Genomic DNA, 68505 nt, shown 5'->3' on the forward strand with positions numbered 1-68505 from the left:
TGCGCAGGAAAAACTAAATCAGGGAAAGGATATAAACCCTCTTGCTTCAAGGCATAAGCTGATTACTTGCTGATGAGGGTTAGAAAGGACCTTTCTCTATAGGCAGCTCATTCCAAACTTGCCCACTGCAGGGCTCCTTGTACCTTCTTCTGAAGCACATGGTGATCACCACTGTCGCAGGCAGGAAACAGGGCTACATGGACCAGTGATCTAAGCAGCTATAAAATTTGCTGAGTCCAGACAATATAGTAATACAAATAATAATAAGGATTCTACATGTGGGTTCCACCCCATTTCCACCTGAATTTCTTTATCAATTCACAAAGGAAATGAACGAATAGGTAGTAGAAGAGGCACCTAGAGGAGTCAACACTGACCTCAGAAACAGCATGCATGACACAGAAGCTGAGACAGTGGTAGGTAGGATTTGTTGTTTGTTTTGCCACCTTGATACAAGCTGGGAGCACGTTAATGTTGTGGTATCTTTATTGGCAGAGGTACAGAGTGATGGTTCCACAATGTTACAGAGAAAATCCATGCTGGGGGTTAAAATAGGATTCCCAGAGATGAAAATCCCCTGGAGATAATATTTTACCCTTTAGTGCTTTTCATCCAAGGAGCATAAGCACTTTACAGACATTAATTAACACAGCCTCACAACACCCCTGTGAGGTAGGTTGGTACTATCCGCATATCACAGATGGGTGGATTGCACCACACGACTGCTTTTCTGTAGGACAATATGGACTGACTCCACCTGATTATAATCCCCTATCATAGATGAGACTTAATGAGGTTAAGTGAGTTGTGCAAGTTCACACAGTAGGTGAGAATAGCCTGGGATAGAACCCAGGAGCCCCGGCTCTCAATGGCTTCCTGTCGACTGCCTGACCACCCAGTGCCATGAGAATGGCAGATTAATGAAGCCAGGATTCCTGGATCTTGTTGGCTGTCAGGAGGGAGGTCTCTGGGTTAGCCTTGTTTGATAAGACGTCTGGGGTTTTGGAAACTTGACACAGCTTCAGAGCAGGAGCTGCATCTTTGCTCCTGCTATTCCTTACTCTCTTCTTCCTCATCACTACCATCTGTCAGGGGGAATTCCCGCAGAGGTTTCTGGGTGGCGTAGCATTTGGTTCGCATGGGGCATTCCTGGTTTAAAATTGCCTGGGAATTGGGGGAAAAATAATATAATATTTAAAAATAATTACTAATAAATTAATTAATACAAATATCTATCACATCTATTAATTAATACAAATAGCTACCCTATCTACAAATATCTACCATAACCCAAAGCGCTACACAGACTTTGCACAATGATGACAAACTGTGGGCCATGGGAAATTTTAGGCGTTTTTTTGGTTTGTTTGTTTTTTAACCATATAAATTGTTTGCCCTCCAGTGGATTCTGGCTTCTTATCCAAAACATAAGAGAAGGGTTTGTTTTGTTGAGTGGATAGAAGTGGCACAGGTTGTAATTCACTGTTGTGAGCAAATGGGTGAATATTTTGCTAGTTGAGCATGGCAGGGTTAGAACTGCTGAAATATATATTACTATTACAGTAGCAGTTGAAGGGCCCAACCAAAATTAGGGCCTCGCTGTGCTAAGAACACAATGCAAGACATACACAAAATATACAGTGCAAGACACTCCCTGCCTCAGAGTTGCTTACAATCAAGCTAGACACAAGGTAGAAAAAGAAACAGGAGCAGAAAAAGAAGTAACTTGCCCAAGGTCACACAACAAGCCATTGGCAGAGCCAGGGCTAACACCCAGGTATCCCAAATCCTAGGCCACCTCCCTGTCTACAAGATCACTGTATCACAGATTTAACTCTTAGTCTGGCTTCAGTATGTCAGTCCCTCCAGCATCCAGCCAATTTGTTAATATCTTTCTAGTACTGCGGTGCCCAGACCTGCATACAATATTCTACACACATTTGCACCCGTCACATGCAAGTCTCCTGGATTATCAAGACCACATGCTGTAGAATTCAACTCACAATCTTCTCCTCTTTAGCCGGAGGGCTCCGCAGGTACCAGCAGAGAGGGGCGTAAGCAATGTTGGTCACTCCAATGATGACCATCAGCCAGGGAAATCCAATAGCCCGTACAATCACACCCCCAGTAGATGGACCTGGATGTGAGGAAGGGTTAAACAAAGAGCAAGATTACAAAAACCTCCTTTGCCAAGGAGAGGTCAGTGCAGATGGACTGTAAAATTACTGTATTATAGCTGATTTCTATGCCCACTACCAATTGCTTCCAGCCAACACTGAGGTGGGGGTGCTATGGATTAATGCTATGAAGCCATATACTGGGAAATCATCATATATGCTGCCCTTTCAGGCAAATGTTAATCCGTACCGATAGCAAAGCCCATGCAGAAGGCAACATCAGCAATGGCATAGACGCTGCCATAGACAGAGGTGTGGCGAAGGTCCACCAGGTATCCCATAATAGGCATCATCGAGGAATCCACCATGCCTGCCCCCAAAGCAAAAATAATGTGGTCAGCCATTGCCCTCTCCAAGTGAATCTCTTCAATGGCAGACAGAAGGACATGCAACACTTCTCCCACACTTTTCAGTAAAGGGCACTACGCTTCATTAGTCCTCACAACCTCCCTTTGCGAGACGGATAAATATTGTTATCCCCGTTTTACAGAATGCGGCAACAAGGCCAAGAAAAGCAATTTGCCCTAGGCCACAGAGCATGTTAGCAGCAGAGCCACGACTGGGACCTGGATGTCCTGACCATGCTCTTTCCAGGATCTAGGGCTTTCAGTGTCTCTCCTGAGTGCAACACACATGATTCTAATCAAAGCAGCACTTGAGGGGGAGACAAGCTACTGAGCTCCATCCAATGGCCTCTGAAAGACCTAGTCCACCATCACTGTCCCTGTGTTAATGACTCTGCAGTCACTTAACAGTACAAAGTTGTTTCTTGGCCAGACTCATTCCCACCAAGCATGGGAGGGGATGAGTGATACAGGGAAGTATTTGAGAGCAGGTTATAGGGCATTTTACAGGTTATAAGGGTTCCTGGGAGTTCATGCATGGACTAGAGGCTCTTTGGGCTATGTTGTAGAGACATCTGCCTTCCAAAGGGATAGAGTTCGGATTGTGGTATATGGGACTGCCTTGGATAAAACGATTAGTCGCCTTGGCATCTTACCTATGGCAAAGCCAAGCCCACCGTTTGGGCCGATCAGTCCATAAATATTTTGCGCAAGAGGCACCTTGGAGGGGAAAGAAAGAAGATATGAGGGAGGCCAGAGGGGCTTTGGCCAGAGGCCTTTCTTTGTGGGGCACATGACCAGTGGAATAGACGCACTAATGCAGCCACTGGGTTCCCGCTAACTGCCAGGCATGTGAGCACACTTCTCACACCTCCACCACCCAGTGGGACCTGCAGGAAGATGAGACATTAGAAAAGCTACTAAAAGCCAGAATGTCAAAGGTTTTAAGGTACCTATTTCCCATTGAAATAAATGGTCTTATTCACCTAGCACACTTGGGCACTTTGCGAAATACCACTAGATGCCTATCTGCAACATTCGATGCCCAAATACCTTTACACATCTGGCCCTAAGATATTGCAGACCACCAGAACACATTCAGTGCTTCATGCCCCAGAAGAGTCCTGTTGGCTTTGAAGAAAAGGACAGTTCCCCATTTACAGATTCCACAGAGGGAGAGATGGAGCACCAGTGTTACTTCACACAGCTTTGCCAGGGCACCTTAATCCTGAGCTGAGGCACTCTTCCATTCCAGTCTTGGATCCTCATAAAGCACTGCCAATGACTAACAGCATTGTGACTAACAGCAACCCTGTTGTTCACCCACAGTTCTGCCAACACAGTATCCTCTGCTAACCCTGTGCTGGGTATCCCTTGAGCAGGGACAATTTATCTTGGCTTCATGATATGGAAAACACTCCACTAAGAGATGGGCTGATATGCCCAACGTCAGCTCATGCATGATGCGGGCCCCAACCTAACCCAGTTTTGCATAGGTGAAAGGCTGGGGCAGTGAAGTTCTTGGTTTCCCTGCCTAAAGCTCTGATGATTCTTCTGCAGAGAGGTCTCAGAATATCTCGCAATACTTACACAAAGGAGACTAATCCCCACTACAACCATTCCAATCAGGGAGCACAGCCACCTGCAGTGAGGAAGAAGATAGGAAAGAATAACACACTGTAAGCCCCAAGGGCACGTGAACTGTCATACCGGATCGGATCATTGGGCCTTCCAATCTAATATAGCACCAACTATGCAGTGCTACTCACGGAGGGGAAAAGTTTACTTTCTGACCTAGGAAATTTACACCCTGAAGCATGAGATTTCATCACCTTATCTTATCCTACATAGCCATAAATATTATTATAGGTCATAAAATTATTCAACCCTCTGAGAAATCTAGACAGTATTTGGCCTAATATCCTCCTGCAGCAGTGAGTCCCATAGGTCAGTTTCACTCTGCATGAAATAGTGAGTCTTTGCATTGCTTCTAAATTTGCTGCCCTTTAATTTCATTGAGCTACCTTTCCTCCCCACCACACTGTAGTGTGAGACAGGTATTCCCCTGAGTAGCATCACCACCTCATTACAAATAAGCAGCTGGGTGGTCTGAAGACAGCTGGGAAGAACACCAAGGTTTGAAAGCCATTGAGTTCCACTTACCGCCCCATTTTGTGGGCCAACACCCCAAAGAGGTTGGTGCCAATGAGGTAAGATATGCTGGCAGGCAGGAACGCCATCCCTGCAAAAGAAGAGCCCCAGCCTCAAATACATAACACATGATCATCAGAGATTTGCCTAAAGACTTCAGAGTTTCCTCCCACCTCCCAAAGAAGTTCAGAGCTCAAGCTCTTTAGGTGCTAGAAGGCTCATAGTCAGATGCTTATAGTAACAACCACTTTGTAAATGCACGGAAGATCTCAAGGTCCAATTTGATCCGGCCTCCATAGAGTCTGAATCTGCTCCAGTGATAAATCATGAACAGTCTTTCCATCAGTCAAATAACATATGCTATTGGCCATGTGAGCCAGGGGAGATTAGACAGGGCAAATGAATATCCAATGCAGAGTCCCCAGGTATAATGTATATTAGCCCTTGCAAGGCAATGGCTTCTTTTTTCTTCTCTGTTATTATTATTCTATATCTGTATTACAGCAGTGCTTACAAATCCCAGACAAAATCAGGGCCGCATTGTGCATATAGTGAGAGACAATCCGTACCCCAAAGAGCTTGCAGTCTAAATAGCCAAGACACACACAGGATGGTCGAAGAGAAAGATTTTTATCCCCTTTTTATAGATGAGAAGCTGAGCCATGAAGTGGTTTGCCCAAGGTAACACAAGGCATCTATGACAAAACCAGGAATGAACCTAGATTGCGTGACTGTTGTTTTAACCATAAAGCCATCCTGCTACTCTGTATTGCTTTCTCTCTTTCTCTTCCTCCCCGTTCCATCTCACAGCATAGAAAAACTGCCTACTGAAAAACCCCAGGGATTATAATTAAGTTAAAATCAAATATTGACCATCCTGCTGGTTTACCAGTTGTTTATTTTTAATATACTCTCCTGTACAGACTATAACTAAATCATGATTGCCTCTATTTGCCTGTATATTAAGGCAACTTCCTTATTAAAGCACACTTGATTTGTTCTTAATTTCCTTTCCTCTTTTTTAAAGGTTATACAGCATTGTTAATCCTGCAGGTTTGCTGGGGAAGTCTGAGCTTTTCCCGTTTCTCCAGGAACACAAGGGTAGGCAAATTGAAACAAACAAAGAATAACACTTGGGTTTCTAGGTTTATAGTTATAGTTCTATGATTCTATAGTTGCTTTTAAGATGGATGCTGTTCAGCAGCCCTGGGACCTATTCTCCTACTTCTGGATGCCAGCTGTTCCCTTTGAAATCAATAGAAGTTACTGGTACCCTTTGCAGAGTGGAGAATCAGGCTTCCTTTGTCTAGTGCTCAGCACTGGTACCTCAGAGACCTGGCCCTGGTGGCTTTCTTTCCAGGCTTTAGGCCTCTGCAGCAAACTCAGCCCTGGGTGATGAGGGGAGAGAGATTGTGCTGTTTCTGCAGTTTCCACATGGGAGTGACATGTCATGGCATGGATAGGAGCCACATGGCTGCAGATCTATGTGTGCAGCGCCTAGCAAAATGGGGTCCTGGTCCATGACTATAGCTCCTGGGCACTAAGTAATACAATAATTAATAATGACAAGTCACAGAATCTGGAGGGAGGGGTTGCAAAATTGGAAGCTGGGGGGGGGATCCTTCCCAAATAATGCATGTTATTTATTAATCCAGTGTAGAGGGATAGCACAGCTGGGACACGGCTTTGCCATGTGCTTTATAAATGTGAAGATGTGCCCTGGCTGCAAAGTTGGGACCCCAGATTCAAAGTTCCCTAGGGGTGTTTGTTACTGAGAGTTTGGCTCAGTCCAAGGAGTTTCTGCTTGGATCCCAAACTTTTCTGGGGGATGGTTACAGCTGAGGTTTTGTTTTGGGCTCTTCTCTTACGTTCCCAGGTTAGTATCCCTCTGGGCTCCATTTCCACCATTCTCTGCAAGGGCCCTGATCAGATGTCCACTGATGTCAGTGGAAAGATTCCACTCATCTTCAGTGGGCACTGGATAATTCCCCAGTGAATTGCTCAGTGACTTCCATTCCCAACACCAAGCACTATCCCTTCCCCCCCACTACCCACAGCCCCTGAGAGATAAGTCTCCTAACCGCATCCATTCCTGCTCAGTCATGCAGGCCAGCCAACGCATCATGGCCCCTTATCTGGATGAAGGCTCCTGCCTGATCAGTTAGTAACTTAATTAGCAGCTCTCATTAGCTCTGCTGCTGCCAGGTTGCAATTCAATTTGGGTTGTAAGTGTAGCTTGGAGCGTCCCAAAGGTCATTCCACTGCCAGTTGGATTTTATAATTTTTTTGTACCAAAGGTAGGCAATGTTACCTTCTTATCACATTCCTAGACAGTGAGTAATTAGTATGTACCATGCGTCCCCCTACCCCCCACCCCGTGGCTTTGCAGATAGCCTTATTTCACCTGTAGCTTAAAATTGTGTGTTGAGATTGTGGCATTGGCAGAGGCTTGGGCTAGCCCCCTGAGCTTGGACCCATCCAACCCCGGCGTCTGAGCTCAGGTGGCTATCCTGAGCCTCCACCGGTGCTATAACACCCATGCTATTATTTTTAACACACTAGCATGAGCCTCACTAGCCCAAGTCTATGTACCTGGGCCAGGAAGCTTGCCCCCAGCTGCCCGTGTAGAGTGACCCGGGGTGCCAATTAATTCTGCAATGAAGACGTATCCAGAGAGAACCTGGGCTCTGGTTCAGGTCTCAACAGCACTAGCATGCTGAGCACCACAGACCACATATTGAGCAGGGGAACATGCTAATTGGCTAAGTCCTGTTCTAATGCCTGGCCATGAAAAGGGCAAAATTCAGCAGTGAGGTTAGCAGGCACATCTCCACTGATTTCAATGGAGTGGCACCCCTTATGCTAATGATAGATTTGGTCCTAAGACACCGAGCTTCTACCTCACAGGATGATATTGCTCAGTGTACCTGAGCTGTCAGGCTCAGAGACTATGCCAGGCCTGACTCTGAGATCGTGCCCAGAGGCCCCTTTCCTGCGTGGGAGTTGCATTATTATGAGCCCATCTGCACAGCACTTTCTTTGATCCTTTCTCTCTTATCTGCATCCTGAGTCCTGATTTTCCTCTCACCCCGGTGTCACCCCACTGACTTCAGGGCAGTTATTGCTGATTTACAGCAGTGTATGTGTGGGGGAAATCAGGCCTTTGGTGTTTCTCCCGCTTCAGTCAGGAATCTCCTTTAACTTTTATTTATAGATAGCAGGGTGACCCCCATCCAGAGACCCTGAGTGTCCCTCCGACCACACTAAATTGCAATAGTCTGGGACCACTCATCCTTTGCAGGTGGAGGCATACATTTCATGTCATGCAACAGGCAGCATCAGAAACCAGCATCTTCACCACCCTCTACAGGCGCCTCCTCTGAGCTGATGTGGTTTAAACACATGAGGGCTATTATTGTTGTTCAGTAATAAGAAGGCTGAGAAATGAGGCACCTACCCAGCTGCCACTTTGGGGAGCACATGGTTTGCATCATCAGATGGGTAACGTGGGCTCCAGCATTGCCACCCCCATGTTTAGCAAAGCACAGGGCACTGGGAGAGAGAAACAACAGGAAACACTCCATTTTAACTGCCCACATTTCGATCCTGCCTAACGGATTACGAATACGACTCCATCACAAGCCCCCCGGGAATATTCTCAAGAACAAGGTAAAGATGCACTGTGGGGCAGTGAGGGATGCAGCCATCCCACCTTACCTGCAGCAACCAGGATGTAGGGATCTTGCAGCAATGCAATACGGGGGTGCTTTTGGTGCTCTGCATAATACAGAAAGGAAGCGGGGGGTTACAAGTAGTGCTCTAGGGGAAGCATGTAAACCAAACCAGATGTTATAAGAAGTGCATGGTCCAGGCCGTGAGCCAGCCTGTATGTGTACAGGTGCATGGCCCATGTGGCCAGCCAGTCCTCTGTGTAAAGGCACATTGGCATTGTCCTGTGAGAGCCAAGATGGGGGAAGTCGTAAGAGAGCTGGTTCCACCAGGGGATTGTTTCTAAGATTCCCTTTCCAGGTCAGTGCCCAGTGTTCTGTGTACGTCTCCTCTCAGCATTTTCAACCTAGCCTTGGTTCAAAGAGCCAGCATGTCAGCTTGTTATACCTGACCCCAGATCTGCCAACCTGGCATCTCCCTGTCATGGTGGAAATCAGCACTGAGCAAATCCTAGCAGGGTTGAGCTCAGAACAGTCCCCCAGCTCTCCAGATGGCTGCTAGGGAGCACAATGCGCTGGTCAAACTGCAGCTGCCGCAGGGAGTCCTGCTGCTGTGGATGGGTTAAATCCACATGAGCGTCTGGCCAGCAGCAGGAAGCTCAGCAGTTGTTTCTCACAGGACACCCTATGGATGTCCAGAAGAACTGAGCACCTATCACATGGAAGGCTGAATTTCTGGCTGTTTCAAAGGCAGATAATAGGGCCAAACTGTGCTCTCAGTGATACTGAGAGTAACAGCTCTACTGAAGCAAATGGAGTTATTCCAGAGTACACTAACATCACTGAGATCCGAATATAGCCCCGGAATCTATTAAATACACATTACGATGCGCTAACCACTCATCTAGGTAACCATTCCTAGCTGCCATCTCTGACCTTTCCACATGCATTCATTTCCCAGTGCCGCCATGCTCTATGGCTGGCAGCTTTCACCACAGTCTTCCCCTACAGGGAATCCATGCCCCACATGTTCACACTGTCTAGCACAAGGTCACACACTCCATATCTTGTACTTACTTCGGGGGAAATTTTAGAGGGCTGCAGTATGCACAGCTGTAAAGCTAAGAGAAAAATACCATTATTTGCTTATTCCTTGACATGGCACTCCAGCCACTATTACCTCTTGTCTCATATTGACTGTAGACCCCCCTTCAGTATCTCAAAACCCAGTGATCCCAGAAATGGGCCAGTGTCCCAATTCTAATGCATTCAGGGGGCATCTGCTGAGATGGGAGAAATTTTAGGCCCTAATTCTTGTTCTGACAAAACTTCCAAAGACGTCAGTGATGAAGCAGGATCGGGCCCATTATAGTGTGAGTGTGTTATTCAGATACGAAGCAGAAAAACATGCAAACAACCTACATTAAGGTGAGAGCCATTTGTTAGGTAGCCACAATTAGACCACAGCAGAAATTACAGATGGAAAGACCTAGGGTAAGATTTCAAAGGGACCAAAGGCCAGCTTTGTAAAGGTATTTAGGAACTTAATTTTGCATTGAAATCAATGGTAGTTGTTAAGGCCAGATTAGGCCCTTGGCGCTTTAGCAGCCTAAATCCCATTTCAAAAGTTTCCCATGAGCCTAGGGGCTCGTCTCATCTCTACAGCGAGTGCAGCAAACCAGGGTGTGACTCTGCAGTGCACCAGCTTGCCACAAAGTCATATCCCATGTGGGCACTGCTACAACACAATGAAATTCCTAGAAATGGTTGGCTCCAGGATTTTCCCTGCCACTGTAGCTGTGTCACACAGGACATCACTGCATGGCAAGTGATGTGCTGGAGATTCACAGCCTGTCTCGCTGGGTAGTATATTTGCTGTTTAGACGTGCCCTTAATCTCTTTTGAAAATGGGATGTAGGCTTCTCAATGATACAGGTGCTTTTGAAAATGTTACCCCTATTACTTGGATTGTAAGTTCTTTGGGGGCAGGGACCATGTCTTCATTGTATGAGAGTAAAGTAATGGGGCCTGGGGCCTCTACAACTACAATACAAATACAAATAATAAATTATAACAACAAAATTAGGTCATCATGTCTGTTCCACCATGCTACTGATTTGTCTCAGCACGAAGTGACAGAGCATTACAAGCAGACCAGTATTGATAGCTATACTTAATGATGCTGATCACTTACTATAGGTAGAGTTGGTAGCAATGCCTCTAGTTTAAGGTTGCCTAGCACTTCCTACAATAAGACCCTGTTTTCAGTTGTTTTCTGCTTAACCAGGAGTGTCTGTTAAGCAGGTAGCCACTGTAGCCAGCGCATCGGAGTTTCTTAACACACATTTCCCTGAATCTGTTACTCACTCCAGTGAAGCAATCAAGTGGTTTATATGGGGAATGAGAGGCTGGGTCTGACAGTATCTGTAAGTCATACGTCAGGCAGTGAGCACAGAGCCAGTGTATGAATGTGTACAGTGCTGAGTGCACAACAAAAAACAGCGATAGTAACTGCTGCTGATAATAGCACCTGTAGAGCCTGTCTATTCCTCCATACAAACCCTGTGATGTTTCCTTTCAGATACCCATCCTTGAATGTTTTAGTTTGGAGGGTGGTAGTGGATATTCGGAGTTGTGAAGCCAAAACTGGCCTGCACCATTTGGTGACTCACCTCCGTCCAAAAGGGCTAAGAGTGCCAGGATCAGAAAGGGGGCTGATTTTCCAACAAACTCATACATCACACTTCCGAAGGGAGCCCCAACTGCAAGGGAAAGGGCTGGGTCAGTCCAGTGGGTGCGAAGTGTACATGGTGTGCTGGAGTTACGGCAGTAGCAAAGCCACAGTCAATTGTTCTTGATGCGACCCCAGACCCAATGGAAACACTCCTGTTGACTCCCGTGGGGAGAGCCGGCATTAGAACCATGGCATTATGTCAGTACTTGGCCCACCTCTCATTATGTCTGAACTGAAGAGGTGGGGAGAAAGAGGAGGGAGCATTTTATATTCAGTAGCAATTTTCATAGGATCAGGTATCTGCTGAGAAAAATTTCCAGCATGAGCAAAAACGGTGCCAGAGAATGAGCACAGGAGAAAAAATGGGGCTAAATGATGGGAATGGCAGGAGGAAAGACCAGCCAGGTCTTTTGGAATGAGCCAGCATGGCATGTTAGGGGACAGGTGCGACAGTGGTGCAGAGCAAGGACTTGGGGGAAACCGCTCTCTACTGGCTGAAGAAGCATCAGATTTCTCACTAATCTAAATTTTTGGGGAACAAAGTTTACGCACCAAGCACCCCCCAATGCCAGACCTCCTAATGCTATCCCCATAGCGTTTCCTCTCTCGTAGTCATCTGTGTACACACTTGCAGCTATTCCCAGGCCTGGAAATAGAAAGAAGCAGAGGGAAGTTGAATTAGGCTTCTCGCATCTCATCAGGACCCATGTCTGAATCACACCTGGATACTTCGGTCTCCAGCCTACCTGAGCTCAGTTGCGTGTGTCACACCTGGGCCCCTAATTTCATCCTGTTTGTAGTCAGTGTTATGTATTACCACATACCTCTGTATTGGGGTATGTCTACACTCCAAGCACTTCAGTGCACACCTGCAGTACTGCAGCTACATCTCTGGAGCGTAGAACACTTGCTACAGCGATGGAAGGGTTTTTTTTCCATCCAGTGTAGTAACTCCATCCCCTCGAGAGATGGTAGCTAGGTCAATGGAAAGGAATTCTGCTTTCGACCTAGCTTCACCTACATGGAGGGATAGATTGATCCAGCTACATCGCACAGGCATGACATTTTTCATAGCCCTCGAGCAATGTTGCTAGGTCGATCTAATTTTTTAGGAGTAGCCCATGCCTTAGTGTCTGCACGAGCAATGTGGCAAAGGGGAGGAGGAATTGGAAAAGGTTTCAGAGAAGGGCCACGAGGATGATAAAAGATTAGAAAACATGCCTTATAATGTAGACTCAAGGCGCTCAATCTATTTAACAAGAGAAGGTTAAGGGTGATTTGACTACAATCTATATGTACCCACATGGAGAACAATATTTCATAGTGGGCCCTTCAATGTGGCAGAGAAAGATACAACGTGAATCCAATGGCTGGAAGTTGAAGCTAGAAAATTCAGACTGGAAATAGGGAGCAAATTTTTCCTGGTGAGAATAATTAACCATTTGGAACAATTTACCGAGGTTTGCGGTAGAGGTAGCGCTCCATCACTGACCATTTTTTTAAATCAAGATGGAATGGTTTTTTCGTGAAAGCTCTGCTCTAGGAATTATTTTGGGGAAGTTAGGCAAGAGGTCAGACTAGATGATAGCAATGGTTCCTTCAGGCCATGAATCTATGAATTCTAAGCCTACAGAGTTTAACCTCACCCCCTGAACAGTCTGAAATCTGATTCCTGGTCTGTGCACTGTAGCACCTGGGGCCTTTCTTGAGTAATCTTCCTTCTATCAGTGATGCTTGGGCATAGCTAGTGAGAGCTTCCTAGGCTGGAGGAAGGATCTTTGTGATTCTCTGCTCTGCAAACTGAACCATCACATTTCACACTCTGTGAATTTCACTCTCTATGGCCCAGGGTGCTTGAGAGGCACCATTTAAGCTCAGCCCAAAGCAGCCAAAGTCCAGAAGCTGCTTGTGGGACATCAGTCCTCTTAGCTGGCCTAAGATCTGCCTTGCTACCAGCTACTCCCATAAGCCAGTACATTTACCTGCAACAGATGACAAAGGATGAGCCAATGCCCTGGATGCGCTCGAGCCACAAGCAGCAGGTGTAGGTACCTGAGAAAGCAACACATGGGGGGAAAAGTAGACTGAAGAGTCAGCATTTGGGGATATTCTTCAAGTCCATCTCTAATTAAAACCCACTTGCACAAATCTTCTTAGCTATGCTCTCACAGGCCTCCAGTCTCTGAAGGCCACTTCAGGTCTTTATTATCCTCTGGTCCAGAGGAAGGGGAGATTCACCACATACCTTCTTCAAAGACTCATTTTTGGCGACTTTAAATGGTAACCATGCTGATGGGGCCACCCAGATGTGTTCCAAGAAGAGCTGAATGCTGCTACAAAAACACCAACTCAAATGCTGTCAAGCACTGGAAACCACCTGCTGAATTTACTCTCTGTTTCTAGAATGGAGAGTCGGCCGTTTCTGCTGTCCTCCCATACCCTCAGACCTTGGGACAGTCACTGGACAAAGGATCCCAAGGCTCCATGGTGGCTCATTGCAGATTAGTACTTGCTTCACTGGAACAGACATGGCGTACCCGGTGAACGGCAGAGAAAGAAAATACTCACTGACTGTAGGAGAAACATGATGATGAATCCAGCGAACATGGGAATGTGGTATCCTATCCCTAAAAAGGGAGGAGACAATCAAGAACTCAAGGAGAATTTCTCATTCAAAGCTAAGACTTTATCTTAGCACCAATGCATTATTACATGTATGCCGAAATGAGTACTATGTCTGTGTACATGTATGAGTAAATACTGTATGTGTGTATGAGACTGCAGGAGAATGGCGGACTATGGGTGTGTTCAATATCTGTATGTGTAGGTGTATACCATGTGTGAATATGTATTCAAGGCTGTGTGTCTATGGCTGTGTAGATGGTGTTCTAAGGATGTGGTGAGTGTGCATCAGTGCACATATGTGTGTGAGCGTCTATATAGGGAAGTGTGAATGTGAGCACCATTGAACATATCAGTATACATATCTGTGTGTATCACTGAATGTTTTTCTATGGAAGGAGTGAGGCTCTATATCAAGGTATATGGGTGCAACTAGCTCTCCTGCATTATTATTGTATTAGTCTCTGCATACGTTCACAATGCGTGTGTATAAGTGTGTGAAATTATGTAACCAGCTTCTAGGCCCCTGCACAGAGATGCAGATCTATTTTGCTGACACATCCTAGCCAGAAGATTGGGGGGTCCTATTAGCTCTAATTCAGGAGCGCCTCTCTGAAGCAGAGGAAGGTGAAGTGCAGGGACAGAGAGGTCCTGCCAGAGAAAATACCTGGGAACATCAAGCTCAGGGGGGAATTTTAGGTTGAGGATTATTCTGATGATGTTGTGTGTTGAAGTTAAAAATAAAAGGAAAAGACAAATTTAAGGGGAGTGGGAGTGGGGAGAGAGTAAATTTGAACCAAAATGTTGTGATTCCTAGCTACTGACATAGAATGTGTGATGACAACATTTCAGTTCTTTCAGTCTCATTGGAGCATCGTGCAAGCTATTAATGCCTTTGGTTCAACTTGGTACACGGTTCCTAACTCACTCATGTACGTTGGGCTGAGCAGGGCCTGGGCCAAATGAGTTTTCGGCTTGGGAGCACCAATAATATTTCCTTAGGAACGCACATGTTCAAAGCAATTTGCTGGCTTTCTTTAAGATGTGGAATTCCTGGACGATTGGATGCTTATATTTCCACTGTGCTATTCTAGCTCACAAGGGGCTTTGGTGAGCTCCCATACTGTGTTATCATAATGGTCCCAACCGTGGATCACTGGCAAGGCTTAATTGCATGCCCGTCAGCACTGCAACACAGGCCTCTACTATTGAAGAAGGAGTAACTTTATTTGCTAGCAGCAGCAATAGGCTGCTATCCTCGAATGGACTACCCACTAGAGGGGGAATGTGACCCAAATTTGTTCATTGCATTACATGCTCATAAACTCTTTTATAGCCTGGCTGACATACCTGTTAGTCAGGGGACCCACAAATGGATTGATTGTGAGCTGCATAAGAGCCTTGGAGGCAAACAGCAGTCCAACACGTACGTTCTCCTCCATGAGGAACTCCTCACCGTCTACACAGCTGTTTCTTGGTGGCAGGCTGGTCCCAGTGAGCTGAGGCAGGCTGCCGCTTTCTGTCCCATTCACCCCCACTGTGGTGTTGACAACCATGTAGTCTGAGACAGTCACTGTGGTGTTGTCAAAGTGAGAGAACATGGAGGAGAAGGGAGGAGCTGCAAAGGCCGTGGGGGCTGCCATGATCCAGTTCTGCAAAGCAGAGCTGTTAGCACCTTTATATTCTGTTGCATAGAGGAAGGTGGGGACGATTGGCACTGGAAAAAAATTAAAGGAGGAGATTAGTTAGGATTTTATTCAGCACTTCTGGTGTGTGTGTGGGATATTAATGAAAGGTTAATAGTTTGAGCTAGAGACAGGTATCAGGTAAACTGCATACACCCAACTCTCCCAGTGCACCTTGCTCCACACCTGCAGCACTGCCTGGGATGGAGACCAGTCAAACTCATTTCTCTTGTTACTGGTTCTGCAGTTGCAACTGAGATTTACAGAGTCTTAATTCTTCAGCAAATCATTCGGGACACCTTGACATCTACACACGCGCTCATACCCCATACCGAACGTACCCACAACAGTGAGCAGCATATGTCCAGCAGCAGAGCGACAAACACGACCACCAGAACCAATTTCCGTGACTCCCTTCCCTCCTTCATCCATCTCCAGGGGGCACACTCCACCACTCGAGGCATTGTTGGAAACCCAGCAGGGCTGCTTCAGGCTTTTGACTCCTGTGTGCGCTCCAACTACTTCTCAGGGCAGAGGATGTCCTGTAATCTTTAAGAAAGACACTCTGCAAAATACTCAGGAAAATACACAGGGCTGATCCAAGGGCCAGAAGTCAGCAGGAATCTTTCCATTGACTTCAATGGGCTTTTGACCATACCCTAATTAGACTTGGAAAGATTAGATTTGTATCGGTAAATGTCATTAAACATCAGTTTCACCGTCCACACACGCAAACAAGCAAAGGAAAAAAATATTTCCATCAATAATAATCAAAATTTAGAGTTAGACAAAGTAAGAAAATGTTGCTTGAGAACTTATAGAATTTGATGCAAGGTTATTTATTTGTATATTTTGACATGTGATGTTGACAATTTGTGTGGTCAATGGTTTTATAAAGCTTTAACTTTTTGAATCTCAGGTCCTGTTATCAATAAATATTAATAGCTGACCTCTCCCCATAATTTCCTGCAACAGTTGAACATGTAAGTAGATAAAATTGAAAAAAAAAGGATTAGAAGATATTTTGTGCAATTTCGAAAAATTGAACTGATAAAAATCTTTTTAAAGGCTTAAAAACTAAACATTGATAGTATTTGTTGAAATTACAAAAAGTAACAATTGGATTCTGCAAAGCCTGCCGATAATGAATGAAGACGAGCGGGTGCCTCATGTCCATGGTTCTTTGCTCAGGAGTCAGGCCTGAAGTTCTCTGGTTTATACACACAGCAGGGCAAGCAACAGTGCAAATGTCCCCACATCCCTTTTCCACCCCTGCTCTTAAGGAATTCCTCTGATAGTGCCCTTGGCTTATCTGTGGAGATTGCCAGGAAGGGTCAGGCCGTGTCAACTGCTTTTTGAGAAGTGGGCACCACTCCTTAGGAGTAAAACTGGGACCATCTGCTCAGCTACCAAGTGACAGTAATTTTCCATCAGCTGTGGATCTGTGCTGCATTTGAAACTGTGCCTCTGCATGTGAAGTTCCCTATTACCCATTACCAGTCTCCTGAATCAGCCACTCTAACTTCAGGGCATCATTTAATTCTTCTTTTCTGTAAAGGCTTTAGAAGACTCTAAGCAAATATTGAGCTGATAGCTTATTTGTAGTGATCTCCACATCTTTCATTTCATGTTTGGTCCTTGGAGATTAAATTAAGTTTCTCAAGAGGGCTTTCATTTCCCTTACACCTCTTTTCATTTCACCTAATTGAAACATCACAGGCCAAACACAAGACTTAAAAACTGAACAAATACCATTAAGATCAGGGCTTTAAGACGCGTTTGAGAAAAGATGCTTGTTCCACCATGGTGAATATATTAATTACAAATTTGCAATTAATGTGCACTGAAGCAAACAAACAAAATCATTAATATACTAAATGGCTGATACGAAGAGCTATCACCTCATAGACTAGAGTGATAAGAAGAAAGGGTCTGGAGACTGGATCAGAAATCATGGTTCATCTCCTCCACCTGTTGATTTGTGAAATCATCGGACATGCCATCTACCCTTACACTTAAATCTTATGAGAACATTCTTTTTCTTTAACCTATTGCCTGAGTCCCACCATCAGTTGTTTGCACAGAACCTTGGGTTATTTCCTTTGGTTATTCCTCAAGGTAAATGAGAACAAGCCAACAAACGTAAAGTACGTAATCTAACAAATGCAAAGCAACAAATCTACATGAGAAAGAAAGAAAGAAAGAAAGAAAGAAATAGTTTAGGGACTCGAAAGGAAGGAAGAAAAAAGAATATAGAAAATGTAAAATAAACATAATTAAACTCAGCCTTTTAAATCTAGATCTTAAAATTTGCTCCCAGAACAACAGATGTGCAAATGTGTTGCACTGAGCAGAGAAGAAAGGACTCTTACCAGAGAACACATCTTGGTATCTGCGGCTGGCTGCTAGAAGTAGCGGTGGCAGCACTGTCGTCTGAAACTGCTGTTCCCAGTGAATGTATCCTTTTATCTGGAAAGGATATGTATGTCCCTCTTCCATGAAGATTTAATTGGAACCTCAAATAGGTTCCATTCAACCCTGCAGCTCCCTCTGCGTCAGAGGCAGGAAAGAAGGGCATGTGGGGGGGAGCGGAGAGAGGATGGAGAGATTATCTGCAGCAATGAAGCACCAGCACTCCACAGCTTTTCATCAATGCTTATCTTTCATCACACACCTTAACTGTTTTCTGGGCCTCAGCACAGTGCATGGAGGCTGTTCTGGGGCTTTACAGCTCTCCTCCTCCATGGTGTGAAAGGCACCTGTATGCCACAAATGGCCTTCTACACACTATGGGCTGTAATACTGATAATAACAACAATAAAATAATAATAAAATATTTGGAGGACTGTCTAGCTCAGGCAACGGGTCATGGGAAATGGACTTCTAGGTCACCAGCTCCGGTTATGGATTCCAGATACTGACGATCACTCACATCTGAGTATTGTTCCATGATCCTTGAATGAATTGAGTTTGAAGGTTTGTAGTCCAGTGTCCACATCAGAAAATTCCCACCTACACAAGTGCCAAGAATTAGTCGGTAGTTTCAGCAGATAGGCCAAGGAAAGAATGGGCCAGGGAAAGTAAACTCCACTCTGACCCTTATAGGTGGGACCCTTTAAGTTAGGAGTGATGCAAATTGGTGCAAGGACAGGATGTTCTGATGCAGCCTGCTTCGTATCTGTTCCGTGGGTACACAGAAGGTATTCAGCTCCACGGCTGTCAATCTGGTATCTTTCATAAGCCTTAAACTCACTTAAAATTAAATGTAAAAATAATAAAATCCTTCTGTTGTTTCTCCACAATTGTCCTGAGAACAAACTGGCCCCGCTGTGCCTCTGATCCTTCCAGGGATCCCAAATGCCTGCACAGGTGGACAGATTGCCCCTGCAGACTTGAGATGAACCTGCTGGGTTAAGAGCAGAGTCTGAGAAATTAATGATTATTTTCTGGGTTCCCAAATACCAACTACAGGGACAAACAAGACTTCCAGACAAATGAAATAGGTAACAAACTGCCAAGTTCAAAATCTCCAGTGCAGCTTCCACCAGGTTAAAATGGCAAAAACAAAACCTCCTGAACTCAGAGAAATCATTTGTACAGCCTGAAACGGGAGCTGTAGCTCTGGCTTTTGTCTCCTACTTCGTTGTTCAAATACTGAATCAAAGTTACAGTGCTCCTATGTATAAAGAAATAGATTTCACTGGAAAGGGCTCTGGTGGTGCAAGAATTTGAGGGTTAAACCTTATCCATCATTCTGAGACCAAAATGAAAAAAAGAGGGTGTGTGTGTGTGTGTGTGTGTGTGTGTGTGTGTGTGTGTGTGTGAAGCAGAAATTGAGGCACTATGTAGGGATTTGGGTCTGTGTGTATGTGTCTATATGGGAGCTTGTGCCAACATGTGGACTGAGTCTGTTTGTGTGTAGTTGCTACGTCATTGTGTATGTAGTGAGCCCTGTGTCAGTGTATGGGAGGGCAGCTGCATCAGTGCACATGTGGAGAGCTGCGTCACTGTGTGTACCTGCGTATGGGGTTGCATCAATGTGTTGTGTCGGGGAGGAGGCTATTCCAACATGTGGGAGAGAGGTCTGCATCAAGGCATAGATGCAGGGGGCAGCATCTATGTAGGTGTGTGAAGGGAGCAGAGTACATGTGTTTATATGGGGGAATTGCACTAGCTTATGGGCTACAAATGGAGGAGGGGGAAAGTTTAAGTTAAATCCTTGCTGCAAGCAGAAAGTAAAGAAGTGGCAATGCTCCTTCTCTCCTGGGATGGATTGCAAGGGGCTCCCTCAAAAGGACACTTCCCCAGCCAGGCATTTCTTTTTCCATGTTTAACATAGAAAAAGCTCTTATTCTCTTCCCTGAGCAGACATACAATTGGGTCTGACTTGTAATCTCACAGCCCTCCAACCTGGTATAACATTTTTCCAGTGGACTATTTGGTTTATCTCACTGCTTTATTGGAGGGAGTCATTAAAAACAACAACAACAACAAACCTCCCCATGTAAAAGAAACTGAGCAGCCTATTGCCCCAATCCCGGGGAAAAGAAAGCATCTCAGAAAAAGACACTCTTTGTCATGTGAAACGTAAGCATCGCACCATAGGATTTGACATACCAGGCGAGACCACTGTCCAGTCCAGCCCAGTAGCCTGCCTCTAGCAGTGACTGATACTGGGTGTTTCAGAGAAAGGTGAAGGCCACACCACCTGACTATGCAATGCTGCATATGGATCTGGATAAGGTTCCTCTCAGGCCTCCATCACAATGCTGCAATAAAACATTCCACCTCATGACCACTGTCTTGCTCCTTTTCCCCTTTCACACCTGGACATATTTGTGCCATTGCAGCATGCCCAGAGACTGGCAGTGGCACAGTTGCTACTTCTGTTTGAAAAGTGGGATTTTCTAAACAATTCCTTGCCTCTTGTTTTTCTGTTCTCTGCTGCTTTGTCCTTAGGGATGAGTAGCCATTTGCCATATCATTAGGGAAGTGAGAAGTCCAGTGTTTCAACTGAGAAGCTCCTAGGGCTGCTGGCTGGAAAATAATGGCAGTATGTGGGTGATACATTGTACACGCCACTTAAAATATGATTTATTTTATACTTTATTCCATTATTTATTTGCTCTTTCAACATAATGCTCTATGGTCTCTAATTTTTAGATCCAAAATGTTATCTCCATCCTTTCATGACAGAAGTTACCGCTGTGAAAAAAACAAATCTTGATAATTTTCACCTTCCTTCTCTTGACAGTTATACTTGACATTGAGACCATTTACCTGGCTTTTGTATAATCAATAACTATTGTCAATAACACCGGATGAGAGCAACCTACCAAAGAATTTCCTAGTTGTGTAGGAGAGCAGAGGTGTGTTTGGGTTGTGAGTTTAGAGCAGAATAGGTAGATCTGGAAACTGTCTTCCAAATATCTACAGTACAGATCCAGCATGAGCAGTGTACCACTACCATCTACTGGATAGAATCATAACTGCTCTGTTATGTCCTAGTAACCACCTAATAGTGATTCTTCTTTAGCCTGAGTGATAGAGATTCAAAGCTGGAGGATTTTAGTTCTATTTATGCTGTCACCAGGAAGTTCTGAGCAGCCATAGGTTTAGGGGGCCACACATTTGTTACTTTATTGTGTATCTTCTTTCACAGAGATGACGGCAAAACTTATTCAAATATTCTCCTTGGAAACATTTCCATGTATGCATTAGTTTCAGAGTAGCAGCCGTGTTAGTCTGTATTCGCAAAAAGAAAGGAGTACTTGTGGCACCTTAGAGACTAACAAATTTATTAGAGCATAAGCTTTCGTGAGCTACAGCTCACTTCATCGGATGCATCCGATGCATCCGATGAAGTGAGCTGTAGCTCACGAAAGCTTATGCTCTAATAAATTTGTTAGTCTCTAAGGTGCCACAAGTACTCCTTTTCTTTTTGCATGTATGCATTAGACATTTTACAGTCTCTTCCCCTGGACTTTTAAAAAAATTGTTATTACTACTAAAGCTATTTGCAATGAAAACATGATCTTGGCTTCTCACTACTCCCACTAACTCCTGTGGCTTGTATTTCACCTAAGTCATCATCAAGAAAGCAGCTGATTGTGATGATGACCCAGTGAGTGTGATGGCTCCATTCCCACTTGCATTCTTACTTCTCTATTTTATAGACAGACAGAGGCATGGGACAGGCAGAGGCTCTAGCCAGGCACTGGAAAGCAAGAAGTTAACTTCCAGTTAAAGATGTGTGCATTGCATGCTCAAACAGGTGTAAAGGGTGGGTTATGTGGCTGAGGGCCCAATCAGAGACACAGGGTTAGATCAGGGAGAGCTCTGAGATGGTGGGGTTTCATTTTTTATTTTTTGTCTCTGTTCCGGTACCTGCTGTTTTCCCAGCTCCTAAATCCTGACAATAAAGACTGGTGAGAAAGGCTGGCTTGGAAAGGTTTTTTCTCTCATATTTTTCCCAGTGTGCCTGGTTGGCTGACTTTGCAGGCTTTCTAGCCAGTGTTGTTGTATTCAGTATATGGGACCCTGGGTCCTAAATTCTAGTTCTAGTTCTGGAAGTGGCTTGTTGTGTGGATTTTGGTAGGTAGCTTAAGTGCTTTGTGCCTATGTTTCTCTACCTATAAAATGAGTATAATATCTACTCTACTCAAATGGGTATTTGTAATTTATAGTTTCCAGATGCTGTATAAATGCAATACACTTATGACAATGGAATACTTTCAAGGAGATTTCTTTATACATTACATACAAAGAAATGACTAAACTTTTACTCTTGACTGGACTCACCTCAGTCCCTGGAAAGATAATGGAATAGATCCTTAAGGAAACCATTTTGAAGCACTTGAAGGAGAGGAAGGTGATCAGGAACTGTCAACATGGATTCACCAAGGGAAAGTCATGCCTGACCAACCCGATTGCCTTCTATGATGAGATAACTGGCTCTGTGGATATGGGGAAAGCGGTGGACGTGAAATATCTTGACTTTAGCAAAGCTTTTGATATGGTTTCCCACAGTATTCTTGCCAGCAAGTTACAAAAGTATGGATTGGATGAATGGACTATAAGGTGCATAGAAAGCTGTCTAGATTGTCAGGCTCTATGGGTAGTGATCAGTGGATTGATGTCTAGTTGGCAGCCGGTATCAAGCGGAGTGCCCCAGGGTTTGGTCCTGGGGCCGGTTTTGTTCAACATCTTTATTAATGATCTGGATAATGGGATGGATTGCACCCTCAGCAAGTTCGTGGATGACACTAAGCTGGGAGGAGAGGTAGATATTCTGGAGGGTAGGGATAGGGTCCAGAGTGACCTAGACAAATTGGAGGATTGGGCCAAAAGAAATCTGATGAGGTTCAACAAGGACAAGTACAGATTCCTGCACTTAGGACAGAAGAATCCCATGCACCGCTACAGGCTGGGGACCGACTGGCTAAATGGCAGTTCTGCAGAAAAGGACCTGGGGATTACAGTGGATGACCAGCTGGACATAAGTCAGCAGTGTGCCCTTGTTGCCAAGAAGGCTAACGGCATATTGGGCTGCATTAGTAGGAGCATTGCCAGCAGATTGAGGGAAGTGATTATTCCCCTCTATTCGGCACTAGGGAGGCCACATCTGGAGTATTGCTATCAGTTTTGGACCCCCTACTATAGAAAGGATGTGGACAAATTGGAGAGACTCCAGCGGAGGGCAACGAAAATGATTAGGGGGCTCAGGCACATGACTTACGAGGAGAGACTGAGGGAACTGGGCTTGTTTAGAAGAGTGAGGGGGGATTTGATAGCAGCCTCCAACTACCTGAAGGGAGGTTCCAAAGAGGATGGAGCTCGGCTGTTCTCAATGGTGGAAGATGACAGAACAAGGAGCAATGGTCTCAAGTTGCAGTGGGGGAGGTCTAGGTTAGATATTAGGAAACACTATTTCACTAGGAGGGTGGTGAAACACTGGAATGGGTTCCCTAGAGTGGTGGTGGAATTGTCATCCCTAGAGGTTTTTAAGGCCCGTCTGGGATGATTTAGTTGGTATTGGTCCTGCTTTGAGCAGGGGGTTGGATTAGATGACCTCCTGAGGTCTCTTCCAACCCTAATCTTCTATGATTCTGTGAAATAATGACATTTAATGCACAGTCCTAATATACTACTTAAATTATTATAGGCTTCCTACTGTGTCTCATATCCATGCCATGTGGGACTGAGCAACTCATTGTAAGCAGCACCTGATGCGTAACCTACAGGCTAGTTGCAATCATTGTGAATTCACTTTGTCAATAGGTTATGACTGGGTTGCCCTCTGCTGTTGACTCCTCATTCTAAAGCTGCAGTAAAATATATTAGCTATGGAGCATCCTCTAGGTGACCCATAAGAGGTCTGGAACACTCCAGTATACCAGTGAGTCAAAGCAACATGTAATAAAATGACATTTGACGAAAGGCTCACAGATATAATGTTGCCAGACGTCAGATGAAAACTGCTGTCTAAATAGAGATCAGCACAGACAACTCCCAAAAGTGCTCCATTCACAGTGAAACTTGAAATTAATTTCTGGTTGAATCTATTTTGTTGTGTAATAGAGGAAGCTTTATGTTACTTGACACATAAATTAATAGCTTTGTGGTTTTTTGCTGTAAGTTGATTGCTGCTCCATTCTCAAAGTGGCTGAATTTCTGTGGTGCTGAAAGTATACAGTCTGTAAAGCTCTTTGCAGTGTCAAATGTTGTGTTATTGTAGGATGTTGAAACTAATATTCTCAGCCACTGTATTCAACAATATATTAAATTATTTAGAATATGAAAGGATCCTTCTGTCTAGACCAGTGGATCGGCCAAACCTGCGGACGCAGCAGGTAAACAAACCAGCCTGGCCCGCCAGGGGCTTTCCCTCCACAAGTGGCAGAACAAGTTTGGGAACTACTGTTCTAGACTAATTGGACTATGTCTCCCTGAAACACTTTTTAGAAAGGCTTTGCAGATGACTGAAAACAGCTACTGGAAGAAAGAAGAGTAGAACCTCATCCTCAAAGTGATAGCCACTCAAGATCTCCTGATTTCTTTCTATTTAATGTCAATAGTCTGTCTAGTGTTTACCAGATATTAATAAACTAAACAGAGCAGGTGAGTGATTTGCTAAAGGTCGCACAGTACATCAATAGCAGAGCTAGGACCAGAACCCATATTAATGGGTTCTAGCCCTATGTTCAATCTACTAGACTACACTGCTTCTCAGTTAGTGCTTTACCTCTTGATGATTGTATCCTCACTTAGTCATTACTAGCTAAACTATGCATAGTTAAGTTATTACATCTTTCTCTCACATCAGTCCCTCCAGCTCCTGATACTTTGTTAGTCTTCCAAATCTGCTAAAATTTGCCAAAATCTTTCTGGAAATGTGCTGCCTAAAGGAAGAAGCAGTCAATAAATATTTCTCTTCTATATATGGAAAGAAGTGAAATGATGTATTGCTATCTTAAAGTGGTAATGCCTTCTATCCCATCAGTAATTGAGGAGGATGTTAAACAGAAAATATTATAGTTAAATAGCCGGGAACTGATAACTTGCACTGGATGTTGATTTTTAACAAGTCTAATGCTAATCAACATTGTCGGGGGGGGGGGGGTGTGAAGTCTTGTCAAACAAACTTGATTTCATTTTTTATTAGATGAAAAGTTTGGTTGAGAAAGGCAACTCTGACCCTGCCCTTAAAACTATGAATCTATGAAACTGCAAAGTTACATAGTTGATGTTATTGTCATATGGCTGAATCAGTATATGGAGCATCTTTGCATTTGAAACCATTTGCTATGTACTCCAGGACACTCTTGTTGCACTCCTAGACCTGGCTGTGGTTTTAAGCTGGAGCATTTTATTAAAAATTTTGTCAGAATACAAACACACACACACAGCTTGTTGGAATATCTTCCAGGAGCACTATATTCTGCTAAGACCATCCCCGACTGACCAAAGCAGAGTCCCTGTGTCCTCTCCAGCAGAGTTCCAGCAGGGACAGGATGCTGGAAAATATAACCCTGGCATTCTGTTCACTCTGACAAAAAAAATAGTTACATTCATACAAACATACACATAACTTCTGAGTGCTACACTCTCAGATACAACTGTTCTCTTGGCATAGCTGTGCTTTGGAGTGCCACAATCAGAGAGTCATGCAGTGTTTTGAAAGGCCTGAAGAAGAGTCACCACCATCTGCTTGTCCACCATAGTTTATTTTCGACAGGTGTTTCCAGAAAATACTGAGCAGATGCAAGAGTGGCTTAAGGCTGGGTCAAGGGGTGTGTGATGAGGAGCAACGGTGGACCTGAGCAAGGTGCAGGATAGCCTCCCCTCTCAGGGAACCTTCCCTAAAGGTGCTGGGGGGCTACGGGGGAGCCTTTGCCAGGCAATGGTGTCAGCTGCGCCTCTGAGGATGCTTACAACAGGAGATGGACAGAGTTCAGAACTGACACATTTTTGAAGTTTAGGAAAAAGAAGGGGAAAAAAACCATCATTCTGGAGATTTTTTTAAAAAATGCAGGTTTCAGAGTAGCAGCCGTGTTAGTCTGGGTTTGCAAAAAGAAAAGGAGGACTTGGGGCACCTTAGAGACTAACAAATTTAACAAATTTGTTAGTCTCTAAGGTGCCCCAAGTCCTCCTTTTCTTTTTTTAAAAAATGCAATACATTTGTTCCCTTTCTCCCCAACCAGCTCCACTGAAACTCCCCCTTTCTTTCTTTCTTTCTTTCTTTCTTTCTTTCTTTCTTTCTTTCTCCCCCTTTCCCTTCCTCTCCCCGCTCCCCAGCTTCCAGCACCCTGGCCAGCTCCCCAGCCCCTGGCGGTCGCGCGCCTCCACCCCGCCCCGCCCCCGCCCCCGCCAGTTCCGGGTCTCGGCGGCGCGCACGGCGGCGGGAGGCCGGGAGAGGCTATATCAGCGCCTGCGCAGTGGCGCCGCGGGGCTCAGACGGAGACAAGATGGCGGCGCTGCGGGCGATCCGGGGGATGGTGAACGGGGCCGTGTCCGAGCTGTCCGGGGGCGCCAGCGGCGCGGCCGCCGCACGGGAGCAGGCGGCGGCGGCCAGCCGGGACTACATCTCCCAGCCCCGGCTCAGTGAGTGCCGGGCCGCGGCCCAGCCCCTACCCGGGCTGCGGCTCCCCTTTCAGAGGCCCCCGGGGGGAGGGGCTGGGCCAGAGGGGGGACCCTGCTGTACCCCGGGGGGGTGATGCTGTGCGGGGGGGAGGCCGGGGACCCTGCCGTACCCCGGGGGGTGATGCTATGTTGGGGGGAGGCCGGGGGATCCTGCCGTACCCCAGATGAGGGGTGGTGCTGTGTTGGGGGGAGACAACCTGGGGGACCCTGCTGTACCCCGGGGGGGTGATGCTGTGTCGGGGGGGAGGCTGGGGACCCTGCCGTACCCCGGGGGGGTGATGCTATGTTGGGGGGAGGCCGGGGGATCCTGCTGCACCCCAGATGAGGGGTGGTGCTGTGTTGGGGGGGAGACAACCTGGGGGACCCTGCTGTACCCCGGGGGGGTGATGCTGTGTCGGGGGGGAGGCCGGGGACCCTGCCGTACCCCGGGGGGGTGATGCTGTCGGGGGGGAGGCCGGGGACCCTGCCGTACCCCGGGGGGGTGATGCTGTGCGGGGGGAGGCTGGGGACCCTGCCGTACCCTGGGGGGGTGATGCTATGTTGGGGGAGGCCGGGGTATCCTGCTGTACCCCAGATGAGGGGTGATGCTGTGTTGGGGGGGAGACAACCTGGGGGACCCTGCTGTACCCCGGGGGGGTGATGCTGTGTCGGGGGGGAGGCCGGGGACCCTGCCGTACCCCGGGGGGGTGATGCTGTGGGGGGGGCTGGGGACCCTGCCGTACCCCTGGGGGGGTGATGCTATGTTGGGGGGAGGCCGGGGTATCCTGCTGTACCCCAGATGAGGGGTGATGCTGTGTTGGGGGGGAGACAACCTGGGGGACCCTGCTGTACCCTGGGGGGGTGATGCTGTGTCGGGGGGGAGGCTGGGGACCCTGCCGTACCCCGGGGGGGGGGTGATGCTATGTTGGGGGAGGCGGGGGATCCTGCTGCACCCCAGATGAGGGGTGATGCTGTGTTGGGGGGGAGACAACCTGGGGGACCCTGCTGTACCCCGGGGGGGTGATGCTGTGTCGGGGGGGAGGCCGGGGACCCTGCCGTACCCCGGGGGGGTGATGCTGTGCGGGGGGAGGCTGGGGACCCTGCCGTACCCTGGGGGGTTGATGCTATGTTGGGGGGAGGCCGGGGTATCCTGCTGTACCCCAGATGAGGGGTGATGCTGTGCTGGGGGGGAGACAACCTGGGGGACCCTGCTGTACCCCGGGGGGGTGATGCTGTGTCGGGGGGAGGCCGGGGACCCTGCTATACCCCGGGGGGGGTGATGCTGTGTCGGGGGGAGGCCGGGGCACCCTGCCGTACCCCGGGGGAGGGGGAGGAGGGAAGAGGCTGGGCCTGGTGCCTCGTGACCTCTTCATCCCTAAACCCAGGCTCTGGTTGCTAGCGTCTCCCCTATCCCAGGCAGGTGGGTGAGGCCCAAGCCCCTGTTCCTGCATCTAGAGCAGTGGCCCCTACCCCTTTTCTTAATCATTGCCCGTCTCTGTGCCCACTGGCTCCCCAGCCACCTCTTGTGCTGTCATCTGGCCCAACTCTTCTCCACACCAGTGTCTTGGGCTTGAGTGTCCACTGGGCGGAAATGGACCAGCGGGGCTCCAGTGTAGGTCTGTGTCAAGCAGAGTACAGCTGCTCTGTTAGTTCCAGGGTCTGGGTCTGCCTGGTGTAGGAATAAGAGTCAGAAGTTGGGTGTGCCTTGTGGATGGGACTGGATTTGAGGAGCACCCCCTCCCCAAGATGACCACCTTTTGGGTGTTTTTCAGCATAGTAGAGTTGACTTGCGCTGTTGGGGTAAAGCTGGACAGATTCTTATTGGGAACAGAGCACTTAATCCACATAGGCAATTAGGAAAGTCAGGGGGCTTTATGTGGCTTCTTTACAAAGGTAAATGGCTTTTCCTTGTAATATTGCCACATGGGACTCTTGGCATGGATGAGCCACAAATGAAAATTGTGAGATCATGTTGTTGGCTACATTTACTAGGCACAACCCCTTGAAGTAGCATTCTGTGTGCAGAATATGGCTGCTGACAAATTCCAGTGTCCGTTTCAACAGGAATGATTCTATAACAGCCAGATGGTGGACACTGCTTTTAGTTAGTATTCTTAAAGTGGTGTGAGGGTCTTACCCAGTATGTATTTTCCTGATTTTTACTTCAGTAAAGGACAATAAGGGATTGTGAAACATCACTCTTCCTTTGGGTTGACTAATCTGTTCCTGATCTGTTTCAAGGTCATGTGATTACACTGCAGCTTAATGGGAGTGTGAAACTGACTACATGAGACACTTAAGATCATACAATAAAGGACTTTTACCAAATATGTACAAGTATCAAATGTGGTTTGGAGCAGGTGTTATATAACTTAATAGCCAGTCATGACTGCAGTTGTCTTTATATTTCAAAGTGACTTATTTATTCTAGCTCTACATAAAATCCTATATTGTTTAAATTTAGGAAAGGCTAATTAGGTGGAGGTGGGCACATCTGACTATTGCAGATACACGTTTCAGAAGGGCCTGCTTGCTCTCATTTGGAAATGCATGTGCTTCCAGAAGGAGGGGACAAACTGAAAGCTGTTTCCTGAATCTGAGCGCACTAGATTGTAAGGGGACAATCATTTTCTGTAGTGCGTGTGTGTGTGTGTGAGAGAGAATATGAACGAATGAGAAGGGAGCAGGGGATGGAAGTAGATGTGACCTCATAGGTGTATTAGTTATAACTAACTTCTAAGGTTCTGTTGCATGGAGTACAGAAATATAGCAAGGTGAATCTCTCAAGCGATTCAGTTCATAGTCTGTTTCATGAAACTTGTGCTGCTAAGGTTTCTTTAGATGAAATCCTCATAATAACCTGCTGAAGGTGAGGTTGCTGCTGCTGGGCATCAGTCAAAATAAAAAGCTTAAGCATGGTCTACACTATAGAGTTAAGTTGATGCAAGACCTAATTGTCAGTGTACACAATGCAGCCTTGCTCCCACTGATGTAAATGCCCTGATACACCGACATAACTCCACGTCTGTGAGAGGCATAGGGCTTATCTTGGTGAAGTTAGGGGGACACAATGTCCCTGTACACACTGCATTACTTGCATTGGCTGTTGGCTGTATTTCTTGTCAATTTCACAACTCCATGCCAGAGCCATGAAATTGACAAGAAAACCTAGGCTGGTGGTGGGCTCCAACTAGAGCCTGATCCCTCTGCTCAAGGAGGTGAGAAGCCTGGACAGCTGCCCCCGGCTCAGGGAAGCAAGAAGCCTGGGGGGCAGCTGGGCTCCCAGCGGGGAGCTGAACAGAGCTGAGACCCCTGGCTCTCGGCCCCCAACGCTGCCCCTCTTCAGTTGGAGGAAGTGCTCCTAGTGAGGACACGTACCACTGACAGAAGGAGGATAGTATGGACTTCAGCCATGTAGTAATTACTGAAGTGGCTGTAAATCGATGTAACATAGGTTGACTTCAACTTGTAGTGCACACATGCCCTAAGTTAGAGACTGCAAGTGCATCCTAAGCTTTCTTTTGGCTACAGACATTTAATGGAGCTAAAATTCAATACCTCAAATTCAGTTAAGCCTAAATTTTCAGTTAAACAACTGGGTGGATTAGTCTCGGTCTTAATTCAAAATCAGTAAGGACACGTGAATATTTTTCTTTGGTTCTGACAACCTCTTCATAAATAGAACTGACTCAACTGCTATGAGCTTATATGTTTTACTGGATACTAGAAACTGGAGTTTCTTCAGTGTAATTGGTATGACTACTGACTTAATTTTGTGCAAATAACAGTCAAATTTTGGATACATCTAGTTGCTAGTTATCCACTATTTTGTATTTCCCTGCATGACACAGATCAGTTTTCTGGCAGAAACAGGACATATTATTGTAAACAGTGTGAAGTGATATTGGGGGGAGAGATGTGATTTTGTACATTAAAACTGTTGTGATTGTGAAAGTTGAGGAAAAGGGGAAATAGCGATTCTACTAGGCAGTTATTTCACAGCTCTAAATCCTTTACTGCAGTGTGGGTATGAGGAAGGCCAAAACTGATTGGAGCAGTGTTTTTGCTAGAACTTTTGATTTAGATCAGTTGAAGTTGTGTGATTAAGTAACTCTGTGAAAGAGCCTGTATATTTAAGTAGCATGAATTTTCCCACTATGTAGAAAAGTAACTTCTTTGCTTTTGTTTTTTGAGTATTTCAATTGAGTCTGAAGTCCAGATCAGTAACTGTGGACCCAAAAAGTCGTACAAAATAATCTTCATCCAAAAGTAGAAGGGAACAGGACACTGAAGCCCAAGATACAGCCAGATGGGGTAGTTTAGTGGTTTGAGCATGGAGGTTTGGAACACCTGTTCTATTTCCTGGGGTTTGAACTTAGTCAGCTTAGCTCTTTGTCTTTCTAAGGCAGAGTTGCATGCAGTTTAATGGCTTTCTTGGACGAGCCTTCTAAAAATTAAGTGCATGTCTTTTCTGCATGGACAATAAAGAGCCTGTGATCATGTATCAGCATGGATTTGTTCCAGCTTTTTTCTCCCACCCAGAGTGACCCTTCCTCTGTTGTTGGGCACTTGCTGTCTGCTTTCCACCTCATAGGTGGCTGCATTTTTTGTGGGGTATATATATATAGCTTGTAACACTCTGGAATCCTTTGAGGTAGAAGGGTCTTTATATATGTAAAGCATTAAATTGAAATTTGATTGTAACCCACCTCATCTTTGGAATGGCTAAAATGTTATTGAAAACGGGGATTTGGAGTCAGCATGCCAAGCTGCTTGTGTGATACCAATAGATTTGATGCTGTTTAATGTAATAAAACCCACTCTGGTATCTCACTGATGGACAGTGTTAGGAAGTGAGCTCTTCACCCTGGATCAGTGAGGAAGTGCTGACAAGACTGTCACAAGTTAAAATGTAATGTTGCTCAATATAGTTCTCTCCTGTTTTTGCAAATGTCTGGCTCCACCCTCATCCTGATTTTTTTTTAAAGTGCCATTCACATTGGTACAAACGCTGAATAGTTCTAATTGGCATAACAAGAATGAGAAGTGTTCAGTTCAGAGAAACCCAAAGTGCCTAACTTGGGACAAATGAAACATTTCCTTGCAAGTAAAAAAAGATGCAGAGCTAGACTTCTCATCCTCTTTAGCTTTAACATTTATCTCATTTCAGTTATAACTAACCAAATGTGATAGATTGGCTCCTATAACCAGCTTTACACAGTATAGTATCTGATTTTTTTCATCTCCAGGTTAAAATCTTTCAAGATTATACTATTATGCTTGATCATCAGCAAACTCGTTACCTTTGTTAACACTGTAAATATCACACTGTTGATGTAATACATAAAACATGATTCGCAAAAAGAAAAGGAGTACTTGTGGCACCTTAGAGACTAACAAATTTATTAGAGCATAAGCTTTCGTGAGCTACAGCTCACTTCATCGAATGCATCCGATGAAGTGAGCTGTAGCTCACGAAAGCTTATGCTCTAATAAATTTGTTAGTCTCTAAGGTGCCACAAGTACTCCTTTTCTTTTTGCGAATACAGACTAACACGGCTGCTACTCTGAAACCTATAAAACATGATTGAGGCACACATCTTTCAATGTGTACTAAACTCTCACATTGTCTGGCCTACGCTGTATTTCCAGGTCTTTACAGCCTGTTCGTATCCACATTGGATTTGTGATCTTTCCTGGTAACATTCTTTTGTTGGTCATATTCGTTTGTTTTCCCAATCTAGAAATAGCTCAACTTGCTCATCCTTTTTCCCCGTGGTAACTGATTAATGATTACTCTCTTGCTTAGTCTTCCCTTGTGACCCTGGTAGAACCTTGTGGCTCTCAAACACTTCCTGTATTCACAGATCAAGTGAGGCTAAGCTTAAACACAGACACTGGTGCCCTGTTTGGGAGTAATAAGGATTCTAGTGGAATTACTGTAATCATGATTGGAAAGTCATTTCCTATTGTCTGCAAAGTTATGTTCTACACATTAATAGTAATGTCTTACTACCAAAAAGATGTGCCATTTACAAGGCCATCCTGTAAAGTGTTGGGCTCATCTCATGCCACAGTCCTACGAGTCAATATTTAGTGCCCACCAATGTAGAGGAATGTTCATAAGCAGCTGTGAAATATCCCCACCCCTGAGCAACTTAGTTATACCAACCTTAAAACCTTGTAGGCTGCCCTATGTTAATAGGAGAGCTTCTCTTGTTGACATAGCTACTGCCTCTTGGGGAAGTGGATTAACTACCCAATCTGCATAGCAGTATCATCACTTAAGTGCTACAGCTGCATTTGTGCAGCTGCTCTGATGCCGTGTTTTTGGTGTAGACCTATTCTGTTTGTCTAAAACATTGACTTCAGACATCTGTGTATGTTTCTACTCCTCAAAGACTTGACAATGCACCTTATATGAGCTGTGGTAAATACTATGTAATTTCTGGATTACCGACTAAAGTGAAACACCATCTTTCATGGTGCAGTCCCTTAGCTTCTCTTGGGATGGTGCTGAAAGGTTCTCTTCCAGCAACAGTTGGCATGGTATGCTGGAAAATGTTTCCCAAATGCATTGTAGGTGCTCTGAGGATCAGTAGCTTTTGAGCAAGTGAGATTCCTCATCTGTTCACATCTGAGTGTAAATTAAACTAAATGTAATGCAGAATTTTTTGGGTGATTTTGACATCACTCAGCAGAATAGTGCTCTTGTTAAAGATGACTATTAGATTGAGTCTTGAGATAATGGCATATAGTGTTCACTTGTTTTGATCTCTGTCAAAAGACTAACACTCAGTGAGTTATACTGCCCTTATCCTTAGGTTGCTATCAGTGACTTTTTAAGGTTTTGCAATTAATTGTATAGTACTTATCTCTTACAGACTTTTCCCAATTGATAAAATGTTTGTATGCATCACATTGATTACCTTTCTGATGGATTAAAATGGCAGTTATTTCACTGAATGCAGCACCATTACACAATAGTTTAGGATACGTGAATTGAACTGTGTGTGATGGAAAGAACAGGGAATCGAGATAGTTTTCTGTTTAAATTTGACCATGTTATGTAGGTTTACATCACTGAACTCATGGCTCTTCTCTGGACATAAGTGGCCTCTCCAATGCTACAGTGTCCTGTAACATCGCTTGGGGATATTGGCCAAGTAGTGACTCAAAGAAAAGAATGCTGGTTATAGAATCACCAGCACCAGGTAATGGCACTTGCTGTTCTGTACACATAGCTTCTGCTATATATGGAAGGTCACACAGATTCAGAGGAGATTAGACCCCCAGACTTTGCAAAGGGTGTGGTGTTCTACTTATTCAGCATAGAATGCTTATGCTGATTTTAATATATTATCTGACTTGCACCTTTTATATTTCAGCATATAAAACTGTATCAGGAGTTAATGGTCCACTGGTAATCTTGGATCAAGTTAAGGTAAAAATTATTCTAATGAAATCTTCTTTTGAGAGAGATGGTGCAGGAGAGCTGGCTTGTGATCTAGATATACATTTGAACAGTCTTTAACTCTGCATTCCATGGGTCCTGTGATCTAGTTTAAACACAAGATCTTGTTTATATTCCAAACACTCTGAGCTAAATGCCAAAACTTGCCGCACAGACTGCTTCAGGACATTGGGACAGGCTGTCAGGCACCCTGGTTGGAAAGAATGTCCTGTGGATGAAATGGAAAGGAGTATAATTCTGCAACAATGCTGTTCATACTTCTACGTTTGAAGAGAAGTGGGGAAACGGATGCTACAGTTGAACAGTCTAAACTCTAATGCAGATGCATTTTTATCAAACTCAAATTTAATATTAATTATTCAAATCTTGTAAAGTACTCAGTGCATAGTATTGGATACATGAACAACAGGAAACAATTTAAGATTTTTAGCATATGCTTATCAAATCTTCGGGGGGAGTTAGAAGGGAAGGGGTATTTGTTTCATAGGAGGGTTGTGGAGGTTACTGGTGTTTGTGGTAGACAAGCTACAATTTTCCCTTGCTAGAGTTCTTGGCTTTTCTTTAACGTGGATCTCTGTTGTGCTTGACTAGTGGCATATGGGTTCAAATACTCAAGAGAACAGTTTCAGGCGGTCTTTAAACAAGTTTTTTTTTCCTCGCTGCTTGCTAAATCTACCACTCAGATTAAGGAGCTCATCATAAAAACAGCTACATTTTTGTAAACCTTAACTGCCTTGGCGTTTCCCTTTGACTGTGAATTGTGTAAAAGATATGGTAGCTTTTTGTCTCAAGATCTATTTAGTCTATTATGGATAATGTGGTAACTCTAGATTGTGGATTTTAACTTTTTCCCACTGTCTTACAGATTTTTTTTCTGCATTAGTTTCCTAGGTATGCAGAGATTGTCCACTTGACACTTCCTGATGGCACAAAGAGAAGTGGGCAGGTTTTAGAAGTCAGCGGCTCTAAAGCTGTAGTTCAGGTAAACTAGGAACAGAATTGTCCCATAAAGACTTTTCTTTAGTGGGCATCAGTTTGGGCTATGGCAAATCTAAAGTCCTTGTAACTTCCTTGAGTCAAAACTTAATATAAATGCAAAAAACACTCGAAAATAATTGGTGGGTGGATCTGAGTAACCTTCAGTTTTTGCTTTTGTTTAAAAATTAAGGAAACTTCTGACCCCAATAGGGTCTTGTAGACAGAAGGCAAGAGTCCTCCTTCGTCATCTCCATGCAGCGTGTACTACTACAGTGTAGTTCCGTTGCAAAGCTTCAGTGTATTTGAGACACATCAATGTGATGATCTCAAAGCAGCTGTTAATAGTTACCACTGTAATCCTACTTAGCTGAAGAGCTTTATTGAGTAGGCAGCAGAAAATTATTTTAATTTTAAAGGAGTGTGATCCCTGATAGCCACTGGCATTCTTGACTAACTACTTTTACAGGTTATGTGTAAAATATATTTTTATACAGTGTTGCTTTCTTAACATATCTGTACAAATGAACAGTTTCTAAATGGTCTTGGAAATAATTCCTGTATTACACAGGTCCATCTTGCTTTTGCTGCTTGTTGGTTAACCCACTTGCTTGTTGTGTTAAAGATTCACTGACCTGTATATCTCCATCCCATCTGTTATAGCTCTTTACACAATGTCTTTATCTACCTACACTAAAGGAACATGTATCCATTTCACCTGGTGTCTCTTCTGATATATTGCAGGTATTTGAGGGAACTTCGGGTATTGACGCTAAGAAAACATCTTGTGAATTTACTGGGGATATTCTCCGAACCCCAGTATCTGAGGATATGCTTGGTATGCACTAGATCTTGCTCTTTGGATTGAACATATTTATTTTCATGTAATACTACTACAGATGGGAAAACAACTAGGTAACTACTGTCCTGTTCATATAATCATAATCTTGTTACTGTTTTTGTAGGCCGTGTATTTAATGGATCAGGAAAACCTATTGACAGAGGTCCCATTGTCTTGGCTGAAGATTACCTGGACATTATGGGTATGTGTTTTTTTTTTAAATCTTTTGATTTCTGGTAGCATGAATTTTGCTTTCTGCTTTTGAATAATCTTAGTGACAGGCTTGTAACTGAACATATGAATGCCAGTTGGCAGCATAAATGAAAACAGTGACTTGCTGAAGAGTATTTAGTACTTTACTGAGTAAATTACTAGTAATACTAGAGAAACAGAAGTAAGTGAGATGACAGAGAGAGCCTCTATGCATCCTCTCCAAACCAGAAGGTTTGAGACAATTCAGGTAATCTGTCAATTGGCTGAAGCAGAGAGATCGGCATGCTCTGAAGCTGCACAGATATAAAATGAGTAGGCTTCCTTTCAGTTTGAACCTCTGGTTCAAAAATCATTCATGGTACCCATTTCTGGCAGGGAACAAGAGGCTGACTTTTGACTTGAATTCCAGTATGTACTCTACACAAAATGCAGTGACAAGCCACTTTTCAGAGGCCTCTGCAAATGAAACAATACCCTAAAATCATGCAGAAGGTGTACAAAGTACTGAGTGCCCAGTAACTCATCAGAAAGTTGTTCATAAACTGTTAAGATGGGCCCACAGGGCAAGTGGTCTGTTTTTTTCTACAGTAATGCATGGAAGTTCTTAATTAGGGAGAGTGCTTTGGTTAAAGTGGTTTAATAGTGCTAACTTTAATAGGCTTGTGGTAACCTTCCCCCAAAGATAAGAGGGTGTTAATTTCCTTCCAAGGAGTAGGATGACAGTATCTTATCCTTTGTCTGTATGCATATAAAATGTCAAATTGATAAATGATCTCATGACCAATTAAAAAAATATCAATGGACTAAGTTCAAACTAGAACCAGAAGTGTCTGGTGAACTAAAATGTTTTGTGGTTCTAAATGCATTTTTATAGCCTTATTTTGAAACTTTGCCTTGAAACCTTTATTAATCTATGCATAGTTAAAGTTAGGTAAATAATGTGGTGGTTTCTCTGTAAAAATACAATAGGTCAACCAATCAATCCTCAGTGTCGAATCTACCCAGAAGAGATGATTCAGACTGGCATTTCTGCAATAGATGGCATGAACAGCATTGCCAGAGGACAGAAAATTCCCATATTCTCTGCTGCTGGTTTGCCCCATAATGAGGTGGGTGCTTTAATGGCGCTCTGACAGCCTTGGGAAAAACTAGCTGCTGGAAACATTCAGTTCTGCAGTGCAAAGAACTTAAAATGAATGAGCTATGTGAGGTTACGAGTGGGGAGAGTCTAAAAATATTTGTGTGCGTAAAATAAACACAAATTAACACACAGCTTTAAAACAGAGTAAGTCTTGCTCTCTCAAGATGCTTCTTATCAAATACCGATTGCCGAGATACCACATAATCTTCCTTCTCTAGCACCAGTTTTCTGCTTTTTCTCTTGCTTTTGGTCTCAGGGCAAAGTTCTGGGAGACCATTTGTATTTATCCATGTCAAAAAGTGATTTATTCCCTGAGTGAGTCTGTACAGTAGATAAACAAATGTGCAACTTACTACAATAGATTTATGCAGCTCCTTCTGCATTCCTCTCAGATTGCAGCTCAGATATGTCGCCAGGCTGGCTTAGTGAAGAAATCCAAAGATGTGATGGACTATAGTGAAGAGAACTTTGCCATTGTGTTTGCTGCTATGGGTGTAAGTACCATTATGCTTGGGTACGTCGTAAGAGTGGTTTATTTTCAATACTTTGAGCACTAAGATGGACATCATCCAGTTTTGCTATATCCTGGACGGATATGATCGAAACTCGCTATTCACTTTTAAGTGCTCCTGTCTATCAGCTAGATTGCTGTTGTAAAAGTTCAATAGAGTTATCAAGGCTGATCGAATGCTCATGGGGTAAAATGGTACCTGTAAGAATAGGTGATTCCATTGTAATTGGAACAAGAGGAGAACGTTTTAAAAGGTCCCAAGCACTGCATTTTTAAAAACTTAGTTAACTGTGTAAATTGCCCAGATTACAACCCCTGCCACAATTGAAGGGGAAATTTTAATATCTGGATATTCTGTTGCTGTCTGTAGCAAGCCATCCCACTGAGATGGCTTGCTACAGACGCTCAGTTTCTTAACGTAGGCATCTGTTTTGTAGTGTCATTGCATTGTTACATTCTCAGATTAGGTGGAGGCAGAATTGTTGTCATTTTGGTCTCCAAATTCTTCTTGGGACAGTGCTTACTAAAGAGCAATATCAGTTACTTGAATGGCAGGATGACACTGCATATGCATCCAAGTTAGATCTCTCTGGAGTTGTGCAGAACATCTGACTGTCAGAGGATTGTTACATGTTCCTCCCTCCAGATTGACAATTGTCTTCACCTGACTAGGGCTGGTCACATGAGTAAGACAAGATATCTTATCTCTACCCCTCCTGCCACACTTGGTCCTGAGTTCTGATTCCTTTATGATAATATATTGCATTATGGATAGACTGCCCTATGTTATTCTCAGTCACAGTTTGACTGAAAGGATGGGCTGGTAGTATAGATATTAAACGCTTGCACCAGCTCTGAACCAGTCTTTTAAATAACTTACTTTATAGAATGGGAATTTAAACAGTCTCCCTGTTTGCAAATGACTACTTAATATTGTGATTTAGGTGAACATGGAAACGGCTCGGTTCTTCAAATCTGACTTTGAGGAAAATGGCTCCATGGACAACGTGTGCCTGTTCTTGAACTTGGCCAATGATCCAACGTAAGTAGGTAAAATGACTGTTTTTCCCAACCAGAAATGTGAAGAACTGGTGGACTGGAAAACATGTCACTATGGTGTCCAAAAGCTGCTGGAAATTGATTCTGAGACCCTTAGAATCATAGGGTTAGAAGGCACCACAAGGGTCATCTAGTCTAACCGCCTGCCAAGATGCAGGATTTGTCATGTCTAAACCATCCAAGACAGGTGCCTATCCAGCCTTCTTTTGAAAGCCTCCAGTGAAGGAGCTTCCACAACCCCCTGAGGTGTCTGTTCCATTTTCCTTAAAAGAAGCCACTTTCCTGGCTTGTCAAATATCTTGCGTTCATGGCAGTAGGCTCAGATACTATAGACCTGGGCACTAATTATGTGCATTCCAATTAGTATATGGAGTAGGTTTCACAGGGCTCTTAACCTGTTTCCTCTTACTTTTGAGTTGTGCTGTTCAGTGTATGCAGTTGTAACCTCATAGTATTGGGCGGTGTTGAACGTGCCATTCTGTCCTTTCAGCATTGAGCGCATTATCACACCTCGACTCGCCCTAACCACCGCTGAATTCTTGGCCTACCAGTGTGAGAAGCACGTACTGGTTATTCTGACAGACATGAGCTCCTATGCTGAAGCTCTACGAGAGGTATTTGTTCCTTTGTAGCCGATGTATGTGTCTGCGTGTTCGGCACCCTGCAAAAAGGGCTGAAATCGAATGGGAGCATAAAATGGATGAGTAATCTATTCAGCAAACCTCTAGCTGTTCTTCGGTCCCTTTTGAGAAAGATACCTCATCCATTTTAAAAAAGCTAGTCTGTCAGGTTCCGTTATTCCTAACAAGTTAGTCTGTATCCGGCACTGCATGCAGCTGACTTTCCATGTTAAACCAGACACATGTGAAGTGGGCTCTGACAGAAATAACAGTGCACAGGAATCTCCCATTTCAAAACTAAGTTGCTTATAGCTCTAGTGGGAAAACATGTGTAAAAATTACTGATGTTTGCATGCAAGGATAAGCTACTTCTGCATTTCTTAGGCTTCTGAAACTAGCCAGAACTGTGTCATAAAGCATTGCAAAATTGGCTTGTCTGCCTGGATATATAATTCATTTGTAGTGGAGATTGATTCAGTAGTTCCTTGTTAATCTTGCAGTCAGTTTCTGATCAGCATTACAGGATCTCTGTTTTACACAGGGAATGATCTTCATGCCTGGCTTGTGGGCGCTCTCTTGTAGAGGTTTTGAATAGCTGTGTTTTGGCACTACCATGTGGCAAGTCCTGTTAATCATTAATATAACTTTATTGGATGCTGTGGCGGACTTTGTGACGGCTGTGCCTGAACTCTCAGTGATGAGCTTTGAGTAACTTTGCCTGAATTGTCTGCAGGTTTCAGCAGCTAGAGAGGAAGTGCCTGGCCGACGTGGCTTCCCTGGTTATATGTACACCGACTTGGCCACTATATATGAGCGAGCTGGGCGTGTGGAAGGCAGGAATGGCTCCATTACTCAGATTCCTATTCTTACCATGCCCAATGATGGTGAGTCCTGGCCACTGCTTTTCCCTGGGAATAGAACTACTTTTCACATATGGGCATGTAACATTACTTGTGTCATGTAGTTCTTGGATGTTTTAGCACTATTGCGATGTGCATTCCATGGGAGGGTATTGATTGAGGATAATCATATGATGCCTGATTCATACCAGTCAGGAGCAGGAGTTGCTAGTTTTAATCATAGAATCAGAGGACTGGAAGGGACATCAAGAGGTCTTCTGGTCCAGTCCCCTGCACTCACGGCAAACCCAAACATTATCTAGACCATCCCTGACAAGTGTCTGTCCAACCTGCTCTTAATCTCCAGTGACTGAGATTCCACAATCATTAAGCTCCTTCCCCTTATTGGGTACTGGAACTCCTTTAGACTTTGGATAAAGATCTGCAACCTCAGTGTTGGCCAAGAAGAGAGAAGCTGAACCTTAACAATAAAATGTATTCATCCTATTGTGCAACATATAACATCATCTCAGAGGAATCAGATCTGTCATCTGTGTGCAGCATTGCAGCTGTGTTGGTCCCAGGATATTCGAGACAAGGTGTGAGGCATCCAGTTTGTCTCTCGTGTTCATTTATGGTCAGTCCAAATCCCATCTGGCTCAAGAGATGTATGTATTTCAAAGAGTTAGAAGTACTCTAATTTCAGCATCCTCCAGAACCAGTTGGAGAGAGAATGTATTAAGAGCATCGGCTCGCCTCAGAGCTTTGAAAAAAATATGCAGTGTAGCATCTTGCATACAAAATACTTTAGTTCTCTTCACTCTGGAGGTGTATGAAGTATCATTCCATAACAAATGGGCAGTGAGGCACAAAGGTGAGATGACTTTCCCTTTCAGTCTTTTGCATGGTAAAGCAATTGCATATGTTCAGGCAATTGGGTAACTAGCAATTTCAAGATGACTTGCAGAACAAACAGCCTCTGTAATAATGCATTGCATTGTTTCTAGTAATAGAGTGTAATGGCAGTGCTGCCTAGGATTTTAGAATGCCCCTTACATTAGTTTAACAAGCCTATTGGTGGCTTTTATCAAATCCTTTGGTCCCTTTTCTTTGGATGTATTTCTACTTAGTTGAGACTGCACTGCTCTGTTTTGTCATCCTCTGTTTTCTTATGCGTAGTATTTGAATTAGCTTCAAGGCATTTTAAAGGGCATTCTAATTACACTAGAATATTATGGTATCTAAAGTAAAATATGCTGTTCAGACAGCTTTTATAAAGCTGACGCATCAGTGTGGCGTTGGCTGGAATTAATATAAAAAGCAGGATCTGAAAAGTTAACATAAAACCACTTCCTCTGCAGATATTACTCATCCCATCCCTGACTTGACTGGATACATTACTGAGGGGCAGATCTACGTGGATAGGCAGCTGCACAACAGACAGGTAGGTACCACGCCTCTGAGCAATCTTGCATGCAAATTCTTAAGAGTTAGTTTTAGCCTGACAAAAGATGTTAGAGGAAGGACTTGTATAGTACTGGTCTGGTTGAGGTTGCAGGTCCACAGCATCTCTAAAAGTAGGCAGCCCTGGGGGAGAAGATGCCATAGATTGAAGACTGGAAGTCTAAAAGCAATTGTCTGTTTAATAGAACTGAGTGTTTGAATTACATGCCATGTGTAAGCAGTCCACTCTGACTTCGTTGCGAAGTAAACTTAGCAAAATAACAGGTTACAAAGATCCTCTTTGTAGGTTTACAAATCCCTTCCTTGCAAATCCACTCCTGAACTTGAGGGCCAGTCCAAAATGACCACTCCTCCTCAGACTTTCCAGGTTGTGCTATTTCTTTCCATTCTCAGGAGAACTTTTATCTTCATGAGCTAGCTCTTGGGAAGCTACATTTGTATCTGAATTAATACAAAGTTGCAGAAACCAGAGTTATGAATTTGTGGTGCTGGTACCTGCAAACTAACACTGAATACATGGAAGTGCTAGAAGCAGAAGATACCAGGCTACTGGCTTTTTGAACAGTGGTGTGAATGCCACCAGCTTTCTCTCAAGTCTCTGTACTATGAACAGATTGTAGGGTACATGTAGAAAGAAAACTTTCATGTAACTAACCAGTAACGTTGAGCTCCACATGCTTTTTTCCGTGCTATCCGTTAACTTTTTTTCCTCCTCCCAAAGATTTACCCACCTATTAACGTGTTACCCTCCTTGTCTCGACTGATGAAGTCTGCTATTGGTGAGGGTATGACCAGGAAGGATCATTCAGATGTGTCCAACCAGCTGGTATGCATTACCCTTCTTATGTGGAATCTTGCTCCCCCATCCCTCAGCTGTTTAAAATCATAAAAACTCTGGAATAAAAGCCCCAAATTCTGTCCTCCTATCCACCCAGTACACTGTTGGTACTGTATTAAAAATCCACATAACTCCTTGTAACGTCAGTCAAACGCCACATGATCTTGCTTTCTCCCCTGTTTTCCCCCCTCCCTTCTAGTATGCCTGCTATGCTATTGGAAAGGATGTGCAAGCTATGAAGGCTGTAGTTGGTGAGGAAGCTCTTAGCTCAGATGATCTTCTTTATCTGGAGTTTCTGCAGAAGTTTGAAAGGAACTTCATAGCTCAGGGTAAGTATGTCTAAAGTATATGGGACATACTTTGCAAGGCACTCAAACCATGTTACACCTGGAGTGACCAGGTCTTGTCTTTGATGTTGACCCTCTGGGCTGTTCCCATAATTTAGTCTCTTACCTCTTCAGGTCCTTATGAAAACCGCACTGTTTACGAGACCCTGGACATTGGCTGGCAGCTGCTGCGAATCTTCCCCAAAGAGATGTTGAAGAGAATTCCTCAGAGCACCCTGGCAGAGTTCTACCCTCGAGACTCCATTGCAAAGCACTAGCCACAGCTTCATCTCTAGCTCTGTACTCTGTGAAAGGCTGTTTATTTTCCTCTTTCATGTGTTGATGTTTACTTGTCACTCCTGTAATTAAAATCAAGAATAAGTGATGTTGTGCCAGTGTTCCTGATGTGTTAAGCTGATAAGAGTTTAAAATATCTTTCCAAAGCCTGGATCTTCAGTGGTTTTGGTAAAATTTCCTAAGGGGAAGAAACTTCAAAGTCACCTATCTTTGTAGATGTATTTAACTGCAGTGACTATAATTGTCTTCTAGACTGACTTCATTTAAATCATCTCAGGAGAGGGATTACCAGAAGCTGAACTTGGTCTCCAGTCCAGGAACAAATATAACTAGTTATTTATGGGGAGCCAAGGAGCAAATGGTAGTCCCCCTCTTGCCCAGAGCATCTGCCTTCAGCCTGATCACGTGCCACTGCTGTGCTGTTTTTTAGAACAGATGGCACTCTGTGCTGACCTGCTATTGTGATTGATGGACAGACGAGCAAGAGGAAAGTTGGCCTACATGGCAGTGTACATCTGAGTACCAGAATACAATTCACTGTTGGCTTTAATTAGAGCTGGGGGATCCTTGATCATTTTGCTGCTGTCCCCAGAGTTATACATATATGAAGTTGCAACACTTGCACAAAACAGTGCTTTCCAAGTAGTACAGCAAGATTCCTACCTCTTCAGAGATCCAAAGCAGTAGGTCTCTATATGAGGATCATAGGTTTTGTCCTTATCTTGGACTAGGGAGTCAATCAACTGTTTAACTGCCCCCTTGAAAAGGCAGAGAAGCAGGAAACTTACTCCAACCATTCCACTCCCTGAAATATAGAAGTCACAAATATGAAAAGTGGCTAAAGCCCAGTGCTGTCCCAAATCATGCAAACCTCTGATGGTATAACACTGTAGGCTGTCCAAAGCTTCAACTCTCCTCATTACAAAACTGAACTGTTATCCCATTACAGGAGACAACCCTATTGTACCAGGTCTTCCAAATACAATTGTATGGGTAGTGTTGGGGGGCCCCCAATTAATTTTGTAGTTTAGAAGTCTTATACTAAATGATGCAGAGGGACAGAAGGAGACTCCTGTTGGTATGTATGAAAGGATATTTTGAATTCTGTATTAAATCATTCTCTGGATGACATTGGGTCTTAAACCATGTTTTAACTTTGGTTTAAATCGCCCTTCCAAACATGGATTTGGCTGGCCTGTTTAGATTGGGCCAAACAGTTAAGTGTTTCCAAAATACTCTTAGCCCAGCCAGTATCTCCATGCTTGCAATTAGTTTAAATTGGGTTCAAAGCCCACTGCAGAGAGGGTTTTAGAGTTCCTTATTTGCTTTCCATTTCCAGGCTAATCTTGTCAGTTCGTTATTTTGCCTATCCATGCATGAGTTGCAAACTGTGTTAGCACCTTCCTAGACAGGTGTTAAACTCAGAGGTGCAACATGGTTTAAACTGTGTCAAATACTGACTTCAGCTTGTCCCTGATGTTACCCTGCAGCTCTGTCCTGTGCAGGTCTAACTTTCTATTGTTTGGTCTCTGTAACTTGGGTGCAATAGCAATTTCTTTAGTGCATTCCATCTTAAAGTTGTGTCCATTCTATTTTTCTTGGGGAGGGAGGCATGGGAAGGTGTTAGCATGAGAATATTTTAATGTAGAAAATGTGATATCTGAATAAGTTAAATATGAAAAATAAATGTTGAAATCAAGTCTCGGTGGCTCTATAGTGAAAAATTTTGCTTGGGCTTTCCTGAGGCTGTCAAGTCATTTGGAATAGACAGCAGGTGCATCTCCCAATTCCAGTGAAACCATTTAGACACACCTCCGCCATGCTAAACCACAAACCTTGAGACCTACTGGCAAAATTGTAGCAAATCTTCCTCACGCTAGCAGGCAAATTTTACGAGACATGATCCTGTAGTTTCCCCAACTACAGTTGTGGTTGTGGTACTGGTGCATAAATAGGCATTGGCAAAAATTAGCGCTGCACCTAGAGGACATTTATTCCTGGATTAAATCTTTAATTCTACATGTAACCATGGACATTGAAACTTAGACAATTACAATGTCTGGTAATCCCTGGTTTTATTCCTGGATCTTCCTATGTGATGGTAAACATCTCTTCTGCTGCCCTTTCGTCAAAGGGGAATAATAGTATACGGTCAATAAATTAGCTTCAGTTACCAACATTCATCGTGGCTTTTGAACTGACTATTGTGTTTATGAAAATGGAAAATATTATAGAAGTACAGGACTCCTGATAAGCATATATTACGGTGCTGGGTTCCTGACAACATCTAACTGGGGGGAAATGGCAGGAGTAGAGGGTAGCAACCACATAGCTTTCTTCCAAGGGCAGGATCACAACCAAACCTGTTTTGAAGAAGGGAAATTGCCTGGATTATCTTTGGTCTGCTCACAGGGCTGAGCACTGGTCAATGATGACTATGGTTTGTTCATGGCTCTCCACTAATGCAAATAATTGATGTCTCACAACAGTCACTTCTCAGAATAAAGGTAGGACTGATACCAAAGTTCAGGATAAGCCTTTCCTTCAGATTTCATGCGTGAGCATTTTCTGAAGTCTCTACTAAAATTTGTAGGGCAGGTGCCTTCTGTTACCTGTCTACAGGGCTCTGCTGCTGTATTAACAAAAGGCGGAGGGTTGTGCTCACAAATAAGCTAGTCTCTAGCCTTCTCCCCCCAACACTTCCACTAGTGGGAGCCCCACTCTAGCTTGGAGCGAGTCTAGATGGCAGGGTGGGTGAAACAGCAGGAGCTGCCTGTGCTCTGTCTCCCATCATATCCCCATTGTTGCTGCTGCCGGTGGGGAAAATATAGGGAAGGCCATAGAGTGGAATTGAGCTAGTGTTATGTGCCCTATAATTGGTGCAAACCTGGCTCTGGAGGAGGAAAAAACTCCACACTTTGGCACTTCACCAAAACAGTCTTGGCACTACAATTCAATGAGACAAGGTGCGTGAGGAAATCTCCAGCTCTGCATAGCTCGAAAGCTTGTCTCTAACTGCAGTTGGTCCAATAAAATACCTCATCCACCTTGTCTCTCTAATAGTGTGACCAACATGACTAGAACACCACATACACAATTCACTGACTTTACCACATTACTGGAGTAGGCTATCCAAAAGTCAAATGAATGTAATGCAAGTCCTTACCATATTCATCTGTGGAGTGAGTTCACAATGTGTCAGGGTCACTAGCATTAACGCTTTCTGCTGAAAGTCTGGTGGGTGATTGCAGAAAGTGATTCATCTTCCTTTTAGGCCAGGTATCTCTTCCTGGCTAGGGTGATGTAGCCTGCAAAACAACATTAGCATTTGAATGGCCATAAACTCTGGGGCTTAATGCTTCAGCTAGGCAAAAGTTGAGTGAGTTGCTGTCTAGCTGAAGCCAGTTTTCAGGAAGGATGGGATAGCACCAGCAACTCTGTATAGAAAAGCATGTATTTGAAATACACTAAAGGAAAGGCACAAACTGACTGTAAAGCCTTAGAATAAGGGGGTTTCCATGGGCCCTGCTCCAGGCTCCTGAAACTGAGCGCTGACCTACATAATTTTTGTGCCATAACTGTTGGGTGGGGGTGGGGTTTTTTTTTTTTTAATACTGACATTGTTATACTGGTTCAACCCCTAAGGCGGAATACGTTATACTGCCATAAGTTTGTAGTGTTGAAGCCATGTTGTCCCAGGATTTGAGAGACAAGGTGGGTGAGATAATACCTTTTACTGGACCAATATCTGAGGCAAGCTTTTGAGCTCCACAGAGCTGCTCTTCGGGTCTGCATTGGATCTCAAAAGCTTCTCTTTCACCAACAAAAGTTGGTCCAATAGAAGATTATTCCCTTGCCCACCTTTTGTCTCTACTGCTCTGACCATTTTTATGTTGGTAAAATTGCTTCCACACTCTGTGTGTGTGTGTGTGTGTGTGTGTTGGGGGTGGGAAGGGAGGGTTATGTCACTTTATAGTTACAATGGTACCACTGTAAACGTGGGTAAACATCCTCCCTGTAAAAAGACAAAAAGTAGGGGAATGTAGTAGGAAGAGAGCCTGAAACATAAGCCCTTGTTCACTTTTTAAGGGCTGTGCCCCCTTGCACTTCAGTTCACTTTTTTAAGTGCCATGTCTGGAGTTTCCCCAACTTCTGTAGTGCTTCTGTGACAGCCATCTTCTGTAAACAAACTTTCCTTTTGCTTGCATGATAAAACCCAGGACTCACTGAGGTCTCCTCCTCCCTATCAAACAGCCATTCCATTTTGAAATTTGCTGAGGTACAGGAATACAACAAGGCCTTGCAGCTGATGAAGGAGTTAGTTGATATTTTTAAATTCACTTAAATGTTCAAACTAATTCTTGGAAAATATGTTTTTCCTTGGGCACAAGCCATTATCTCTAGGAAAATGGCATTTATAATTGCATTGCCAGTCTTGGATATATATACATCTTGACTTTTTCAGGCACACTTAAGAGAGCAAAATTCATTCATTCCCTGCTGTTCTCAAAAAGGGGGGGAGAAGGAGTAGAAAAATGGAAGACAATATACATAGCAGAGAAGGGAGCCAAGAGCCAGCAGAAAGGCATTTTTGACTCAGTGGGTGACCTTGGTTAATGCCTATATGCTTCTGTTTCCCCATCTGTAAAAAGCATCTTGTGGACCTTTGATGGAAAGGTAGAAGGATGGTCTGGTAGTTGAGGCACTGGCCTGCATCCAAGTCTGGAGTCAATCCCAGCTCTGCCATATATTTCTTGTACCCTGATATTGAGCCCCATAGAGCCAGGTGCTGCATATACACCTAGTAAGAAACAATCACTGTGCCAAAGAGTCTAAGTAGACAGGACAGACAAAGGGTGGGCAGAGAGGAAGTATTATTTTACAGAAGGGGAGTTGAAGCACAGAGAGATTAGGGCCTAGACCCTCTAAGGTATTTACCCTCCTAACTTCCATGGAGTTCAGTGAAAGGAGCCTAAATACCTTTGGAATCAGAGCCTTGCCCAAAAGCACGCAGGCAGCAGTATTGCCATCATCGATGGGTTAGCAAGTGTAAGGCAGGGTCCAAAAAATCCTGAGATGGAGACTGTTCCAAAGCAGAACCAGGAACTCAACAGGAGCCTCCCAAGTTCTAGCGCAGGGCCACAATCCCCCTTAAAGGAAAGTCTTATGATTAAGGCACTTTGATAACTGCTTTAAATTATGGCAGCAGAGCGAACCCTCTGTCCAGCTAAGGGAGACTGGATTTGCCTGTTCCCTGGCGCTTGTTCTTGGTTTGGAAACATCAATTACAGAAGAGGGTCCAAAGTTCATAAGAAGAAAAGGAGTACTTGTGGCACCTTAGAGACTAACAAATATATTTGAGCATAAGCTTTCGTGAGCTACAGCTCACTTCATTGGAACCAAAGTTCATAAGTGACCTCAGGCAAAAGAGATTTCAAACACTGGTCACGCTGGGAGAAGGGATTCCTAAAGCCCTGCAGCAGCTGGGACAAAGGCCATGCAAACAGCCACAGAGCAGGAGTGTCTTGGAGCCAGGCACCTGCCCTTAAATCTCTGCAGAACTGTGAGGTTTGTTAAAAAAACAAATAAAAGAATCCCTGTGAACATGAATGGGCTGGAATTAAGCGTGTATTTGCTATAACTGAGGTGCTTGTCAATGAGTCATTCTCACTTGCTTGGGGAAGATTGCACGAGATCTATTTGTCAATGTGCTGTAATAGTTTCTCATTTGACAAGCCTTCTGCCTCCTGATGAAAGGAGTTTCCTTTCGTCACTTAGCACCTTCCTTGTAAGGGATGAGGAAGGAGCAGCAGTATCAATGCCTTTAAAGCTAATTGCTGGCTGCTGATAGTCTTGGAGGTACTAACTAACTGGTGTGGCTTCACCAATGAAAGAGCCCTGCTGATCTTGCCAAGAAACACAGACTTAATATAAGTGATCCAGAAGCAGGGGTGGGTGCCTTATGAGTTTAGTTAAGCAATGGCTTCCTCCAGGCACCCCTGGACCAGTGTGAAGAATATACTTTGCTGCCAGTGTATAAAAGGTTTGTGTTTTAATGTATAACATCAATTTTTAGTAAAAAGAAAAGGAGTACTTGTGGCACCTTAGAGACTAACAAATTTATTAGAGCATAAGCTTTCGTGAGCTACAGCTCACTTCACTAATGCATCCGATGAAGTGAGCTGTAGCTCACGAAAGCTTATGCTCAACTAAATTTGTTAGTCTCTAAGGTGCCATAAGTACTCCTTTTCTTTTTGCGAATACAGACTAACACGGCTGCTACTCTGAAACCTATCAATTTTTAGTGGTAGTCTCTTTGGTTAAATGACCTGCTCAGTCATAGTTCTCTAGGACTTAAACATGATAATGGGCTCCAAGTCTAGTAACCCTAGAGCTGAATGAAAGCTTCCTAAATTTGAATTCTTCTTTTTTTTTTTAAATTGCTGTCAGAACTCTGAACTTTGGTTAAAAAAAACAAAAAACCCAACTTAAAGCTGCTTCTTCTTTCCTCCAGACCCTCTCCTGCATTGATATAACTTTCTTCTTGCTGAACAAAGCTGTAGGCTAATATTTTCAAAAGTAGGTAGTGACTCTAGTTATCTGACTGAGGACACCTTTAACACATATGTTGTGGTGGTGGGTGTCTTGTTGTATATGGATTTATTTTTTGGTGGGTGCCCAGCAATTTCTAAAAGTCAAGCGTTTTAAGGTGTCTGACTGGGTACCCAAAATAGCTAGCAGTTTCTGAAAAACTGGGCTGTAACTTAAATGAGATTAATAATCATTACTCTTTAACTTGCTACCTTCTGGTATAAGGCATAAAGATAACTACTTGTATTCCTCTGCTACAGTGGTCTTGCCTTTCCTGCATGTTGTCTTCCATTAGACATGTGAAATCTGATTCCCATTAACTCTAGTACCGTGGTCTTCTTAACAAGAGATCTGGCTGTATCCATATCTGAGGAAGTGTGTGTGGGGAAACTGTTACTATCTCTTCTCTTTAGATGGTGTGTTAGAGCCTCAGAAGAAGTAGCAGCCTCCACTGTGTATGTCTGGTGGCCCTGGGTGTCCAGAGGATGGGGTGGTAAGACTCAAAATAACCCCTTCTAGCCATGTGTAATAGCTCTTGGGGCAGTTGCAGACTATTTTAGACTGAGTGTGCATTTGCTTTAGACTAGCCACTCAACAACACTGAAGCAGCCTGTGTAATGATTGGAAGAGCTCTTGTGAATTCATGTAAATCTGAGGGATTTAAGCCTGCCTTAGACACATGGTTTCAGAGTAGCAGCCGTGTTAGTCTGTATTCGCAAAAAGAAAAGGAGTACTTGTGGCACCTTAGAGACGAACAAATTTATTAGAGCATAAGCTTTCGTGAGCTACAGCTCACTTCATCGGATGCATCCGATGAAGTGAGCTGTAGCTCACGAAAGCTTATGCTCTAATAAATTTGTTAGTCTCTAAGGTGCCACAAGTACTCCTTTTCTTTTAGACACATGGATTTCCCAGTGCCTGTTAGCTACTCTGCTAGGTACCCACATTCAGCTTTGAAAATCTGTTCTCTGTCAGATGGAATACCTCCTCTTGAGTTGGTGAGTGTAGAAGAATCTATAGTACTGCAAAGTAGGGTGACCATATAGCAAGTGTGAAAAATCGGGACAGAGAGTGGGGGGGTAATAGGAGCCTATATAAGAAAAAGCCCCAAATATTGGGACTGTCCCTATAAAATCTGGACATCTGGTCACCCTATTGCAGACACTCTCACAAAACTAACTTTTCTGTAGCAGACACCAGAGTTTTCACCTGATGTGAAAATGAACTGTAACTAGCCCCGGGCTAAGGTAGTGAATTATGGCAATTCACATTCAATTCCTAACTCTAGTAAAGATTGCTCACTCTAAACAATGAGATTCATATTTGCTGTATGCTTGGTCAAGTGCTATTCCTTGATTGTTGTCTAGCCCTCAGTGTGGACAGTTTCCTTTTGTACTTGAGAAAGGAAGCCTCATCTCCAATTTGTTGCAAATTGCTTTGCTCTGGCTGAAATATTCTGGGGTGAGGTGTGTGGGGGAAATAAGGGGAACTTAAGTGCCCATTTTGGGAGAAGATTTTGATTGATCTCTGTGGTTAAGACTGACTGGAACCTCTGAGACTTGGACCCTGTTTCTAGCTATGCCACAGATCCCCTGTTTGACCTTGGACAAATCACTTAATCTCTCTTCTGTAAAACAGAAGAGGGGGAAATTTTTATTTCTTTGTCAGATGGGTATTCTGAGGATAGCATTAATTTCAATTCAATGAGCCCATTGGCATGACAAGCTGAGTTTTGCCAGAAGATAATAGAACTAACTAGGTAGTAAGCCAGCTACCTCAGAAACATAGCCAGATGGATTGATGCCCAAAGGAGGGTGGAAGTCTTAAGATCTGTTGCAATCCCAAAAGGTGGGAGGTGGTGGTGAGCAACCTTCATGTTGGAGATATTACTTGACAATAGTAAGTGCTATAACTATTAATAAAATGTGAAATAGCCATTCAGTCTGGAGCCTAGGAAACCCCTTCAGTGTAATCAGCTAACACAATGCTCACCTGGAGAGGATGGGTCAGGTCTGAATCACAGGATCCACACAAACTTCAAAGAAAATCCTAAACACGGTGACAAACCAATACAGCCGATAAGTGGCAGTATTAGTCCATGGTTTGGCCTGATTCACCCATGTACCTTGAGTTGTTACTTAAGGCTTGTCTAATTGAGAAAGTTGTGCTGGCTTAACATCAGTATGTGTGTTGGTTTTTAAGTAGACTTAAACTGGTGTGGATGTTTTGGGTTTAAACTAGACTTTTATTTCCCTTTAGCTGAGGCAAATTAAAACCTGCAGATACAGACTAAAGCAGCTGCTACTCTGAAACCTGAATTAAGAGTGTCTACCCAGAAGCCTACCTTGGCTTAATTTAAATTGGTTTTTAAAACAGATTAAGATAAACCAGTGCAACTTTTCCTGTGTACACAAGGCCTTGATCCTAGTTTGATTTGGTAACAGGAGTCTTGCACTCATGTCACAGTTGCGTCAAATAGGCTGAGGTTTTTAGTTTCATCCCTTTCTTTAAATCTTCTCTGGCTGATGACTGACTACAGAAAATTGTCACTAGCAAGCGGGGTGGGGACTACATAACTGCTAGCTTCACTGAGGTGTTAAGGTCAAAGCCTTACCAGTATCCTTTTAAATGCAAAACTCATCAGGTTGATGTTAACACAAACGCTTTGCAGTCCCTGATCTCCCCTCCTCCTTTTGTTCCAGGCTAGGTGCTTTGGTTAATGATCCTCCAAACCGATACTGCCAGGATGGGATTTCTGTATTTTTGGATTTTCTAGAGATACAAAATGGCCTTGGCTGTGAAAAAGAGCAGGATGTTTTCTCTGTCCTCTGCATTCTTGATTTTTTTCCCAGTTAGGACCCTTTTCATACTCTGATCTGATGGGTCCTGGCTGTGTTTAGCCATGACTATACAAGGATTCTATTTCCTGAGTCTGCTATTCACTAGCGTAAATGTTCCATAATCCAGGCTATCCTACAAAGTATCCGGCCTTCTGGCTCACACACTTATAGCAATTGTACTTTCCCGAGATGGTTAAGCCCACCTTGCAGGGTAGCTGGGACTGAGTCTAGTGCATGGGAGACAGTAGTATAGCCTGGAGGGCTGAGTGCTGGACTGGGAGTCAGGAGACTTGGCCCTGGCTCTGCCATTGACCAGCTTGACTTTAAGCAAGTCACTTCCCACCCCTCTGTTTCCCCATCTGTAAAGTGGGGATTATGAGAGATGCCTCGTCTTGAGATGTGGTGGTGGGCACTATATCAGATGGGTATTACATTATTCCTGTTGCGCAAATACAGCCCGCTTTCACTGCCAAGCCCTACATTGCACATAAGGGAAAAAGGCCATGGAAGCTTTAGGTTGGATGCTAAAATGCTGGGCTAGGGGTCAGGAGACCTAGATCTTATTCCCGTCTCGGTCACTGGCCTACTTTGTGACCTTGGGTAAGTCTCTTTTCCTCTAGAGTAACCAGACAGCAAGTTTGAGAAATCAGGACGGGGGTAGGGTATAATAGGCACCTATATAAGACAAAGCTCCAAATATCGGGACTGGCCCTATGAAATCAGGACATTTGGTCACCCTATTCTCCTCCCATCCTGCATGACTACTTAAATTGTAGGCTCTTCAGGGCTGGGGCTTCTCTTGCTGTATAGCTGGTCTTGTCTAAATACAGTTACCTGGGTTTAACTCTCATTTTAATTAGACTGGAGCCTGATCTCACTTGTTTCAAACTCATTCTGTTGGTTTAGCTTGTAACAGCAAATGTACCGATCTAAGCTAACGCCTTGTCTTTTTTTTCAGACTGGTTCTATTGCATCGGTCTAACTAAATCGGTATACAATAACACTAGTTCTAATGGAACAACTCTGTAGGTCAGGCCTCTGTAAAACAGTTTGCACAATGGGACTTGGGGGGTACTTTCAGGAGCTACGGTCATACAAATAAACTCTTTGCCAGGCTCCACTTCAGACTAGTGCGAGTCCCCAGCATGACAGTCCCCTTCCTCCTGCCCAGGCAGAGCCTCAGAGCAGAGGAACACCAAATCAAAATGCTGAATGACTTTATCTCCAGCGCATTCGTGGTAAGCTCAGTTCCATAGGGGTGGGGGCGGGGGATGAAGCGCAGGCTTGGAGCATGTGCTGCAGGAAACTATTCCTGTGTGCAAGCATTCCAGTCTTCTGCAGTGACTTGAGTGCTAGTACTGGCCTGAATGCCCCATGGCTCCACAACGGGGCATGTGGCACTATACAAGGTAGCGTCTTTCTGTGATGTGAAGACAAGGCACTGACCACTTTGCCAATGTCTTGGCCCAACTAGATAACTCTGCTTAAATCTCCCCCTGCAGTGTGAGAGGTAGTAATTGTCACTCCCTGACTAACGCTGCTGCTGTGATATAAACAGCTGCCATGCTCTGTTCTAGAGGAGGCCGAATTTCATTGCATCTTGGAGTGTACAATCAAAAGTAAGTAAGCACATTAATGGAGAGAGCTGGGGAAATGTGGACAGTGTCTTCAGTGACTTGGCATCTTTCAATTCAGAGCTTGAGGAGGAACTGAAATGTTCTCAGTTGTGGACCAGACAGCTGTCCTGCTGCGTGAATGAGCTGGAGTGCCTCACATGCCCAGAGGTAGGCAGACACTCAATGGCTCTCATGGGAGCACTGAGGAGGTCTGGATTCTGGTGACTGATCTACTTTCTCCTGGACCCCCTTGCGCTGTGCAGGTGGAGTGGCGTAATTCTGTCCATTCCAGCCTGGGTGAGAAGCTGCAGTTGCACCTGGAGTGCTCACTACTGGAGAAGCAGGAGTTGGAGTGCAGAGCTCTGAGGGCTGAGGAGAACATCCAGGACCTCAAATGGGAGAGTAAGGACCCTGCGTGTGATACAGGGGAGGTGTAGGGACGTGTGCAATTCTTTGCACCAAGTATATGGCTGATTCCAGGCTCTGAGCAATACTCCCTTGTGGGAAAGGAGGTTAGGATGTGGCCAGGAACAAAAGCTGCTCAAAACTTGCTGTCCATCTGGGGGTGGAAGCAGGAAGACAGCCCTGACCATCCCAAATGCCTATACGTAGAAGCTCAAAGCATTTCAGAGATGGGTGAATCTCCCACTCTTCTTACACACCTGGGAGGTAAGTCAAGTGACTTGTATCCAGGGTACTTAACTGTCATGCCCTTGGTGTAACCACTGTCCAGCGTTGTCATGTGCTGATGTCAACATTGACACTAAATGGAATAATGTCTCCCTCTCCCCTTCTGTAGTTGCTGTTCTGCAGAAGTGCCTGCAGGCTGAGTGTCCCTCTCCAACCACCCTAGCTCTATTGGCTACTGCTCCTCAGTCTCTTCCACCCTCCCTTTCCCCTCCCCTGTGACTTTCTTCCATCAGGTAAGACGTGTGGCAACTCTCCCATCATTATGAAGGGATGGGTATGGATGGGCAACTCTACAACAAACTCAAGCCCTAGAGATAAACCAGGTTGTGGGGCTGGGATGACTAAAGAGGTGTCAGAAGTAACAGGGGAACTCCAAATTGCACCTTGCAACCAGGCTTCAGCCCTACAACTCTGCAAAGAACTGACTCTTTGGATTTGCCAGTGAACTGAAAAGTTGGTTTTGAGTTGAACCAAAACTTTCAGTTAATTTAAAACACTGAACTTTGTTCAGCAATGTTTGAGTTTTTTGACTTCTGCCATCTTTAAACTCCTCTGATAAAATAGTTCTGAAACAGTCACTCAAAACTAAAAAACAAACGCTTAGATTTTTTTTTTCCAGAACCTTCTGGTGGTTTTGCTTAAAAAGAAGAAGAAAAATATTTCTAAATTCTGTCAGTGTTGCAAAATCTGAATTATTCCACTTGAAAAATGGACATATTTTGCCAAACTGCGAGTGTTAACTGTCAAGTACAAACAGCAAGCAAGAAGTGGTGCGGAACTTGATAAGGACATGACTGTCGGTTAGAATCTTGTTCTCTGTAGTATTTACTTGGCTTTTCCTACTAAATATTTAGACTTTAAAAAAAAAATCCCTAATAATGACCTGACCAGAAAGGCATGCAATGTGGGGGAGCCCTTTGCCAGCTTGTGGACACTTACAGGTGGATCTAAATGAATGGGCACAGCGTGTACTCTGGGGGAAGAAGGGGTTCACTGGCACTGGTCTCAATACTCTTAGCTTGTATGGCATCAACTGAGGTGCTAATTGGTCAAATGCTGCTTACCCCAGTGTTCTGAGGTTCCTCAGCCTTGTCATGGGTGAATGAAGTTGGGGACCAATGGACTCAGTCCTTCTTGCCTGTTTTTTTAACTCTAGCTTTTTCTGATTATGGAATACCACGTGTCTGAGCCATACGCACGCTCTGTGCAGTGCACTGGCCAAACCTTTCTTGGACTCCAAAATAAAATCTGTTTTACGTACTACTCAAACTTTGCATGTCTCTGTTCCCTGCTGCTTGCAGGTACAGGGTTGGGTCTGGTGCTATCCCAGTAATGACCACAGTATGGTGCTCTCATCTCAAATTCTGGATAGTGCTAATTCTGTGGTGCTATGTAATAGCCCCTGGAATTTCTAGGGAAGGCTGAGTTTGTGGACTGCAAGTGAATCTGCTCCAAAAGCTGCAGCAAGCAGAATGTGAATACTAACTTTAATAAATAAAGGTTACTGGGGCTCAAGGAAAGAGTGTGCTTCCCCAATAGACTCAAATCTTCCCTACAACTACGGCTTTTTATCTGAAGGAAGCCCAGATAGACCTGGCAGTAGCTTATTCTCTGGGGCATTAAGTTCTTGGCATCTGAGGACTGGCTTAGCACTCAAGTGTTGATGGAATCTGGGGTGGATAGGTAAAGAGCAGTCACTTGCATACACAGAAAAACCAACAGTAGCTGGAGGCCCTGGAGTTCTGGAGGGAGCCTGGTTGTGCTAGGTGCTGTATGTACATCTTGTAAAGGCCATTCAGGGTTCTGTGACCAGCTCACACACTAATCTCCTCCACTGGCCCATACTGCCTTGCCCAAAACTTAGGAAAGGGGGAATCTTCTTCCCCATCAGGTGATTACTTCAGCATAAGCAGGCTGGAAGCTTCTTTGAGTAAATCAAGCTCTACTCTTGCAGGTTGACAGCTGATCATCCTGCCTGCTGTAGAGACTAGTTAGGGGTTCTGGAGTGAGACTAATCCTTGTCTACCATGGACAAGAAGGTTGGTTCTGTGTCTTCAAATCAGCCCTGTGTGCCTCTCTGCTCCTCCATTTCCGAGACCTGATGCACCAACCCTCTGCCCTAGCATATTCCTGTTTACATAAGAACAGACATACTAGATCAGACCAAAGGTCCATCTAGCCCAGTATCCTGTCTTCTGACTGTGGCCAACACCAGGTGCCCCAGAGGGAATGAACAGAAGAGGTAATCAAGTGATCCATCCCTTGGAGCCTATTTCCAGCTTCTGTACTCTTCCCCCCCCCCCACCCCACTTTCATTACATTCCTCAGAAGCTTCCAGCTTGACTCAAAGATTTTTTGTTTGGTGAGGGGATTCCTGCAGCGTTTGCTGAGTGAGGGCATGCGCTCAACAGCAAATGCTGGATTAATGGACTGACTCTACCCTTAGATAGGCAAGATGGGGGAGGTATCTTATTGAACCAACTTTTGAGCTTACTGGACACAGTCATTTGAGCAGTTACTGCTCAAGAGGGTTAGAAACATGAGTAGGAAATAAGACTTAACGGGGCACCCAAAAAGCAAACGTGTGTGTAAAAAAACATTTGTGGGAGGGTGATGCTTTGAATGAAGCCCAACAACTGTAGCTATACCAACTTGACTTTTAATTGTAACCAAACTCTTGCCTCATTAGGGTCCTAGTGTCCTGTGTTCTGTTGTAGCCAGGGGAACAGAGAGGATTCCATTCAGTTGGTCTATCTGGGCACACCCCACTGGGCACAAGGTGCTGGGTACCAAGAAAATACCAAGATTCTGTGGGTTAAAAATCAAACTCAGTCCATCTTCTCATGCAGCAGGGCGTTAGCAATGTTGCAAAACGTGCAGGAGCAGTGGAAGGAGGATAAACGTGAATGAGGAGTAATGGACTGAAATGCAACAAATGCTGTCGCGAACCCTCCTGCCTTGCCACTGAGATAAGAGGTCTCTTCTCGTAGCCTAGTACTGTCCTTGTTGTATAGTGGGGAGTAGCCCTACGATAGCAATAGGCATAGCTGCATGGATGCAGGCAAGGGCAAATTGGTTAGCACTAACAGAGCACCTTAAAATTTTACCTCTGTGCAAACTGAGTGGCCTTTATAACACTCTACTGATCCCTAGATGCAGGCAGTGGTTGCTGACTGGGGGTGACTTTAGAGTGTAGATGAGGCCTAACACTTGTGCCAATAGGACAGGAGAGGCAAACTACAGCCCAGAGGTGGTTTGAGATGGATCTGGCCCAGCCGAACAGGGCTTGTCTACACTAGAAAATTAATCGTGTTCAAAACCACATTAACTAACCTAATAAACACAGGTTAAACACTAACCTCACTATGTAGAGAGGGGTGGTTGGGTTTAACTGCCAGCTGATCGTGGCTGACCTGACCTGACCTGAAGGTTATTCCCAGACAACTAACCCCAGGTTAAAAACAGCTGTCTACTCAGAGCATTGGTTAATATAACTTCCATGTGCAGCTGAGCCCAATGGAGGAAGAATTCCCCTTCCCCTGTAGTTCTTGCTGAGCTGATTAATGCTAGCTCTGCCATTTAGGGTCATGTGGACTAATTGGATCCCTGACTGCTTACATGTCAACTCTGTTATCAGTAAAAAGAAAAGGAGTACTTGTGGCACCTTAGAGACTAACAAATTTATTAGAGCATAAGCTTTCGTGAGCTACAGCTCACTTCATCGGATGCATTAGTGAAGTGAGCTGTAGCTCACGAAAGCTTATGCTCTAATAAATTTGTTAGTCTCTAAGGTGCCACAAGTACTCCTTTTCTTTTTGCGAATACAGACTAACACGGCTGCTACTCTGAAACCTGTCTGTTATCAGTGACTGGGATGAGAAAACTCTGTCCCTGGTGACTCCTGTATGAGACAGTAGGAGCTGGGCTGTGTATGGAAAATCCACACTGGCTGCTAGACACACACTGCCACTTTGTCTTTGGTAGAAAGAAGGGGAAGTGGAAGTCAGATAATATGGAGGGGTCTTAGAAATCCCCTTGAGGGAACATTCAATTTGAGGCTGTTTCTCCAGGTGAGACACAGATCCATGCTATGCTGTGAAAAAGCACTATTACAGCCTGGGCGTGACAGAGCTGGGGGAATGCTGTTCCTCCTCTTTGCCAGCTCAGCACAGAAGCCTGAACCTCTTTAATATTATTTCTAGTGCCTTAGAGGACAAGTGCATTATGGGGAGGGTACTTAGCAGGATGCTAAACAAACAGCCCCATATTTCATTGCGAAGAGACAGCAGGTACTGTGCTAAATGGGACTTGCTGATCCCACAGCTGCTGCCCTCATGCATTTACACACTTGTCTTATTTTTTTTTTAAAGTAATGATTAATGAAGGCTGCATGTGGGTCTTATCCCTTCAACCACCTGATTTCAGCCAGGCAGTTCCTGGGAACAGCTGTCGCCTCATTTAGGGAAGGGGCAAGAACAAACATTCCCCCTAGGGCTCTTGGTTTGTGCTGGCAGATGTATGGCAGGGGGCTGATGTACTTAGGAAAGTGACTGCAGGTGATTTGCAAATCAAAAGAGGCTTTACCTCCTACCCGCTCTTGCCCTATGTGATCAAGATGGCACTGCTTAATTAGTCAGACTTTCAAAAGTGATTCTGGCCTTCTCAATGTTTGGGGATTAGCCATGATTCAGCCCTCAGTGGGCAACAATGGGTGTAGCTGCACCAATGCAAAAATCTCTCTAGTTAGATGACAAGAAAAAGCAAAAGCTTGCTCTGGTCAAATTAGCCCAGGTTTCAAGCTGGGGTAAGCTCAAGTGGTGCAAATCATAGCTTTCCTTCTGTATGTTCAGGGTTATTATGACTGCTTTCTGCCATGCTGGATGATTCAGGGTTAATCCTAAGCATGGGATAAGGCAAGAAACATGCCCTTACTGCTGCCTAAGGTCTGTGGCTACTGTTGTTCCTGTGATATATAGTGCCACCATCCTGTGCATGTGGGGCTGGACTATATTGGCTGTATACCACTGAGCGCTAGAGTGGTCAAGAAACCATGGGCCCACCGGGTGAATTGTGCCATCTCTTCCTGCTAAGTGTGCCTCATGGGGAGTCTCTAGCTTCAAATCATCAACTTCATACGGAAAGCCATCCTCCCAATACCAGCTCTCCAGCTGGTGATGAATCCAAATGTATGAGTGAGCCACCCCTGAAGCTGGTCCTCCAAGTTATCTGGCAGTGAGACTCGCCAGCAGCTAAGCTACATAGTGCTGTTAAAGGAGAGGACCTCTGTGAGCCTTTGCCCTCTCCTCCCATCCCTACAAAGGGTCTATTGCATTCATAATGGCCCACAGTTTGAAGCGGCATTGGGAACTCTGGGATGCATGCCCAGAAAGCATGGCAGTTAACATGACTGAGGGCAGGGTTTATGTGGATGTGGAGTGTAACAGCAAGTCAAATTCAAATAACGTGAGAAACAGACAATTGTTTTTGCTATCACTGACCCACAGAGGGTCAGGCTATTTCAGTCCCGGCCTCAGGTTTCCTAACTCTGGCTACAGCAGAACTGACATTATTTGTATAACAGTAACCTCTAGGCATCCTAGTCAGGAACCGGGACCCCATGGTACGAGGCACTGTACAAACATAGACCAAAAAGACAGCTGCTGCCCCAAAGAGTTTACAGTCTAATGTCAGTAATCGCAGATACTGTAGCAGTTTTACCTGTAACTGGCAAGGATCCTACCAGCTGCCTCTATAATAGAGAGGTATGTATATCAATCTCCCCTCTGTTTTTTCCACCAAATGCATCCGATGAAGTGAGCTGTAGCTCACGAAATCTTAAGCTCTAATAAATTTGTTAGTCTCTAAGGTGCCACAAGTACTCCTTTTCTTTTCTCTATAATAGAGAGTGTTTCAATTCCTCCCACTGCCCAGGACAGAATGATACAAACTCCAGGTGTGTGGAAAGATGCAGCTAACTGTTTTTTAAATCCCTTTTTTGAATGGGGGAAAAAAACTAGGCCAACTCACCCTTATTATCATGAATCTGTCCCACATGCAGTCTCCTCCCTGCCTTCCTCTCTCTCTCTCTCTCTACCCCACCCTTCCGCCATGGCCCTGCCTCTTGCTGCTTATGCTGTTATTAGACACCCTTGCTCCTGAGGGGGCACTAATGACCTAGTTAGCTCATTAAAGTGAAGTTCCCAAGGGCTCTTGAGTTCTCCTTGATGGGCTCCTCTCCAGCCTAGCTCTGTTGTCTTGTCCCTCTGGAAACCTACATGTGGCTAATCTGCTGGGCAAATGGAATGTTTGCCCTGGTGAAAAGAAAACAAACAGGATGTGACAAAGCAATATATTTTTAAAAAGTGGCCTGTGGTTTTGGTGCAAAGGTGGCCGCAGGGCGTTTTACATACCTATGTGTGAGAGAAACAGCCCAGAGTTCACTGCAGAGCCTGGATGCCTCCCAGGATGAAACCAGTTCTGACAGCTGAATTCCATCCCGGGGCATGATGCTGCCCACCTGCCCCCACATCACTGGAACTGTGAACTGGGAAAGGGCCACAGCTGCTAGAGACCTGGAGAGTTTAATAGGCTAAAATTCCTTAAGTAGCTAGAGATGGATTGGCCCTAAGCAACCGTGAAGTTTTGGGGAGTAATCTTTACAGTGTGGCCTTGAGCTCTCTGGAGGGGCAGTGCCTTAGCAGATCAGGTGCTAGACCAGGACTTGGGACCTGGGTTCTATTCCCAGCTGTGATCTTGGGTAAGTTACTTTGCCTCTTTCCCTAACCATCCTTTATCTAATTAGACTGTAGCCTCTTTGGGGTGGGGAGTGCCTCTTATTACATGTCTGTACTGCACCCAGCAGGATCAGGTCTTGGTCTCTGTGAGCTGCTATAATACAAATATAATAAGAGCCTGAGCTGGATCCAAGTTTTTCCTAAGTCTTGGATATTTGGGTCATTACGGAGAAGGCCCACCTTAATAGAACCTGCCTGACAGGGCTTGATTCCTTTCAGCTGGGGCAGTGGCATAGTGAGGTCATTTGAAGACACAGTAATAGCAGATCCTGCTCAGAAAGGGGGGGGAGGGGGCATCTCCTCCCACGCTGGCTATTTTCAAAGATTTTAAAAAATCCTGGGCCCTGTGAGCAAAGCCAAGGTTTCCCTGGAAGGCATCAGCAACAGATGGCAAGTGTCCAATATAAATACCTTCCTCCTATTCCTTCTGCCACCTTCCCGCTGGAGAATGCCTGTAAGTGATGCCTCTTGGGATGTAGACAGGCACTGCCACACTGAATTAATCTAGTGCACAGCTCTCCAAGGGAAGCGGTGGTGAGATCCCTTGGATCCTGCATGCCCCTCCCAGGAAAGGAATCAGTGGAATGAGAGAAGAAGTTGCTCATGATATGCAATTTACCTCATTTGCATGTTCCTTCCATCCTCTCCCCAGCTGCCACCCCCTGCTTTTAATAGGTCATGGCCCAGGAGTCATTGCTCCAAGCACTGCATGATAACTGGGGGATGGATCATGGCAGGAAATTTGTCCTGTTATTTTTAGTGCTGGGAATATGACTGTCTCACCTGTCACATATTATGAAAGCTGCTTAAGGCTCAATTACCCATAACTGAGGCGGTGAAGGGGGTAGGATGTATGGGGCTGGGGCCGGGCTATACTACATGGGGCTGCTGCAGTTGGACAATTAAGGTGCTTCGCGGATCCTGTCAGCCATTGTATCCCCACTGGGGAGCTGTTTTTTTTCTTCATTATTAGTGTCACTGAGATGCAGCTGGCACACAAACTGTGAACATGTCAGATCCACACAGCAAAGAGAGAAAATTGGTTTAAGGGAGAATAGTCTGTGAGAACAGTTGAAATACGGCCTCCGCTTTGGTTAAGGCATTTTAGTGTGTGTGTATGTATTTTTTTTCCCCCTTTCATTCTATTGTAGAAGAAAATCTGCTTGTCCTGGAGAGCTCCAGCATTGGAATAGGAAGGCAAGCTGCAGTTCAAGACTTAGGCTTGCCCTACACTAAAAAGTTAGATCAGACCAGCTACATTGTGCTGGGGTGTGAAAAATCCACACTCCTGAGCGACATAGTTAGCCCCTGGTGTCGAAGGCGCTAGGTTGATGGAAGAATTCTTCTGTCGACCTAGCCACTGCCCCTTGGGGAGGTGGATTGCCTACACTGTCGACAGGAGAGGCCCTTGCGTCAGCATTGGTAGCGTCTACCCTGAAGCACTGCAGTGCTGTGGTTGTACCGCTGTAGCTTTTCAAGTGTAGACAAGCCCTGAGCTGCATCAGAAGAACTGGGTGGGGGAGCCTAGGACTGAAACAGCAGGGAGTGGGTGCTGCGGGGGGGGGGAGTTTATGCAGCTCCCATCTAGACCATGCTTGGCTCTAACCAGAGCTATCAGCCTCTCACATATATGCAAGCAAGTGCTACACTATTCATACTAAAGGAGCATACCTGGTGTCTATAGGGTGCACAAGAGAGGCTCTGCAGGCTAGTGCATTAGGAGAGCTAGGTTCTCTTCTGGGCTGACTCTTATCTGTGTGTGTGACCTTGGGCAAGGCGCCTCCCTGCTCTGTGCCTCACCTTATCTCTGTTTTACAGATTGGAATGATGCTCCCCTTCTTTGTAAAGAGCTTTGAGGGCTCTGGATGAAAATGCCAAGGGACATATATTGTCCTGAGTGACCCTGCAGCTCACCAGGGTTTCCCAAAGCAGTATTCCCAGAAGATGGCTGTCTGTCATGGCCGACCCTAAGAACTCCAATGAAGAGATTTCCTAGCAAGTAACTTTGCGTAGTTCCTCTAGCAAGATCTGAAAAGACTGAGGCCCTCCTTGAAATGTTCCACTCCCAGTTGTACGCCTATTGTTTGGCTGGGTGGTGTCTTCCACCCCTGAGTTGGCTGCCTTTCAGTTGTGGTTGAAGTGACAGCCGTTATGCCTAGATCCTGCTAACACTGACTTATCGCAGGCGTAACTTGATGCGTGATTAGTACCCTGGAACTCAGTGCAATGACGAATGTGTGTTTGCAAGGTCAGGGGCGTAAGCTGAAATGCACTTTGGGGTCTTTCAGTGTGAGCTGTTGTGCCTGCAAGGAGAATAGAATATGCTGGGTCAGGGATGATACAAAGCTGGGAGGTATTGCCAATTTAGAGAAGGACCAGGATATCCTACAGGAGGATCTGGATGACCTTGTAAAGTGGAGTAATAGTAATAAGATGAAATTTAATAGTAAGAAGTGTAAGGTCATGCATTTAGGGATTAATGACAAGAATTTTAGTTATAAGCAGGGGACGCATCAATTAGAAGTAATGGAGGAGAAGCACCTTGGAGTATTGGTTGATCATAGGATGACTATGAGCCGCCAATGTGATATGGCGGTGAAAAAAGTTAATGCAGTCTTGGGATGTGTCAGGCGAGGTGTTTCCAGTAGAGATAAGGAGGTTTTAGTACCTTTATAAACGCCACTGGTGAGACCTCACCTGGAATACTATGTGCAGTTCTGGTCTCCCAGGTTTAAGAAGGATGAATTCTTGTCTTATGAAAGGAGACTCAAGGAGCTTGGCTTGTTTAGCCTCACTAAAAGAAGGTTGAGGGGAGACATGATTGCTCTCTACAGATATATCCGAGGGATAAATACCGGAGAGGGAGAGGAATCATTTAAACTCAGTACCAATGTGGACACAAGAACAAATGGATATAAACTGGTCATTGGGAAGTTTAGACTTGAAATTAGACGAAGGTTTCTAACCATCAGGGGAGTGAAGTTTTGGAATAGCCTTGCAAGGGAAGCAGTGGGGGCACAAGATCTATCTGGCTTTAAAATTAAACTCGATAAGTTTATGGAGGAGATGGTATGATGGGATAACATGATTTTGGTAATTAATTGATCTTTAAATATTCATGGTAAATAGGCCTAATGGCCTGTGATGGGATATTAGATGGATGGGATCTGAGTTACCCAGGAAAGAATTTTCTGTAGTATCTAGCTGGTGAATCTTGCCCATATGCTCAGGGTTTAGCTGATCGCCATATTTGGGGTCGGGAAGGAATTTTCCTCCAGGGCAGATTGGAAGAGGCCCTGTAGGTTTTTTGCCTTCCTCTGTAGCATGGGGCACAGGTCACTTGCTGGAGGATTCTCTGCTCCTTGAAGTCTTTAAACTACGATTTGAGGACTTCAATAGCTCAGACATATGTGAGAGGTTTTTCGCAGGAGTGGGTGAGATTTTGTGGCCTGCGTTGTGCAGGAGGTCGGACTAGATGATCATAACGGTCCCTTCTGACCTTAGTATCTATGCATCTCTGATTCTCCACTGCCCTGCGCTGCATGTGGTCATATACCTCAATCAGCCCTCTCCTGATCCCATAGCATTTGCACTCGCTGTGCGCTGGGGTAAATAACTGCATGAGGCCAATAGGAAATCAGCCCCCATGTGTTTATCTCATTCGGATTTGTAGGTAGCAGATGGGGAAGTGAATGTGCCTAATAACTGGTAGCCCTAGCTGGTAGCTTCCACGAAGACAGAAGGGATGTGAATAAGGAGGGATGTGCGTGTGTGTTAGGAGCAGCATCTGCCATTAACACTGATTTCCAGTCTGGTTTCCGATGCCAAGAATCTAAAAGAAAATCAATAGATTGGCTCTTCCTTGGGCTTGGCATTTCCCGTCTCATTAGAAGCTGGAATCACAGCCTCATAGTTTCATGAGTCAAAGCCGGGGGAGGCCCTGTAGTGTAAACTTGCACGCCGCCTTCTTAGGGAGGTCATGCTGGTGTGTTAGCGCCTCTCCTCTGGAGCTGCTGCTGGCTCCTGCTAGCAGAACAGGAAAGGGAAAAATGAAGGCAGCTGGTTGAACAGCATCTTGCTTCATTAACCCCAGCAGCCTGCCATGCAAATGAGAGGGGAGTGTGTATACCCTGATATTGAGGGGAAAAGGGGCTGAGTTTATCTGGCTTAATTTGATCCTGGAATGGGGGAGCATCCCAAATGTCTGGGATGAAATTTAATGGTGCAAAGTTCAAGGTCATGCCCTTAGGGACTAACGACAAGAATGGTTGCTATCAGTTGGAAGTGACAGAGGAGGATAAAGACGTGAGTATATTGGTCAATTACAGGATGACTGGTGATGTGATGAGGCTGTGAAAAAAGTCTAATGCAATCCTAGGATGCATCAGGCGAGGTATTTCAGTAGAGATATGGCCGTATTATTAACATTATATAAAGCACTGGTGAGAACTCATCTAGAATTCTGTGCAATTTTGGTCTTCCATATTTAATAAGGACAAATTAAAACAGGTACAGGTGTAGAGAAGGGCTACTAGGATGATCAGAGAAGTGAAAAACCTACCTTATGAGAGGAAACTTAAGGAAACTTTGTTAGGCTTGTTTAGCCTAACAAAAACGAAGGCTGAGGGGAGAGATAATTGCTCTCTATAAATACATCAGAGGGATAAATACCAGAATGGGGGAGGAGTTATTTAAGTTAAGGGCTAATGTTGGCACAAGAACAAATGGATGTAAACTGGCCATCAATAAATTTAGGCTTCAAATTAGACAAAGGTTTCTAACCATCAGAGTGAAGTTCTGGAACAGCACCCCAAGGGGAGTAGTGGGATCAAAAACCTAACTTGTGAGCTATGGAGAGCATAGTATAATGACGTGTCCTACAATGGCACATGGCTCATCCATGACGGCTATTAGCAAATATCTCCAACGGCCAGAGATGGGACACTAGATGGGGAGGTCTCTGAGTTACTACAGAGAATTCTTTCCCAGGTGTTTGGCTGATGGGTCTCACCCTCAAGCTCATGGTCTAACTGATCGCTATTTTAGAGGTCGGGAAGGAATTTTCCCCCTACAACAGATTGGCAGAGACCCTGGTTTTTTTCACCTTCCTTTGCAGCGTGGGGCAGGGGTCACTTGCTGGTTTGAACTAGAGTAAATGATGGATTCTCTGTAACTTGAAGTCTTTAAATCAAAATCTGAGGACTTCAGTAATGCAATCAGAGGTTATGGACCTACTGCAGGACGGGGTAGCTGGGTGAGGTTCTGTGGCCTGTGATGTGCCGGAGGCCAGACTAGATGATCATGATGGTTCCTTCTGTCCTTAAAATCTATGAATCTGTGAGTGGGGTATTGGATATTGGGGGACAACATATGACCTGTCAACTCCCTCCCCTCCCATATCTGTCTGCAAAGTCAATGAAATTTGTGTTTGTTTTTGTGGGGGAAATGATAGAAGGGGTGCTCATCTCTGCTCTTTGCTCCCTATCCCCCAAAGCCAATCCATGATAGCAGCAGCCCACAACTCATCAGAATTTCCATGCAGTTCCAGCACTAGGGAGCAACCTTACAAACACAGCAGAGGGAAAAATAAAAAGTGGCCCAAAAACTGAATGGAAACTGAACTCTCCTCTGTTGCCTACAGGTGGAGTCTCCAGGCACTTTGTCCCAGATCCTGAAAGTTAGGAGCCTAAATACTTTTGAGGATCTAGGCTCTTGTCCATCACAACCAGAGCCTGGACTCCAGCGAGACCTTGTGGCATTTCAAATAAAGCCACTGTGTGCTAGAGATAATGCAATGCTTCCTACAGGAAAGGGACTCAGGGGATTAGGTTTAATATTTAGGAGGATGTTTGGTTCATGGATTGATTCTGCCAATGTGCATGCCACTTAAAATGTCACTGCACATATTGTTTTAAATCTCTCTCTGCATCCATGCATCACTGCATGATCTTTTCCTAGCTTTTTCCTCTAGCAACATCGGCTGCTGTGATGTAAGTCAGACTGGACAATTTGAGGCTGCTGAAGTAGCACTCATTTAAAGTTGATGAAGAACTGTTACAGTACTGGCCAGGGACTCAGGAGATCTGGCTTCAATTCCCAGCTCTGCCACAGAAATCCCTGTCTGACCTTGGGCACATCACTTATGGCCAGACTTGCAAAGGTATTTAGGTGCCCAAGAGGCAAATTGGCACCTAGCTGGATTTTTAAAAGCACTTCGGTGCCTTGGGATATTCCAAAGCACCTATCTGCATCCTTAAGTGCTTAAATACCTTTGCAAATCTGTCCCTTAATCTCTCCGGGCCTCGGGTCCCCATCTGTAAAATGGGGATAATAACGTTTCCTTTGTCTGCCTTGTCTATTTGGATTGTAATTTCATGACTGGTTATTCAACCACTAGTTGTTGGGCTAGATGCAGGATGTCAGACTAGATGATCATAGTGGTCCCTTCTGGGTGTAACATCTATAAAATATTGCACTTAGAGAGAATGAGGATAGGTTTTAAAAAAATTATTTATAATATAAATAAAAACATAAAATTACCATAGTTTACATCAGTCACCAGAAATAACATCTAAAAACCTTCAGAAAAAAAGTAATATCTAATATATACAGACTAAAACCTGGCCTCACCCCTTGGGTGGGTGGGACAGCATAGCAGTTACTCATATGCCTAAGAGTGACACATTAGCAATGCATACAGTCAAAGTCAAACACGACATGGTGCGAAGGCAGCGTCTCCAGTCAATCACATTGTACAGCGCTTGTGGAAGATATGGGGCTGGTGATACAAGGAATTCCCAAGGGACTGTGCCCCTTGACTTAGATGTGGAAGGAGCAGGGCCTTAATGAGACCTGAGCTGGTGCCTTATGGAAA

At 44.6% G+C, this 68505-nt stretch overlaps 2 protein-coding genes and 1 long non-coding RNA gene across 8 annotated transcripts; 2 read left to right on the forward strand and 1 right to left on the reverse strand.

The window, feature by feature from the left end:
* Window positions 1-468: 468 nt before the first annotated feature.
* On the reverse strand, window positions 469-18279 carry SLC18A1 (solute carrier family 18 member A1). Its single transcript, XM_043502911.1, is given in 19 exon segments — window positions 469-1164; window positions 2004-2137; window positions 2368-2487; window positions 3178-3241; window positions 4112-4163; window positions 4685-4763; window positions 8130-8168; window positions 8171-8224; window positions 8390-8428; window positions 8431-8449; window positions 9418-9461; window positions 11013-11117; window positions 11634-11720; window positions 13057-13126; window positions 13643-13700; window positions 15047-15413; window positions 15723-15743; window positions 15746-15930; window positions 17754-18279. Coding segments are annotated over 18 exon segments (1566 nt in total). The 5' UTR covers window positions 15846-15930; window positions 17754-18279; the 3' UTR covers window positions 469-1050.
* A 7985-nt stretch (window positions 18280-26264) lies between these two features.
* ATP6V1B2 (ATPase H+ transporting V1 subunit B2) lies at window positions 26265-44799 on the forward strand. Of its 2 annotated transcripts, XM_043502958.1 has the most exons (15): window positions 26339-26484; window positions 33576-33716; window positions 33891-33946; window positions 34860-34958; window positions 35696-35789; window positions 35917-35994; window positions 36975-37114; window positions 37539-37640; window positions 38602-38699; window positions 39207-39330; window positions 40070-40220; window positions 41537-41619; window positions 42361-42465; window positions 42677-42806; window positions 42939-44799. In XM_043502958.1, the coding sequence occupies exons 2-15, from the start codon at window positions 33689-33691 to the stop codon at window positions 43079-43081; spliced, it is 1431 nt and encodes a 476-aa protein (XP_043358893.1). In that variant the 5' UTR covers window positions 26339-26484; window positions 33576-33688; the 3' UTR covers window positions 43082-44799. The 2 variants fall into 2 exon arrangements, with proteins under 2 accessions (XP_038240726.1, XP_043358893.1); XM_038384798.2 differs by lacking the exon at window positions 33576-33716 and having other exon boundaries at window positions 26265-26484.
* A 4265-nt stretch (window positions 44800-49064) lies between these two features.
* Window positions 49065-55191, forward strand: LOC122457532. Of its 5 annotated transcripts, XR_006277092.1 has the most exons (7): window positions 49068-49143; window positions 49615-49679; window positions 50105-50184; window positions 53646-53769; window positions 54227-54315; window positions 54411-54549; window positions 54947-55191. It is a non-coding gene; the product is annotated as an uncharacterized LOC122457532 (long non-coding RNA). The 5 variants fall into 5 exon arrangements; XR_006277093.1 differs by lacking the exon at window positions 49615-49679 and having other exon boundaries at window positions 49065-49143; window positions 54947-55188; XR_006277095.1 differs by lacking the exon at window positions 49068-49143 and having other exon boundaries at window positions 49411-49679; window positions 54947-55188.
* The last annotated feature ends 13314 nt before the right edge of the window (window positions 55192-68505 follow it).

Source organism: Dermochelys coriacea, chromosome 26 (assembly GCF_009764565.3).
Source record: "Dermochelys coriacea isolate rDerCor1 chromosome 26, rDerCor1.pri.v4, whole genome shotgun sequence".
Taxonomy (NCBI): domain Eukaryota; kingdom Metazoa; phylum Chordata; order Testudines; family Dermochelyidae; genus Dermochelys; species Dermochelys coriacea.

What these genes read in the sequence shown, in the direction of transcription:
- ATP6V1B2 (XM_038384798.2), top strand. Translation starts at nt 26,349, where the DNA reads ATGGCGGCGCTGCGGGCGATCCGGGGGATGGTGAACGGGGCCGTGTCC. An exon ending in TAATCTTGGATCAAGTTAAG is followed by an intron (nt 33,947 to 34,859) that starts GTAAAAATTATT and finishes TTTCTGCATTAG; the next exon opens with TTTCCTAGGTATGCAGAGAT. An exon ending in AGTATCTGAGGATATGCTTG is followed by an intron (nt 35,790 to 35,916) that starts GTATGCACTAGA and finishes CTGTTTTTGTAG; the next exon opens with GCCGTGTATTTAATGGATCA.